The sequence below is a fragment of the Cajanus cajan genome, chromosome 9 (genome assembly GCF_000230855.2).
Source record: "Cajanus cajan strain Asha chromosome 9, NIPB_CcT2T_4, whole genome shotgun sequence".
In the NCBI taxonomy this organism is placed as follows: Eukaryota; Viridiplantae; Streptophyta; class Magnoliopsida; order Fabales; family Fabaceae; genus Cajanus; species Cajanus cajan.
This window is the reverse complement of record NC_138525.1, coordinates 26,234,858-26,306,946: the sequence shown is the minus strand read 5'-3', so window position 1 is coordinate 26,306,946 and position 72,089 is coordinate 26,234,858. Positions and strand designations below refer to the sequence as shown.

Below are 72,089 nucleotides of genomic sequence, written 5' to 3'. Positions count from 1 at the left end.
TTGAAATGATTAAAATGTAGAATTGACTTGATTCTGTTTAATAGAATTGACTTGGTTTGATTTGGATATTTGTTCGAATTTATTTCATCTGGAGATCAAATCCACTCAAATCCAACCAAATTTGAGTGATTTTCTATATGGACATGAGGTAAAAGGAGTGATGAGTTCTGTGTCATTATCTATTCTCTGCCTTCACGAATTGCATTCTAGTGTCAATCGCTGCAAAACACGGCACGTCCCTTGTTTTTTCATCATTAACAAATGAACATGTGTGTGAATAGATTAAGCTATTTAAATAAAGCTTTGGAGTTGGTGTTTAACTATCCTTTTTGTAACATGATCTTCACAGCAATAAGGTTCATCTATATTTATGCAAGTCAATGTAAGATGAGTGGCTGTCCTTATTTGGTCCGTCCTACCAACGATTCTCCCTTTTTTGAAACTAGTCTTGTTTTGACTTCTTGTAATTTAAAATCAAATTTATTGATCACTTCAGGTTTGTGCTGTCTTGCTTTTAAACTGCTTTTGTTTGCCTGTAATGAATCGGTTAGAGTTGCACAAGAGTGATTCAAATATGATGCTATATTCTTGTCCACTTGCATGCCATTGTCAAATGTTTGATGAAATGAGGACATAAAAATAGGACATGGTTTATCAACTTCCATCCGCATGAGCTGGTAAGAATACATAATATGGTTATTGGCTATGTTGCATTTGTAAAAATAAATAGTTGCAATGTCTTCCTAATTCTGTTGTAGTTTGAGTGTAGTTACATCTTATAGGGAATTAAGATCGAAATATTTGCCTTCAGAAAGATTGGGATCAAGTAAACCTGTGTGACTGTCTTCTACTTTTTAAATGTTTTGGAACTTCCCTGCCAAAAGATCTAACTTATTTATGTTGTGTTTGCTGTTGCAATGTTTTTCCATTTCTTTATCTGCTATTTATTGCAGATCACGTTTCCTCAATTGTAAAATTGTTGATTATTCATATATCAATGTTGCAATCATCTATATTTTCTCAAACATTATTTCCTGTAATTTTTTCAAGGTATGTTGCAGTGGGAAATGAACCTTTCTTGTCAACTTACAATGGTACCTTTGAAGCCACAACACTTCCAGCTCTTCAAAACATCCAATCAGCTCTTGTGAAAGCTGGTTTAGGCAATCAGGTTAAAGTCACTGTCCCTTTAAACGCTGACGTGTATCAGAGCGCACAAATGCCTTCCGATGGGGACTTCAGGCAAGACATCCACGACCTCATGGTGCAGATTGTCAAGTTCTTGAGCCAGAACAACGCCCCATTTACTGTGAACATCTATCCTTTCATAAGCCTCTATTCAGATGCCAATTTTCCTGTTGACTACGCCTTCTTCAATGGCTTCCAGTCTCCTATAAATGACAACGGAAGGATCTATGACAATGTCTTTGATGCCAACTATGACACTCTCGTGTGGGCGCTGCAGAAGAACGGTTTTGCAAACATGCCTATAATTGTAGGAGAAGTTGGGTGGCCCACAGATGGAGACCGAAATGCGAATCTTCAATATGCGCAGCGCTTTAACCAAGGCTTTATGTCGCGCTATATCGCTGGAAAGGGGACACCGATGAGGCCTGGTCCTATGGATGCTTACTTGTTTAGTCTCATAGATGAAGATAGCAAGAGCATTCAGCCAGGTAATTTTGAAAGGCATTGGGGGTTGTTTTACTATGATGGACAACCCAAGTACCAGCTTAACATTGGATCAAGAACAAATGGCTTAGTAGCTGCAACTGGGGTGGCGTATCTGGCTAAAAAGTGGTGCATTTTGAAACCCTCAGCAAACCTCAATGATGATCAAGTGGCACCAAGTGTGGCTTATGCTTGTCAAAATGCAGATTGCACTAGTCTTGGATATCAAACTTCATGTGGTGGTTTAGATGCTCGTGGTAACATCTCTTATGCATTCAATAGCTACTACCAAGTGAATGATCAGATTGACAGTGCATGCAGATTCCCTGGCCTTTCTGTTGTTACTGACAAGGATCCTTCTTCTGGAGATTGCAAGTTCAGAATCATGATCCAGACAGATTCTGCTGGCTTATATGGGAATGGGAGAATCGGGTCTCTCAGAATAGTACTCTTGGTATTTTTGTTTTTCTCTCTTCTGTGACCCTTGAATATTCTTGATTTTAATTTTATTTTTGGAGAATGTAGACAGTACTTCATTTTTCATATTCAAAATGTCGGTTGGAGCTAATGTATGTAAAGCTTGTTAATGAAGACCATAGAAGCTCCTTTGCAGTGTTCAATAGTGGCCAATATTTCCTTAAAGTGACGTTTGGTACAGGAATCTTTCATTTCTAACTAAGCTATTCTTTTGGGATGAGAATCTCAAGAATACGATTTTTGGTTTGGTTATTATTTAACTTTTCAGGAATAATATATTTATTGTCAATTAGTTTGAGAAAGTTTAGAATTTTTCACTCTATTGTCGTGAGATAATTTTATTCTCACCTTTAATATTCTCCGAAATTTTTAGAAAATGTTTTTATTCTCTTGTAGCCAATGTGGGAAGCATTTGTTCTCATGCAAATGTAAAATTATAGAATTATTCATCCCGTAGAAAATACACCCTTTGAAAGTTAAGAGACAGTGATTTTCATTTTCCCCTTTTGAAAGTCACATATGACCAAAACCTCAAAATGCTAATTTTCATTTTTCCCTTTCCTTAAAATCTGGATTCTTGATTCCTAATATCCATGAAAGCTGAACAACTTAAAGCAAATGTCGACAACATTTCCGTATAATAAGGAATGTGGAGTCTAGATGTTCAAGTTAACAACAATATTACATACATCATAACAGTCAAATGTGAATTCATTATATGCTCTAGAGTTATGTAGAAATGACAAAAGCTCAATTTCCCAGTCATTTGTGATTACACAAATACAACGAAATTTATATCTACTTTTAGGTAATATAAATACATGCATCTGTAAAATAAACTAGGATACAGAGTACTGGGTGAGAGGGAAACAGCGGAACAATGTTAAAGAAACGAATATAAAAAAGTGGCACGAAAATCCTAAATTAATCTTATAATTTAGTAACATTTTTATAAAAAATAAAAAAAAAAGAGTGAAAAAATGTGCTACATTATTTATTTAACAATGTTAAAAACATCATCTTTGAATTTAATAGTAAAGATGAATGAATTCTTTATGACAATAAATTATACTCCCAACTTTGGACCTTGTCACTTTCTCAAATAAATAAGCTTCCAGCTCTAGTCACTTTCTCAAATACATGGCTTTTGAAACTAACATAATTGAATAACAGCCATATACATGGCTCGAACACCCAAATAAACGCCACTGAATTCAAAAGAAATGTTGGAAACATACTTTTCTCAACACATTCTCTATTATTAGCTAAAATTTATAGAAAATCACAATTTTAAGGATTACACTTCATAATTTATGATCCATGGACATACACAATGTCTCAAAATTAACAATTAAAAATTACATTGTACTAGAAAAATATATTTTTTGTTGATCAAATATTATTTTAACACACTTTATTTAATGAACTTCATTCATGATTTTGTAGTTTTCAATAGATTTTGACCAACAACAATGTTACAAAAAGTATATTAGAGAATGATTTTGTAGTTTCGGATAGATTTTAACCAAAAAAAATGTCAAAAGATATATTAGAAAATGTGTTACTAACACTTCTAATCCTACACAATCAAAGCAATTCCAGAAATGAAAATTCTACTTCTACACAGCACAGAACGCTAGTTGGCATATAGTTCTATTTCGAGAGTGATTTGGTGGTATATAGTCTCATCACTCTTTTACATGTGTGATTTAGATTTATACTAACGGATGGGATGCTAAGTCCCTATGTAGACCCTATGAGGTGAAATGTACTATTCAATGAAGCTATAATCAAATTCACTGGTACTGGCCTTGTTTCTAACCACTTGATGAATTGTGATGTTCTGCCATATTCATTTGCGTCCCTTGCAGCCAATTCAGCCAAACTTTTTACTGTCATCTCACTTAGCTATGTCATTATTCAACTTAGACCTGAAAGGAATTTACAGTTAAAAAACAAAATCAATAAAAAAAAAAACCACGAAAATTCTACAGCATTATAAAGTGAGAGGTACAAAAAATTTCAAGATATCAAGATCCATACCGAAAATTAGGCGAGAGGCACCAGAAAAAACACTGTATCAATCAAAGTTGAAGATTAGGATTGTATTAGATGATAATTTTTGGACGTTGAAATATATGGTTTGAAAGCATAATCATAACCTTGAATTTATTCACTTACATCTCTGGACTTGAAAATTAACATTGTGGTGGACCACTTATACACAAATAAAGTGTCTAACTTAATTCATGGTAGCGTGTAGCTGAAATCATTTTAGGTGTTCAAGACGCACCGAAGAAATAAATGATAGTTATCAGTGATGTACCATATCAGTGAAACTACTTTACTTTGGCATTCATTTCAAGCTTCCGAATGTATTCTCTAGATCTTATGTCAGCCTGCAGGTCAAGTAGAGGTGTAAGGACTGGATACTTTTGATTTCCAAGAATTGGATTGTAGCCAGTAATTTATAGTTTCTTTTTTTTAAGGAAAAAAAAAACAGTCACCAGCAGAAGTTACATGATGGAAAACCTAAACAAGTAAATAATCTAATCAAAATATGTATTAAGCAGAAAATGGAGAATCAGTAAATCAGTCTAGCTATCAGCATTTGATACCATGGACTATTGTATTGTGATAAGGATATCAGTTACAAGATACGGAAACACTAGATGAATTATCAATCCAATAATTTGTAAGAGAAGATTGAGTGATGGAGAACAAGTGCAACCCAAAACTACTGTATCTTCAATGGGGTGGCAAAACGTGTCAACCTGACCCATTTTGGACATTCCTGTTATCAGCCCGCCAAAAATGGGACCGGACAAACTGGCTAGTCAAAGTGGGCTAGAAATCTTGGCCCACCCACATAGGGACAAGTTGGCTTACCAAAATTAAAAAAAAAACTAAATTTTATTTTACCATTAATTCATATAAAAATATTTAATTTTTTAATAGCAATTGACAAATTTAATCAAAAAATCGATGACATAAATTTGCCTTTCAATTCCAAGACTACAAAACAAAAATAATAAGTTACAAATTACTAAAAACCTTTCTTTTTTAATAAAGATTACTAAAAATTACAATTTAATCAAAGGAGGGCTAGGCTAAAATGTCCAACCTGGTCCGCTAATTTTTGGTGGGCTGACTAATCAGCCTGCAGGACATGACCTACTTTGTCACCCCTAATCTTCTGGATATAACACCTAAGCTACAAATTTTCTTGTGAATCCTAAATTACAAAGTGGCCAATTACAAAAAACCAGCAACTTCCATACAAAATATAATATTTGCTTAATAGGGGATAAGGGATTAAAACCATAGGGCATAAATATTTCCTCTATAGGTATGGTTCATGTATTATTTCTTTAATTTTCACTGGTGGCAAAAGATGAATGTATTATACATCTATTTGAAATGAAGTAGACATTATATGCTTTCAAATAGCAGATAGTTTAACCTGCCTAATTGGCTCAGGCACACGATACTTGCAAGTCATTTGAACAATCATAATGGCCGTATGCAGAGAAATCCTGTGACCAATTGAGATAAATATTGGTTTTATGGATCCCTGTGTAGATATCATGGCCTGGACATAAGTGTGGCAAGAAAAGAAAACCATTAAAGCATGTTGAATCAATATAAAATAAAAATGCATAAACAAATGAAACTAAATTTTAGCAGCTTATTTAGGTTTTACTTGATAACATTTAATAAATTGTTTTCCAGGAGTATGATACAGTCTTTTTGTAATGGCATATACTCGTCAGGCGTCAGTACATCATTATTATAACAAACAAGGACAAGTGGAGTACTATTAATTCAAGTTCTTACCGCTCCCCATATACGTCCGGAACAACCCACCAAATTAATAAAATCTTCAGAAGAGTTTTCATCAGCTCCAAGAAGTTCTCTCACTCTAGAATGTGTAAGACCATCCACATGATGCAACTGAAACATATAAGGCTAAAGAATTCAGGCACCTATTCAGTACTTATAGTTCTTAACTACAAAAGTAACACACAGTTATTGTGTCTCTGAATTGATCAATTGATACAGAAGCAAGTGAAAATATATAGAAGGCTCATCAGTACTGGGACCCAAGAGATGAGAGATCAATAAGTGGCACTATCAATACTAACATTCTTTCCAATCCCAATCGTTGGGAGATTGGCCTCAACTCCAATATGACAGGCCAGCCCAAAACCTGCAGAAGGTTTATAGACTTTCCATGTTAAACACAGGTAGCAAGCTAAAATTTATGTGTTAAATCAATTATAACATATAATTTAGAACTTAAAATTACTTCAACTTTCTCAGGATAGTTATGCTCGATAAGAAAAAAAAATAACATTGGATATTGAGTGATGAACATCCTATGAATGGAACGGACAAAGTTCCTTTTTAGTTACACGAAGCATCAATTGCTAGACAACGTTGCAAATTGATCAATTATTGGGATTTGAAACAACAGCCAATCATTATATTAACTGGAAAATGATTGATTCAATACTCCATTAGTCTACCAGACCAGAAAAATAATAATAAACGGCCCTCACATGAAAGCTGTTAGATTTCTATCCAACAAAAATTTGTATAATAGCAAGAGTACCTTTGTAAATATCATATTTATAGAAGCTAAGTAAATCCTTCTAATGTATGACTTCTTTAAGAAAAGAAAAAATTCATCAATCAGAAAATTTTGTGCATGACTCTTATAAGGGGGGATGCAAAATGTGTGTAAAGCACCTGCCTCGGGGATGAAGTATTCCATTTCCATCAACCATTAACAACTGTCAACAGACATCAAAATAACCTTCTATTCAGATGATGAAAATTTTGGTATAAAAACATCCTAAATTGCTAAAATGTATCCAAAAGCAATTAGTTACCAATCCGCTAGAATTCTGCATATCTGAGTTTTTAGTGCAGCTAACAAGATTGGCACCAACAATGTGGGTATTGAATAAAGAAAAAAGAGCAAGTTTCAAACACATCAAATTCATATAATTTATTTTAATGTAACACACAACAATTACCTGGGGATAGAAAGGATTATCACTCCTTTTCATTTTCTCTAGAAGCTGTAGAAGAACTGGGGCCTAAAATCATAGGAGCAATCAATATAATAGCTGAAACAAACATTTTAGAAACTACAACAATAACAACAACAACCAAGCTTTTTTCTCAATAGGCGATGACGACTACATCGATCAAACAAATTTTATTCCTAGTAGACCTTGTCTTGTTCCACTTGACCAATCAATTAGGGTTCTAATGCATTTATTCCTAATTTTATCTTCTTTTCTTTTAATTACTTTTACTGTGTGTACAATAATGGTAACAAGATTTGAACATATGAAAAATAACAATGAAAAATAATACTAAAAAGTATCAAATCAGTTGGTCATATTTAAAAAATGATCAAACAGAAAAAGATTATAAAAAAAAAAAAAAAAAAACCTCTCTAAATGCAAGGAAGCCGGGCACATAAGGGACTTGAAGAGTGACCAAAGAGAAGTCCTGATAGACAAGTTGAAGAGTGTGGAAGTCCAACACTACAAGGGTGCCACATGCCTTTGATGGATCATCCTTTGAGAAGCTTATGTCAACCCCACCAACGTATCTCAATGCTTCTTCCTCTTGAACTTGTGATGCGCCTGTGGTGGCTAATTTCCATGCGAAACTGTCCTCTGTGATCAATTTTTCCCTCAGAATATCTTGTGCACTGAAAAGGGTTATACATATTAATTAATCGTTAATAGCTTATTTGAATAGAAGTAGTTTTAAGAATTTAGTTACCAGAAAAAAAAAAAAAAAAAAAACTTTAAAGAAAACACTTTTAAGCTTGTATAAAAAGAAATTAAAAGAATGAAAATTGAATTCTGGGAATACAAATTTTCACACACTAACGTTATCCAGGTGTGGTGATCTTGCGCCGAGTCTTGCGACTGTGATGGTTCTTGGGATTCGTGTGGTTTTTCCATTGCTTCAACTAAGAGCAACACATTTCATATTGAAGTTCGAATGTCAATCCTAATCCCATGTAAAAAAAATTATTGTTCTATGCATTAGACGTGTAGTAAAACCAGGAGTGTATTTAGAACTGTAAAGGGTAACCTGGCATGATTCCTCAACCACAGGATTGACAGTAGGTTAGTAGATCTAACTCAGCTGCTCTTTGTTAGCTTACAAATCAACCCAACTTCACTCAGAATAGGTTAGTGATTTATTTAAATTTTTAAAAAAAAATTATTAAAATTTATAAAAAAAATATATATTATAATTTTATATTTTAAAATTATAACTATGTTAATTATAAAATAAAAAAATAAATATCAATCACAATTAATTTATAAAATAATATTTAAATTATCACACAAAATATTAGTAAATAATATCAAATTAACACTAAATTATCATAATTCACGAGTAGTATGTACAAAATTAATTAATGACATAAATCTATAATCATATAAATTAATATTTAAAAATTTAATATATATATATATATACTATGTGTGTCAAACCATGAGTCAACTTAACTCACCATAAATTAGCCCGTAGTGAGTCAAATTATAAGTGGGCTAAGTCGAATTTTTTATATAATTGAAATAAATCAATTTTTTTTTATCTAATTTAATTCAAATTCATGATAGATTGAGTTGACTCATAAGTTTCAGTTCACTTTAATGACTTAATGATATTGGTGTAAGTTATAAAAAAAATTGCAACTTTTTATATAATAAATATCTATATCTATATAGTTCATATACACTTTTAATAACCAGCTTTTACATCCACTTTTATATGAATATATTTGTCTCTATATAATAAGTTAAATTTATTTACGCTATAATTTAATTTAAATTTATTTTTAGTAATCGTTTAGAATTTTTTTGTGAATAATTTGAGATATATAATATTATAAAAAAAAGTTGAGATATAGTATATTTTTTTTTATTTTTGAATAAAATACACACAAAGACTCTCTTTTATGCTAATTAAAATAAGGTTAAAACCCTATTTTGGTCCCTTATAATTTTTTTTTGTTTCAATTTAGTTCCTCATTAATTTTTTGTCTCAATTTGGTCCCAAACTAATTAATTGGTTTCAATTTAGTCCTAAATTAATTAATTGGTTTCAATGTGGGACTTTCCGTCCAAATTGCTTTAACGGTGTTAACTTTTGGCCACGTGGACGCCACGTAGATGCATACGTGGATGAGAATTTTTTTGAAAACACCTGGACCCAGAACGACCCGTTCTGAAACTGGAACGGGCCGTTATGGATGCACTTTTGGTGTGTTAATTTTGCATCCGGAACGACCCGTTCCGAGTGCAAAATTAACACACCCAAAATGCACCAGAACGCCCCGTTCCAGTTTCAGAACGGGCCGTTTCGGCTTTATTTTATTTTTTTATATATAAAATATTAATAATTTTATAAAATATATATTATTAATTATATTTTAATTATGTTATTATATTCAATAAAATAAATATATTAATATTTTTTTTATATATTTTATTTTATTATGTTTATCTTATTAATTTTTATCATTTTATTCCTTTAATGTTAAATAAGTTGCAAAAAATTATAAAGTGATATTCCTTTTATCTTATTAATTATTATATTTTTTAATAAAATTAATTAAGAATATTGGTTTAATTGCATTTTTTATCCCTCAAGTATTATAATTGTGCAGTTTTGTGATCTCCAAGATTTTAATTGCATAATTTTAGTCCTTAAAGAATTGCAATTGCGCGATTTTGGTCCTTCAATTTTTAATTGAACAATTTTAGTCCCTCAAATATCATAATAGTATAAAAAGGGTAAAAATATTATTGATATTAATTTATCAGTAATATTAAAATACTAATAATATATAAATTTTATTTATTTAGTAATAGTAAATATATATCATTTGATACATTAAAAAAAATATACGTTAATTTAAATAAACAAACAATTATATAGTTTTAAAACATTATATATATATATATATATTAAAAATTTAAAATTATTAAATTTTTAATGAGAAAGACTAAAATTCTACAATTATGATATTTAAGAGATTAAAATTGTTCAATTAAAAATTGTGAGACTAAAATTACACAATTATAATCTTTTAAAGACTGAAATTACTCAATTAAAACCTTAGAGATCAAAATTGCATAATTATAATATCAAAAACACAATTAAGTAAAGAATATTTTATTCACAGTTCTGGAACGGGCCGTTCTAAAACCAGAACGGCCCGTTCTGATTTCAGAACGGCCCGTTTTGAAAGCAGAACGGCCCGTTTTGATTTCAGAACGGCCCGTTCTGCTTCACTGGTGGTATTTTAATTTTGCAACCAGAATAGCCCGTTCCGGTTTCAGAACGGGCCGTTTCGGGTCCAGGTGTCTTAAAAAGAATTTTCTCATCCACGTGGATGTCACGTATGCATCTACGTGACATCCACGTGGCCAAAAGTTAACTCCGTTTAAATAATTTGGACGGAAGTCCCACATTGAAACTAATTAATTAATTTGGGACTAAATTGAAACCAATTAATTAATTTGGGACCAATTTGAGACCAAAAATTAATGAAGGACTAAATTGAAATAAAAAAGATTATAAAGGACCAAAATAGAGTTTTAGCCTTAAAATAATGATAACGTGGATTGGTATGATCGAAATTGATAATAACCATTGTTCTAAAATTTAAAGATTAATTGATCAAAACATTTCCTTTAAAAATAAATAATTAAAACAAAATTTTGTAGATTTCATAAATGAAAAAGGTAGAGATGTTCATGAATACTTATGAGCCTAAACTTGCTAAATCTAACTCAAACAATTTCGTTCAAATTTTTAAAATATTCGGATGAAATCCAACTCAACTCAATTGTTAGAATATATTAATATGTTATTTTGACATTCTTACAGTAGGGTGAACAAGATCTTAGCTGAACTTACTTTATTGTATTTTTTTCTTTATTTTGTAAGGTTGTTATTTTTTATGTTATAAAGCTTTTTTATTACATTATCCTAAGGTGTGTCATGTACATTTCAACAACTATCCATATATAGTTGCTCTCCTGTTGTAACCACATGATACAATTCATTTTCTCAATAATATAAAGTATATAATCAATACATATCTCAACTCTGATTTTTATTATGATTTCAAGGGCATGAACAACCCATCCAAAGATTCACTTATGCTTTCTTGGCTTCAATCATCAATTTCTACACAATTCTTTCAAGTTATTAGTAGCTTTGGGACAAATTGATGCACACGATTGCGACGAGAAAAAATGCTTCATACAAAATTACGAAATTCCAAAAAAAAGAATCTACCAATCTATGGATATATTCTTGAAATCAAGGCGATTGTTAATGCTCTTTGTTCAATCAATAATCTCTCTCTTCAAGATTAACTTGATGTGATCATTGAAGGCCTTCTTGAAGAATATGATTCTCTAGGCAACCTCAACAATTTTCGTTTTGAACCATTCAATTTTGATGAATTGGAGGTGCTTCTCATAACTTAAAAAGCTCAATTAGAGAAAATTTAAGGTTTCAAAACATTGTATCTACCTTAGTCAACATTTCTCGATGAACAAGAAGAACGATTCTAATAATATTTCTACTCAACCACAAGCTAATCTGGTCAATAACAGTTAGCAATACTCTACAAACTTTTAATCAATCTAATCAGCATTATGGTTGTGATGGAAGAGGAGGGGATCGTGGACGAAATTTTGTTCAATGTAAAGTGTGTTTGAATTACAAACATCAAACATCTATATCCTATAATTGTTGTGATCCCTACTCGCCTTACAATACTATAGTGGATTTAGTAGTAATAATCAACCATGTTATCATCTCCTTGTTCCTTGTGAACTGACAATCTGCTCCAAAGACCTTTATTGCAAACATCAATATCAATCCTCTACGGGATGATATCCAAATCAAGTGTCTCACCCCATGTGACATCTGAGCAAGTCAACATTCAACAAGCTACTCCTTATGATGAACAAGAGCAGGTTTTTGTTGGTAATGGTGAAAACCTTCCTATTTTATTGTCATGTTCAACTTGATTTCCTTTGTCTTTTAATCTCAATATTAACTTTGTCTTTCATAATTTATTTATGTTCCTCACATTATTAAAAATATAGTTAGTATAAGTAAGTTTACTAAGGATAATAATAATTTCTTTGACTTTCACCTAACTATCTATCTTTTGAAATCTTAAGTTATTAATGACTTGTTTCTTCAAGCACCTTTTGGTCAAGATGGACTTTATAAATTCTCCCATTTGTGCCTCTTTTCTTCTGTTCAAAGTCAACAACACAGTGGTTTATCTGTGTGTCTTGCAACTTGTCATTCAAATAACTACTTAAAATCTAATTTTGTACCAAATGATGTTTACGAATCTTTCACTAGTTGTTTACAATAAGCTAAAAATTGTTTCAAAATATTAAGCATATCATTTGTGTTATTTCAACATGAAATTTTCATGTTGTCATAGATCAAAAATCAAAATTATCTATAAAAGAGAGTACCCATAAAATGCCAAAAAAAAAGTTATGTCCAAATAATTCTTTAACTCCTTGATACAAACACTTTAAATCATATATCCAGCACTAGCTCTAACTAGATATTAGTAACTTAAACTTTTTTTCATCGTCTTTTTTAACTTACCATGGTTAATCACACATGAACTTTTTGACAATAAATTTGCTTAAATATTGATGCTTTCTTAAATATAGCATGAGAGCACCACAACAACCATCCATTACCTTACGAAATGTGTCAATAACCTAACTTAAATTACTATTATTATGACTAGTGGAATTGAGACACTTCATGCCTCTATATGTATTTTATCTTAGAATTTAAAATAACTCGTCTATGAAACTAATTCATTTATTGGTATATATTGGTATAAATAATTTTATACTATTTATATAATTATTTTGATCATTATTCATTGATGAAGTGCATATTAATTGCATTGCAATATTATAAAATTTTAAATATCTAATAATTTTTTTACTTTGTCTTTATTGTTTTTTTTTTATAAATACAATTTATTTTTTCTTTATATTTATTTTATATATACCAATGGTTAAAATATATTAAAAATTTACACCCTACATAATTATATTTGTAAGCATGGATTAAAGTAATTAATATATATATATATATATATATATATATATATATATATATACTTTATGTACAATATGATGTTTTGCAATCATAAAATTTTCTTGATAGGAAGACCAAATAATGATTCCATTTCAGGACAATTTTTAACTTCCCTACAATTTATGAAAGAAAATAAATATTATTTTGTTATTAGTTTTAGTTAACATTAACATGAAAGAAGACATATATCAGACTTTATAAATAATTAAATTGAATAGTCTTACACCTTTCGAGAATAAATCTTAATTCTTTATAAAATACATCATCCATAATTTCTTTAACTTTAAAAAATTACAAAAATAAATAATACAATGCCATGTATCAATATGAGATATGAGATATGAGATATTTAACATTTCATATAATCTTTTTCTAGTTTATGAAAGAAATAGCCACAACCTAAAAAATGGAGATATTTTGTTTTGTATGAAAGTTATTAATATGATAAGTATTACTTGATCTTAGGTTTTCAAATGTCCTAATATTGTGAAAAATATGAGTTAAAATTGATTTAAATGAAGAAATGTTACAACTATATTTTTATATCTATTAAATTGTCGCATATAAAATATTTTCATAACCATATTATTATATTACCTTTCTAATTTTTGAGACAACAATTTTTTTCACCATTTTCCAAAATTAAGTTTTATCTACTATTTATGTAGAACTTCATTCAATAGAATATACTTTTAAACAGTGAACTTGCAATAAAGAAATTTAAAATTAAATAAATAAAAATAACAAAATATGAAAATGTTAGGTTTAAATTAAATTTAACCTTATTGTCAATTAGGCAAATTGTTGAGAGTGAATATTGGTCCTTTCAAATATTCCATAACTTTTTAAGGTCACCCTCCTAGTAAATATAAACAATATTATGAAAAATAGATGATAATAAAGTTTCATAATAAAAAGTAAATAAATATGTTATCACTTACCTGTTTGTCAAAATACATGTTCAAATTCTTTCTATTAATCTCTTCATATAATTAGAAGATCTTCTTGAATCTTAATTTGACTGTAGAAAAAAATATGAAATAAATTTTAATTTTTGTATATCATCATCAAATATTAAGTTAAATCCATAAATATTATAGATTAAAAGGGGCAACAACTAATTTTGAGATAACAAAATTTGTTTGAAAACAACATTTTTTTATAAAGTTTCCATTTTCCCCTTAAAGTTTTCCTTCTTTAATAAGAATTTTTGTTGAAGCTTGAAAAACATCTCTTGACAAAGCAACATATAATTGACCATGACTGAAAACATGTCGTGGAAGATAAATTCAAACATTGGGTATTGTTTGTTCCTGTGACTTATTTATGATAATTGCTTCCTAATAAGCATAAAGGGAAGTCTTACACTGTCTATTGTCTTATGTTTAATCCTGGTTAGAAAAGCTCTTTCCAACATTATGACCTATTAGGATTTCAATATCTAACATATTCATAAAGAATCCAAGACATAGTAACCTTGTTCCATTACATAAGCCAACATTAAGGTCTATGTTTCGCAACAACATCAATGATACACCTTTTTTAACCTTTAGATTATGTGGTGACAAACCATCTAGAGTAATAGAGTGCAAGTATTATTGTTGACATAAGTTGTGTGTGTCCCCTTCAACCTCATCAAATGATAACAAATAACACTCTTCTCCTAGGAAATAATTGATGATAATGTCATTAAATTTTTGAACAACCTCTTTTTTTGCTATTAGTATGACTCTTTCTACCATATAAGATGCATACCATGTATGAGATTCTAATTGGGGAAATGTATTACGTATAAGATGCATCCCATGTATAGGATTCCCATGTTATTTCAATTTGGCAAGGTACTTTTACCATATCATCACATTTGGTAGGTTCAGTATCATCTTTAATGCACATTAGATATTCTGCAAAATTATGATCTTGCAATGATCGCATGTTTTGTCACAAATGTAAAACCTTGGTGATAGGCCATGAATGAGACTCAACAATACATGCATATATCATTTGAGCCTTAGTACCCTTTTAAACAATAGGAAGCACTTGACGAAAATCCCCTCTCAATATCATAATTTTACCACCAAATGGAGCATCACAATCTAGAATATCCTTTAATGATATGTCTAATGCTTCCAAAGCATATCTATTTGTCATGAGTGTTTCATCCCAAATGATTGTTGTTGTTTCTCTAATTAGTTTTGCAAGATCAGATTGTTTAAAAATGAATATGCCTCCACATTGATTGATATCTTAAATCGAGAATGTGTAGTTCAACCACCAGATAATAGTGTTGCAACTATACCATATGAGGTAGTTGCTAAAACAATTTGACCTTTGCTTCTCAATTTTGCAATTAAAGTGCTATAAAGGAATGTTTTACATGTTCCTCCTAGTCCATCCACAAAAAAACTTGACTTTGTTTATTGTTGATAATATTCATAATGGTATTAAATGTAATTAATTAATCATTATTTAATTTCTGCACAGATTTAACATCTTCATTATTTACTTGGATGGATAACTCCTTTTATATAACCCTTGGTAGGGGTGTGGAAAAAAACCGAACTGAACAGAACCATTTGAAATTGAACCGAACTGATCCAGAAAATAACCAATCCAAACATAAAATATCTGAACCGAACTGATTTAGAAAAAACCAATTAACCAAACTAGTTTATTTAAAATGGTTCTGATCAAAACCCTTAAAAAATCCATTTTAACTTTTTTTCGAATCCGAACTGTAGTTGCCAATTGCTTTGCTCCAATGCTCCTAGTCTTCTACGTGGCTACGCGCTGCACTCTTCTGATTACTTGTGTTGCAGGTTGACTAAATTGTGTTTTGATCCCTAAAATTACTTGCGCTGCCAACTATTCTTATTTGTTTTTTTTGCAGGTACGAAATCCCTAGAATTACTTGCGGTCTTGCGCTGCACTGCGTGAGTCTCTGATTTGGTTCGTTCCTAATTTGTTGTCTCTTATTCGCTCTCCTTTTTGCTCTCTTTCGAGAGTTTTCTTGTGAAGAACACTTTGAAATTCACCACCCTGCACCATGTCTAAAGTTCTCAACTATTTCGGTGAGTTCGTCGATTCGTCGCATTTTTTCTTGGGGTTTGGGTGATGGGTTTTGGTTTTGGTCCAAATTTTTTTATGGATTTTAGTTGTTTAGGTTGTGCTAATTGGGTGCGTAAAAGGTTTTTATGTTCTCTGGTGATGATTATGCTTTTCTTTTTAATTTTTGGGGGAAAGAAGTTTGTGCGTTGACCTTGGTTTTTCTTAATTTGTTATGGGTAATTGATGATCATGTAGTATAAATGTGAAATTTTGAGATTGATACTCACTTGTTTTTGTATCACAGTCATGTAGTTAATGCAAACCTGTTACTTTCAATTGAATGTTGTGTTTGGATTGAAGGTTAAGCATGAATTATTTGCTTTATTTATCGTAAAATTATTAAAATCAACATTTTTTTAAAACCCTTGAACAATAAAACCATAATGTAAATTCAATCAACTTGTAGTATCTATAGATGAAAGCATCAAAATTACACCTTAACAATTATTTATTTTTATGTTTATAAACTAGATAACATACCCACCGATAGATATCAAACCACAATATACCCTTTTAATAAGTGAAAAAGTGGATTAAAGAAACTTACACCTTACTTTTAGATGTTTTACAACAGCATATTATCCATTAATCCATAACAAAAAAATATTGTCAACTACCATAATATAGTCATTCATTTCATAACAATAGTTTACCACTCATCAGCTCCAAGATTATGCTTTCTTTCTGAAATACTTTGGAGCTGGTTTTTTTCTTGCTTTTTGTGACACACATTTGGTTGCTTCTTGAATTAGTTCAAGTTTCTCCAATTTGTTATTAGCTGCATCCTGAACAAACCCATTCTTCTCTAACTTGCCTAAGTCACCAATTTCATTTGTAATACCTTGTCTTGGCTTTCTTGTCTTGTTTGAAAGCTTTACAGACGCCTTGGATTTCTTGGTTTTAATTTGCACTTTCCCTTTTGATGTCTTTTGCATTTATTTCTGGGAAGATTTAGATTTCTTAGTTGGATTTACGCCATCTGGCAGATGCTCCTAAGAAAACTCTGGTTCCGTAGTTTTATACACAGCTGCCTGTTTTGGCTTTTTTGTCTTGGATTCTAATTCAATATTACAGGCAGCTTACATTGAATTTTAGAAACTAAGATAAAACACAAAGTCGTTGACAAAGCCTAGTAAATAATAGTGACCCGAAAAAATTACTAACTGATATGAAAAATGGTATATCAAGTTTTGGTGTGCAACAACATAATAGTTTAAAATATTGGTAAACAATGAATTGCATGATGATTTATAATTAAGAAGTATAACCAATTATTGGTGCATGGTTGTATTTACATTTACATAGCCCAGCCCAACAATGCATAATTAGTATTTGAAAGAAATAAAACTCACATGGCAAGATTATCTTCTAACGCCCACGTCGGGATTGATCCAATGAATAAGTTTCCAGTTAAATATCTAAGAAAAATAATAAAAATAATGCATAGCATGTGTCGATTATTACTGGTCAATTAATTGAAATGATAAAATTAATAAGCTAATAATCCTTAACCCCAACCATTTTCTTTTCCCTTTCCTAATATCAAAATAAGATTTGCATGGAAGTTAATACACTAAAAAAAAACCTTTTGACTTATAGTAACACACTCAATAATGATATACTCTATGGTGACATAAATTTGTCACTAAAAGTTATTTTTTATACCAAATTTAATTTTTTATGGGGAAAGAAGTTTGTGGGTTGACCTTGAATGTAAATTTATCTCTTGAGGGCCACGTCTCATCATGTTATGATGCCTTATTGTGATTGATTCTATTATGAGACCATATGGTAGACCCCACCTCATGCATTTATTGTCACTTACATTGAGGCTTGTGAATGGACAAAGTATCAGTCTATTGTTCCCAAATTATTTACAGTTTCTTGGGCTATTTTCTTTAGTGGCTATGCTAGAACTAAATGTAGACTATAAATGGAACCCGAACTGATATAATTGCCCTAGTGAAGACTCTTGCTCTAGTGAAGAGTACAAAACAAAACATGGTCGAGATAAAAATGAGGTTCACAGTTTCATGCCGGTTCAAACTTTTATCATACTCATTGAAACATGCTCTGTTTACGTTAGTTCAAATGATGACAGTCACTCATATGTACTATCTTTTAATACAAGTCTTTTTTTCCTTCCAACTCTAGTATGATATGGGAGCAGTTTTATAGAACTTTAACTATATTGATTTTTCTGATTTTTCCACTCTAGTATGATTTGAAAAGCTTTTGACAAATTTTCAGTTAAAATTTTCAATTGGTTTCTTTCCATGCTGGTGCTAATGCAGAGACTTTTAGGAGTCATTCACGACTAGTGTAGCAGCTTAGCTATTTAAGTTATTTAGTCTTCTACGAGTAGCAACTAAGACGTTGGAACCTTAGATCTTCTCTGATGGCAAACTTAGGAGAAGTGAAGGTAGTTCTTCTCCACGGATTTGCTTAGGCCGGATCTTCTTCAATGGAGACTTGATTCTTCAACTCAAGACGCTTAGAAGCTAAGAACTCATGGATGAACTCAACCTAGACTAGGAGGGAAGCATCCAAGCTCAAGCATCAATGGAGAGCACACTTCAAAGAGAAGGATTCTAAGGTGAAATCCTAAGGTTTTGAAGATGAACTCTAAGGTGACTTTGAAAGGGGAAACTCGGCCAAAGGCTCTCAAATTTCATTCAATATTCAAAGTGAGTACAATAAGGTGAAGGAGGGAACATATAACTTCCGAAAATTAGGTGAACACTTGGCGCCACATGAGTGGCCACCATGTTGGCGCCAAGTTTTGAATTCAAATTTGAATTTGAATTCAAAACTTGTCACACATGTGTATGACCGGTCCCATGGGTGCTTGGTGCATTTGGCTTTGATTTAGTGTGCATTTAGGGTTGAATTTAAGTCACACATGTTCAGCCAAGGTGGCATAATCCATGTGACTCAAAATGCAACTTAAATGCATGCTAAATTAAACCTAATTTTGCCTAATCCTCTTAAACTAATATTCCTCCTTAAATCCTACTCTAATGACCCAAATACAATGGTCCAACAAATACAATGGAAAGGAAAAATTACAAGAATGAAAATGAGCCCAATATTGGGTACCAAAAGCCCAAAGGCCCATGAAGCCCAAAACTAGGCCCAACAAGCCTAAAACCTAAAATGCTACTCTATGTGGTCCAAAATACAAGACCAAAATATATTCATACTATACTAACAAAAATATAATAAGAATGTTAAAAACAAGATAAGCCCATGTTGAAACTTGGTTTGGGCCTTCCAAGCCCATAGGGCCCGTTGGGCCTAGACTGGCCCAATCTTCCATGTCTAGCCCACTCCTCTTGGATCTTTGAGTGTGTCACCTCTTGCATTCCCAAGTATGATTCCATCATTCTCTATCAAAAAGTGGTTAATGCTAGTTATTTTGGTCAGTTTTTCACCTTATTTAGCCAATAGTCCCGACCTGTAAGTTAAATGAAATGAAAATTGTAGAACATTTGTCATTGGTTGTATCATGCAAGTGACAGGTGGAATATGACATGCTCAAATTCTATTGTTTCTTGAAAAAAAAATTGATTATCTCATAGTTAGTGATGCTAACTACTGTGTGCAACATCGTTTCTATGGAATGATCTTGAATACATGAATCCATTCTGATATGTGACACAAAATATGGATAATGCAACTTATCAGCCATATATAAATTTTTAGCTTATTGCAGAGAAAGGTGAACTTCTCACAAGATTTGGTTATGCAACTCTTGGAATACTTCTTTTACAGGTTTTTGTCTTACACTCTTGCTTGGTTATAGTCAAATTTCCATGTAATTTTTTTGTCACAAAAAATGTGGCTTTTAGAACTCATTTTGTATGATTTTACTTGTTTATTATATTCCTTTTCTAATGTTTTAGCATGGCAACTTAATCTATGATCTCAATTAATTAACATCCTATTTTTCTTTTCTATTGTAGAACAACTACATGGTTGAGCTAAATGAAACTTTAGTTTCTGATGCTATAGAACATCTAGCTGAACAAATGTTACCGCCTCACGATTCTGAAGGGCGTAAAAATCGATCTGATGTATAGAATCACTTTATTGAGGAGCCAAAGCCTAACATAGATAAGAGAGCTAAATGTAACCATTGTGGTACATTGATTAGGTTTGATAATGGACCAAGTGCTATGCGAAATCATTTACGTAGATGCAAGGGTATATCAAATAAAATGTTGAGTAAGAAGCAAAAATCAGACTCATCTGGAACCATGGTTTCTTCCCCTTCATTGGCTAGGCCCAAAATTGACCAACAAGCATTGAGAATTGCAATTGTCAAAATGTTTGTGGCAATGGAGCTCCCATTTTGATGTATTGAGCATGAAGCTTTTCGTGAGTTTTTAAGCATTGTAGCACCCTCTCTTAATGTCATCTCATGTACTACCCTAGCACGTGGTATTTATAAACGTTGGGATAGTGAAAGAGAAAAGTTGAAGGAATTTATTTCTCAAAACTGTCAAAGGGTTTTCCTCACCATAGACACATGGACTTCATCTCAAAATTTGAGTTATATGTGCTTGAGTGCTCATTTCATTGACAACAATTGGAAGCTGCAAAAGAAGGTGTTAAAATTTTGTCAAGTCACTAGTCACACAAGAAAGACCATTAAAAAGGTTGAACATTGCTTGAGTAAATGGGGTTTGAATCTTGTTCTTACTTTGATAGTTGATAACGCCTCGTCAAATGATGTTGGAATCCAATATCTAAAAAAATGGTTAATGTCTTCGAATAGTTTGGTTATAAAGGGAGATTATATTCATATGCGTTGTTGTGCCCATATTTTGAATTTGATTGTGAAAGAAGGTTTCAAGGATAATATTGATGCTATTTTGAAAATTCGTGGTGCTGTAAAATATGTACGATCTTCCCCTTCTAGGTTGCCTAAATTCAAGACATGTGTTAAGAAACAAAATATTAAATACAAACGCCTTGTTTGCTTGGATGTGGAAACCAGATGGAATTCTACCAACTTAATTTAGAGGCTGTATTGAAACTTCATAAGGCTTTTGAAGAGCTTGAGATGCAAGATAAAAAGTATATCCAAGAGTTAGAAAAGGTAAAGGGTGTTCCTTCATATGCTGATTGGGAATTTGTGCGTGCAATCCTACCATTTCTAAAATTGTTTTATGATGTTACTTTGCGCATGTCTAGCTCAGTTTATGTAACTAGCAATATATACATGTTTGAGGTCTTTGGAATTGAAAAAAAGATCAGTCAAATGTGCAATTCTAGGGATATAAATGTATGCATTATGGCAGAAAATATGAAGAAGAAATATGATAAGTATTGGGGCAATGCTGATCGTCTAAATATGTTTTTACTTATTGCTCTTGTGTTGCATCCAGGATACAAATTACAGTTCATGCATTGGTTGATTAGTCAAAATTTTGATGGTAAGGTGGCATCTAGTTTAAAAGAAAAAGTGAAGTCTAGTTTGAAATTACTTTTTCAAGAGTATAATGGTGGAAGAGATGAAATAGAAGTTAACTCACAAGAAGCTCGATTCAATGAAGGAGGTAGTGATGACCCTTATGGTTATAACCATTTTTTTTCTCAAAGAACTAGCTCTAATAAATCTGAATTAAGCAAATACTTGGAGGAAGCCTTAGAAGAGAATTACGTAGATTTGGATATTTTGAATTGGTGGAAGCTCAACTCTGGTAGATTTCCAATTCTTTCAAAAATGGCTAGAGATTTGCTTGTTATAGTGGCCTCTGAATCTACCTTTAGTACTGAAGGAAGAGTTCTTGATCCATATTGTAGTTCTCTTACACCTAGAATGGTAGAAGCACTTATTTGCAAACAAGATTGGCTTAAAATAACACAACTACCATTGTTTTCAAATGAAAATGGGGATTTTGAAGAGTTGGAGAAATTTGAAAAAAGTAACAAGCTAGATCTATTTTATACTGCATTATTGTATTATATATTTATTATAATTTGATCAATAATTGATAACTTTTTTTTGTAGCAATTGTTTTCCCACCAAACATTGCTTATTCAGCCTCCTCTGTTACACTTGGAGATGATTGAAGATGGATTATTTAGTTAATGATATGATTTGGACATTGTAATTCTTGTTGTGGCTCATGTTGCTTTGACTTAATTAGTAGATATTTTGGTGGATATAATATGATCATAGTGATTATTTAGTGGATATTTTGATTTGACTTAAAAGGGTATATAACCTTAGGTGAGACTCAAAGTCAATTGAGCAAATACTTGGTGGAATGCTTTGAATTGGATATTTTCAAGTTTCTTTTAAGAATTAAGATATATATTGTAATTCTTAATAGGTGGTGTGAGTTGTTTCCATGGATGTCTTTATTTTTTCATGTTATAGTTTATTCCTTTTACTTCTAAAAAATAGTTTTAAAATCTAGGTTTAAAAATATTAGTAAAAAATACGATTAAAAAACAAATTTAAAAATCGGGTTAAAAAAATTGCTTTACAAAATCTGGTTCAAAGAATTGGTTTAAAAAATCTGGTTCAAAAATCTGTTTTAAAAAATTGGTTTAAAAAAACTAGTTAAAAATCTGGTTTCAAAAAAATAATTTTAAACCGATTTTTATCCGATCCATTTTGGAAATGGATTAATCCATAAATTTGGATCGAAATTGGTTTGAAACTGATCCATTAATTAGGATCGGTTCAAAATCTAATCAATAAACTGGATCGGATTGGAATCTACTAAACCAATCCATTTAAAAGCGGATCAGATCGGTTTGGATCGATTTTAAAAAAAAAACCGATCCATGCCCACCCCTAACCCTTGGCACCAAAGAACTTTAAGTATTATCCATTGTTATTGTTGACAAATCATAATCTATGATTTGTTTTCTATGTTGAATCAAAAACGTCATTCAAATCCTTCAATAACATGTAAATAAAACTTAACCTCCCAGCAATGCTTGTTAAAGGATAATATTCCATCATGTAGGTATAAAAATCATCCTAGAGTTGTCTAACATTGGTTGGTTCACAAAAAATTAATATAGTGACAATCAAACTCCTTTAAGCATTAGGCATTCGTAGACTTGATGCTTCAACTAAGCATTCATGAATACTATTATCACTTTTTAAAAAGCCCCAATGTTCAATCGCTTTCTTGAAATTGGTAAAACATGTTCCATTGGGTGAAAGCAAATCTTCCCAACTTATTGGACCTTTTAAATGAGTCTTCCCAATGACCCCTTTATTAATCACATCATCCATCGATCTTGCTTTTTCTTTTCACCTTTATCATCATGACAATAATGTATAACTAATATTCTATTCTATTTTTTGTGTTTGTGTGGGTATGTCTTCATTATTGCATATTTAGACATTTTGGAATTAAGAGTGTTTTTTAGAGCTTCTTTAATGAAACACATTAGAGCCTAATAATGAAAAGGATAAGGATATAGTCTTGTCAATGAAACATAAGTTATCCAATTTAAACGATATTAAGTGTTGTGTGGTTCATGATAATTGGTACAAAATAATATTTAGATGTAACTATTTTAAGGTGAAGAATTGAATAATCCAGAAAGTGAAGATACATCTTCTATAAGTTCATCATCTGGAAAATGAATGTTGGGATCTAGAATTTCATCCGTCTATTTGTCCAACTCCAAGTGTAATAGATAAAAGAAACTTGTAGACCAATGCTACTAGGCTTTATTTATATGTCAAGTTCCAATCTAAGAAATCAACAAGAGGGTTATACAACTAATTATGTGAAAGAGAGTCAAAGCACTACGTCAAATCTTGATCACTCTTACTGCTTTGTCTTTTGCAACCTTATATTTGTATACTCATAATTCTATGTTTGACTTATGAGTATTACATATTTTTAGTTGATTTCAAATGATTGATTTTTAGAACCACAAAAAATGAACCAAATCAAATTATAAAAGACTAATTTGATTTAGTTTGAAATTCATAATTCATTCAAATTGTGTTATTGTTTGATTTGAATGACTTTTGAATTAAAAACTAGACTAAATCACATCGTACAAAATTTGATTTTAAAAAATAAAATAAGAATGAAAGGGGATTATGTTTCAAATACTTAAATATTTTTTATTTTGACTTCTTTCATTTGTAATTATAACTTTGATACGGACTCTTTTAGAGATGCAATTTTAATTGGTTATAACGACTTAACCAATTGATATAGATATTTTTCACAATTGAAGTGGCATGTTGGAGAAGGTCTGAGGTCAAGTATGCTTCTAGCTGGTGATGAAGATCCAATTTTAGTTAAAGAGTCTGAAATGATATTAAACAGGATGACAGTGAAAAGGAGAGGGAAAATAGCAATGAAGGTCCAGGTGAAATGGAAGCATCAGCTAGTAAAAGATTGAAGCTGGGAGTTTTATTATGATTTGATGCAGAAATATCCCCATTTCAGGCCTTGAGGCCAAGTCTAGTTCGGGGAAGGGTGTTTTAATTGTCAACATCCTTGAGGACAAGGATCTTTTGATGAATGAGGATTTGATACGGACCCTTTTAGTGATGCAATTTTAATTGGTTGTAACCGCTTAACCATTTAGTTAGTTAGAGCTTATAAATAGAAAAGCTAAAGTTTTGAGCAAAGGAAGTTTTTGTAAATGAATCCTTGTATTCTCTCTTAATACTCAGATCAATAATACTTCTCGGATTCCTGTTTTCCATAGGATTCCCTGTTTTCTCTATTCTACGAATTCAGTAAGAATTCCTAGTTCATACCTTTACGCGTAACAAACTTATTGCAAGAGATGGAAAGTGATGCATGGTGATTCTAACTCCATCCTTCTTTTTGATTATGGGTCTCTCTACTGTAATGATACTGTTTGGCATCGTAGGTTTAAAGGGTTCAATTATAAGCTTCCTCACCAAGTGCATAGAGGTACAAGCCTATAAAATAAATCCTATTCAATAAGTTCGTACGAGTCTTAAACATATAACATATAATATTACATATTTTTAGTTGATTTCAAATAATTGATTTTTAAAACCACAAAAAATGAACCAAATCAAACTATAAAATACTAATTTGATTTAGTTTGAAATTCATAATTCATTCAAATTGTGTTATTGTTTGATTTGAATGACTTTTGAATTAAAAACTAAACTAAATCACATCGTACAAAATTTGATTTTAAAAAATAAATAAAAATAATAGGGGATTATTTTTCAAAAACTTAAATATTTTTGATTTTGCCTTCTTTCATTTGTAACTATTGTTGAAACTCAAATTATACGTAATTCTCACAAGAAAATTTTTGTATACCCGTGCATTTTATTCAATGCAAAGAATGGCTTATATAAACCTTACAGACTCTCAAAAACAAACTAACTGACACTACACACTAAGTGGCACTAAAATAGGAGTAAATAAAGCAACTAATAAAAGACCATTCAACCTTATAATATAGGAGCATTATTGACACATAAATAACTAACATTTCTTCCCTTAAGCTTTAGCTTATTTCAGTAACTTTAACTACACCAAGCATGTGTCTGAACTTCTCAAATTCATCAAGCTTCACAGATTTAGTCATCACGTCAGCCACTTGTTCATTATTGCAGTATTTAAGTTGAACTACGTGATCATTCACCAAATCTCTGAGAAAGTGAAATCTCACTGCGATGTGCTTACTTCTTCCATGGAGAATAGGATTCTTGGATAGTTGAATTGTAGACTTTTTGTCACATAAAATTTTAGTGGATTTTTGTTCTTCTAACCCAAGATGCTCCAGAATTCTTCTAAGCCAAATGCATTGACATGCACAAGATGCTGCAGCAATGTATTCAGCCTCAGTAGTAGATAAACTAACTACAGGCTGCTTTTTCGAAGCCCATGATGTAGTTGCAATTCCCATCATAAATACTGATCCGGAGGTGCTTCTTCTATCATCTAAGTCCCCTACATAGTTGCTATCATTGTAGGCTGTGAGACCTATTTCCTTTCCTTTTTGATAGAAAAGACCATGCTCAATGGTGCCTTTTAAATACCTAAAAAATTATTTTGTTGCAGCCCAATGTGACTCCTTTGGATTAGCCATGTATCTGCTGATTAGACTTACCCCAAACATCAAGTCTGACCGCGTGACTGTCAAATACACAAGGCTACCAAAAACTTGTTTAAACTTTGTAGCATCTACTAGAGCTCCTTCATCATCCTTGGACAATATAGTTCCTGGTACAATGGGATTTTGAACAGAGTTACTCTCTGTCATGTTGAACCGAGCTAGTACCTCACGTGTATACTGTCTTTGACAGATAAAAATTCCTGCCTCATTCTGTATTACTTCTATTCCCAAAAAAACGTCTCATTTTACCCAGATTGGTCATGTCGAATTCCAGTTGCATTGAGCTTTTGAACTCTTCACATATATCTTTGCAATTACTAGTAAAAATCATATCATCAACATAGAGACTAACAATTAAAACATTATCATGAACCTTTTTCGTGAACAAGGTGTGTTCACTAGAGCAACATACAAATTTTTCTCTGGCAAAGTAGGCTTTTATCTTACTGTACTAGGTTCGTGGAGCTTGTTTAAGTCCATAGAGAGCTTTCCTAAGTCTGTATACGTGATTTTCTCTGCCTTTCTTGATAAATCCAGCAGGTTGTTGAACGTACACCTCTTCTTGAAGTTCACCATGTAAGAACGTGCTTTTGACATCAAGTTGGAATACTTCCCATGAGCGTTGAGCTGCCACAGCTAACAACACTCTTACTGTGTTAAGTCTAGCCACAGGAACAAATACTTTTGTGTAGTTGATTCCATACTACTGGGCATAGCCTTTGGCCACTAACCTGGCTTTATACTTCTCTATTTGGCCATGTTCATTGAATTTGGTTTTGAAGATCCATTTCACGCCAATGGGTTTAACACCGTCTAGAATATCTACAAGTTCCCATGTGTTGTTCTTTTCAATTTCTTTCATCTCAGTATCCATTACTTCTCTCCAGTTCTGACTCGTGTAAGCTTCTTCAAATGATTGGGGATCTTCAGAATTGGTTATCATCATTGCTAGTAAGCTCTCCTCTTCTACAGATAGGTTGGTCTCGTAGTCAGACATCCATAATGGTTGTCTCCGGGTCCTGGTTGCCCTCCCTTCAACTGGAGAATCAGCAGGTGTTGAACCTGAAGTTGGCTCGAGTGTTTCTAGTTGATCATAGATTACTATTACTTGTTGGGATGCAGATTCTGCAGTTTCAATTTCCTAACATTTTTGTCTCCCCAATAAAGAGCAAGAGGTGTACCTCCATCTACGTGCGCATCCCAATTCCAGCTTTTGTCTTCTTCAAACACCACATCTCTGCTTACAATGACCTTCTTTGTAATGGGATCATAGAGCTTGTAAGCTTTTGTCTCATCACTTACGCCCAAGAGAATACATTGTTGGCTCTTTGCATCTAGTTTGCTTCACTTTTGATATAGAATATGAACATGTGCGACACATCCAAATGTGCGGAAGTAATCAACACATGGCTTCACTCTACTCCACACCTCTTTTGGAGTCCCTTGATCTACTAAAGAGGTTGGACTTCGGTTTTGGACATGAACACACCACCGTATTGCCTCAGGCCAAATGGCTTTTGGAACCTGCTTGTCATGAAGCACTGCTCTGACTGCGTTCATGATGGTGCGATTGTTATGCTCTGCAACTCCATTTTTTTAGGAGTGTAGGAAGTTGTCAATTTCCTAGAGATACCATGTTGATTATAAAAGTTTGAAAACTCCTTGGAATTGAATTCGCCACCTCGATCAGTTCTTAAACACACAATGTGGGTGCCAACTTCTTTTTCAACACATGCTTTGAAGCTTTTGAATGCATTGACGTTTCGGATTTTGCATGCAAAAGGTAAATCCAAGTTTTACGAGAATAATCATCAACAAAGCTCAGAAAGTACCTTTTATTGCTGTGTGAAGCTGGCGAAATGGTACCACATACATCAGCATGAATTAATTGGAGTTTCATTGATGCTCTCCATGAACTTTTCTTTGGTATGACATCTCTATGTTGTTTCCCCATGAGACAAATAGTGCATATAGCCTTGGGAGTTTTCATAGAGGGTAGACCAATCACCATTTGCTTATTTGCGAGTGTGCTTAGTCCCTTAAAATTGAGATGTCCAAATCGTTTATGCCACAACAGAGTTTCCTTATCTGAATCGTCTTCAGCTTTGAACCACTGAGGATGTTGGGAAGTCATTGAGGCTGATACATAAAACATCCTATTTCCTCTCATGTTAGTATGAATGATCAATCCTCTATCTGGATGAAATATCTTACATGTATCATTTTGGATTAAGATAGATAAACCCTTCTCTTGAGTGTTATGGCTAGATTAGATTGTGATTGAGTAGAAATATTGTTAGAATAATTCTTCTTGTCCATCTAAAAAATGTTTGACTAAGGTAGTGACAATGTTTTGAAGATATTTCTCTAATTGAACTTCTTGAGTTATGAGAAGGCCTTCAATGATCACGTCAAGTTGATCTTGAAGAGAAATAGGATCACCAATTGAACAAAGAGTGTTAACTATCACCAGAAGAAGAAGAAGAAGAAGAAGAAGAAGGAGAAGAAGAAGAAGAAGAAGAAGAAGAAGAAGAAGAAGAAGAAGAAGAAGTGGAGTAGGAGGAGGAGGAGGAGGAGGACATGGGACAAGAAGAAAAAGAAAAAGAAAATAAAAAAAGTCGTTGGTCATGGTGGAAGAAGAAAAAAAAAAGATACATTGCAACATTGAAGAAAAAGAAGAAAAGAAAAAAAGAAAAAAAAAAGAGACGTTGGAATTAGTCGTTATGCATTTTTTATTTTTTATTTTTTAAAATAGTAATTTTTATTCAAGTATAAATAGTACCACAATGGGACCAAAATTTTTGTCCAAATCTTCTCAACTTGTAATTTTGTTTCTCTCATTTTCAATTAAAATTTGTGTTCAATTTTTTGCGTTATGGATCCTAACCAGTATAATTATCATTATCAGTATTATTACCATCTTTTGCAAAACCAACCACCTACTACCAGTGATAATTTTGAAAATCCCCAAAATTTTCAGTATCCACCACCATTTCCATTGTATCCACCACCATGTCCTATCGGTGAAAATTTTCATAACCCACAATTCCCTATATTTCCACCACCCCCACCTATCCCAAGCATCAGTCCTACGACTCCTTCATCCAACTCAAACCCTCCTAATAGCAAACTTCAATCACCTCTTGGATTGGATAGTATTCAACTCGATGGGAGTAGTGAAAATATGTCGCTGAAAAAATCTCATGTGCCATTCACTGTCCTAGAGGATATAATTTTAGTTCGATCGTGGTTGAATTTTTCGAAGGATCCAATTGTTGGAGTTGATCAATTGTTAAATCAATACTGGGAGCAAATAAAAGAAACATACAACAACGATGACGAGCACGACCGATTCACAACCAGAAGTATCACTTAGTTAAATTCTCGATGGAGCAAAATTCACCCTGCAGTTCAAAAGTTATAAACAAGCAATAACTCAAAGGAAAAGCGAATGGGCAGAGAAGGACGTTATGGCTTTCATACAGAATTTTCACAGGAAAGGCATTTGCAAGACCAAGAAAGGCATTTAAAGTATGAAATCATAATGAAGGACACAACTAACATGTTTGAAGAGCAACTTCGGTGTCATGAAAAGTATTGTGCCTATCTTAAGAAAAAACATGGATTTTAAAAATTGTATTATTTATTTAAGTTTACTTGTTTTGTTTGTGTAATGTAGCTTTTGGAAACTATCCATTGTAAAACTAGTCGTTGGAAACTAGTTGTGTACATCATGTTGTATATTTGTGTAATTCTTTCTCATTCTCACATATTCTCTTAAGCTTACACAATATTGTTCTCTTAGTCAAACACTTTAGTTATCCATGGAATGGACTTCAATGATGACTTGGACGCATTATTGGATCAAGTCTTAGATGAGTCACTTTAAGATAACATTGAGGAAGAAGTGATAAGATTGATCCTTGAATCAATAGGAGCCAACAACACTCGTCATCGTTCACATAAAAGAGGGTGGTACATCGTAAACAGGAGGAAGGTCATGATCGATTGTTAAATGACTATTTCTCCGACAATCCGGTGTATACAGAGACACAGTTCCAAAGAAGGTTTTGCATGTAAAGGCATGTGTTCTTGAGAATCATAATAGCCCTAACCAATTACGATGAGTACTTCTGAATGAGGGTAGATGCAACACGTAGAAAAGGCCTTTCACCATTACAAAAGTGCATTGTTGTTCTTTGTATTTTAGCTTATAGCTCACCTACTAATAGTGTAGGCATTGGTTAAAACACTATTGTGGAATGCTTATAACGATTTGTATCAGCTATTTGTGCAATATTCGGGGATGAGTACCTAAGGAAGTCCAATAACGAAGACATAGAATGACTTCTACAAATGGGAGCAGTTCGTGGCTTTCCAAGTATGTTAGGTTCAATTGAATGCATGCACAAGGAATGGAAAAATTATCTATTACGTGAAAAGGTCAATTTTGTCGAGGTGATCGTGCAAAACCTGACAATCATTCTTGAAGCATTTACATCACAAGATTTGTGGATTTGACATACTTTTTTTTGGTACTGTAGGGTCAAACAATGACATTATTATGTTAAATGCATCTAATGTGTTTAACGAAGTGATATCGGATCATGCACCTGCGGTGAATTTCACCATCAACGGAACCCAATAAGATATGGGATACTATCTAGTGGATGACATTTATCCAGAATATGCCACATTTCTAAAGACCATTTCAATTCCACAAGGGGAGAAGTGAAAATTATTTACAAAATGACAAGAGTCAACCAGAAAGGATGTAGAACATGCATTTGGCGTGCTTCAATTGCGATTTGCAATTATACGTGGTCCATCACGTTTTTGGGATGCTCATACCATGAAGAATATAATTTATGCATATATCATATTTCATAATATGATCGTTGAGGATGGACGACACACTTATCAGAATCATATTCCAATGGCCTGCCAAAAATACGCTGGGCCAGCCCGGCCCATCAATGAAAAGCAGGTTGATAATGCTGGCCCCGCCCCGCCTAAGGACGGGTCGGGGGATCGGCGGGCCAGCTCGCATTCCACAAAAAAAATGGAAAAAAAATATATTTTATGTTCAAATAAAAAAAAAACTGCTACAAATAAATAAATATAACCATATGAAATTAAAAATGCATATATATTGTACATAATATATGTTCAACAAAAGCAAATTACAAACTTAGAACAAAATCAAATAGAAATTAGTCCACTTACACCAAAAGCAAAACCAAATTATAAACTTACAAATTACTAATAATCTAAATTTTTTTATAGTCCACAAAACAAGCTCATTACTTATGCAAGCAACTGAAGTCCAATTACTTATGCGGGTTGGTGGGTTGTGACGGGCCAACCTGCCATTTGGCCCAACGGGTTGGTTGGTTTGGCGAGTTGAAATGATGTGTCTGGCCTTCCAATTTTTGGCGGGCCAACAGGCCGACCCGCGGGTCACAACCCATTTTTCCATCCCTAGATAATATTACTTCATCTTCATGTATCAAGATGACGAATTTAGTATATTATTCATGAGTACATATTAAGATTTTTACATCTTGGTTTTGATCAACCCATACAACTTAGGTTGGTGCAACCTTTTGGGTTGAAATAGCCTAGTAGATTAGGCCTCTAGCTGTTTTAGACCAAAAAGAAAATGAAAATGTGGTAATCAATTTGATAAAAGAACATAAAAGTAAGAACAAGCATAGGATAATCCTTACATGACATGCATATAGAGATACATGAAGAAAAGATAGACACTAAAAGGGGAATTGAATAGTGTTGATCAAAAACTCACATTTTTTCAAATAATAAAGTAGTAATTCTAGTAGTAAAGAGTGTTGGAGAAGAAACTGACAAAACACATGGTATTTTTAAACTAGTTCGTCTCAACCATCAAGACTACATTCAGTTCTCAATCCAACTAGACTGAGTTCCACTATCTTAAACAAGATACAAGTATTCTTTCAACAAGTCACTCCTGGCTCAAACCTAAGTGTTTTTTTGAATTGCCTCTTCAGGTAATCTACCCAAGTATTCTTTTCACACAAAGCCTCTCGAGACTTCAACACCGAATATTCTTTTACAATCAAGCCTCTCCAAACTCAAACAATAAGTACTCTTTTATAAATAAACTTCTTTAGGCTCAAACAAGTATTCTTTTACAGACAAACCTCTCTAGGCTTAAACCTAATAACTTAGAGTTACTAAGGTTTACAAGTTGTTTCATCTTCCAATCAAGACGTGATACAACAGTTTAAATACAAAGAGCTTTTACATAAAAAATGTTAAAAATTCCTTCTAAAACTATTTCTTCAAAGGTTCATTAGGAAGTCTCTTGTTCTTTCTGACTGTGAAGCTTCTTATATAGTAATCTGAATGAAGATGACCATTGCAAAACATTGCAAAACCTTGAGGGTTCCTCACAAGATTACTTTGTCTATCTTTGTTGCAAGTTCCTTGAGGTGAGAAGTGTTTGTTGATGAATTAAATGCTTGCATTAATTGTGTTTCATCAGATTGACACTTCTTATTTGATCAAGGAAGTTACTTATCAATTTTAGGATACCAAACAGACTATCTATGACATGTGTTAGTGAGAAGCAGGTTTTGCATCGACTTTTGCTGACTTTTTTTATGATTTCAGGGATTCGTTTGTCCTTGTTTCTCGTACAAAGCATGGGTTCATTCATTAATAAATTTATGAGTTCCAACGAGTTTTCTTAGTTCGATTTGTTAAGGAATCAGATTAAATATGCGACAAGTAGTTGTTATTCATTATAAATGCTATGCATATAAGACCTTATGAAGTCAAACTATATGCTTTGTCTGATGATATATCTTTTATCTATTGATTTGCTTTTTATGCTTCGTTTGTTTTGTATTTTGCAAAAATATTTTCTCTTGTAAAAACGTTTTATTTGTTATTAAAACTTGAAAGTTTGAGAGATTCAAGATCGACTTTTGACTTAATAAGATATCTAAAATGACAATTTATCTCATGGGTTCAAAGAAGAAAGAGTCACCACTTAGGCAAGAAGTTATCTTTTTTATTCAAATTTAATTGAGATGAGATAAATGCGGTAACTATGGATGATGTAATGAAGATTGATTGCATTTAACTTTATTATTGAATGCGAGTAAATAAGGGAGAGAAATGAGAGAAAGAGAGTTAAGTCATTGACTTTGATAAGAAGAAATGTATATCTTGTTTGTATGAATTTTCTTTTATTATTTTAAGTTTTGGTATATGCATCGATCAAATTCAATATGCAAATTTTATGATTATAATTAATTATTAACTAAATACCTAATTTGATTTCTAAAAGATGGTAGAAGTAATTGATAGGTCCTTGAAAGATTATTTGTGGCATAAGAATCTCTAAATTTTCTCCATTATACAAGTTAATCATTTCATTATATAGTCAATTACTAATCATGTTAGTCTTATGATCAATCAATAGTAATTATCACATTGATATGCGTTCTTTCTCCTAATTAACATGCAACAATTATAAACCAAGTTGATTTAAACACATAGCAAAATAAAGTTTAATTTTTAATTTAATTTAAAAATAACTAAACTGACGTTTGAATGATCTATTTCTTCTTACACACCCTCATTGTCAATAAGCTCTTCCCCAAATCTACAAGGAGAGTTTTTCAATTCATATAGTAAAAGCACCTATATTCGATTGACGCATCCTTATTTGAGATCTTTCAGATTAGCCACTCATTTTGCTAAACTCCAAACTTAATAAATTAGAGTTTAAAATCCTAAACCTTTAGTTAAGAAATTAAGAAATTAAGAATGACTAACATAGAAAAAACCAACCATAAGAAATCCTTCAAAACACACATGACCAAAATATTCAAACATGATAAAGTGTCCATTATTTATTAAAAATTAAGTACCAAAACCTTATATTATGATCCATATTAGCTAATTAAGAGAAAGAAGAATGGAAGAGATAATAAGTGTCAACTTGATACTTAATTGTTAACTGTTCAAAAAATTAACATAGTTAAAAATTAAGTATAACGAAGGATTAACTTGCATAATACAATTAAAATTTAGAAACCTAGATATCACAAAAATCTTTTAGAGACTTATCAATCGTCCTAACCATCTTTTAGAGATCAAATCAAATGTCTACTCATTAATTATTATAAAAGTTATTCATTACATATAATTAAAAGTATTATATTATCGATAAAGTCTATCGCACTCAATAAATAATTATGTTATTTAAATATATTATCAAAAACTCAATTCTTTATTATATGTATTGCAAATACTTTATTGAGAAAGATAAAATTCATTTTATTAATGAAATTAAACTTTGATTATCTAAATGATATCTTTAATGCAAAACAAAAGAAATAATCAACTAATAAAAAGTTTAATAACTTTGTAAAAGAACATTATGTATGTCTAAATACAGTAATTGTTAACATAATAAACTAACAGGTGTCAAAAGCAAAACATAATAAACTAACATCAAATGTATTAAAATTAAAATTAAATATATTATTTATTTACAATTAGTCTTGCTTTATCATTTTCAAATATATCTTAATTGGAAGACCAAAGAGTAATTGTATTTCAAGAACAATTATTTCCCTGCATCAAACCAAAAACTTGTATTTGCCTTCAGTTTACCTAAAGTTTAGTGGTATTTTGGGCATGTTTTTTTTTTTTTTTGCGTCTTTTCATGTCCTGTGCCAATATTTGTTTAAAATTGATTCAAAATCCTTTCTTTTTCTCTCATCTTATTAAATAACCAATTTGGTATTTTTATTTTACTTTAAGTTTATAGATGCTTTTAAAATATACTCAGCTCTCAATCTATCCCCAGACTAAGATAGTATCAAAGCATAGTCCTTTTATATTTAGTATTATTCTTTATCTATATATGACTCGAATACCAATTGTTTCCCCCAAAATCACTAATATGTTATGTGAAAATATAAATACACAAAAAGAAAACAAAATCAAAAACTTTACTAATCATACACGGAGATCTGTTAGGAATCATTGGGGTCAAGGGTGCACATTAACTTTTTTTTACAACATATATAAAAAACAGAAACTTGTGGGCGTCTAATTAATAAATTTAAGTTTGTTATCTTGCAGAATGAGAAAGGTTTCACTTAATTAAAAAATAAGGAAGATGAATGTTTATTTAAAATTTGGTGGTGTAAATTTCATTTGAGAAAACCTGAAGTAATTTTTCCTAAGAGGCTTGCATCAAACTAGCCACACTTGGGTCAACTAGTTATTGCAATGGTTCTAATAAGCATTTGGGTCTTGATTCAAACACATTTTAGTTGTATTCAAAACTTTAAAATTAATTCTATAAATCAATTTTATCCAACTTTAAAACTATCAAGTCCAAAGTCAAGTATCGCCACCAACTTCTCTAATCAGTAATCACTATCCCCATCCCAACAGACAAGGAAAGTAATAAAAGAAACATTACAAAAATATGGATCATAAGAGACATGAGCTTTAGAATATTGGAGCAATATTAAGCATCACACATTCAAAATCTCAAAGACAAGGAACAGTATTCCTGTTTCTAGAGGATGTCATGTTTAAAAGTTGCAACTCATTCAAATAAAAATGTACTAAAGGCTAGTACATGTAAGAATTACTGTTGAAATCAGTACAGAATGCAAAACAGACCAAATAATTAAATTTTCAATTAACAATCCAAAACAAAGGACACAATGTCATATGAACTACAAATAGTAGTATAATCTTCAAGTCAAAAACTGTTTGAATTGGCATACACTGATTCTTGACATAGTATAGATATACCAAAGCAACTTCAACAAGGGGCAAGCCAAGAAAAATGAGCTAAACCCTTGATATTTTTGTATGAAAAATTAAGCTTAACCTATCTATATTGTCATACCATACAAATATGTTGTTATATATGGAAATCAAATCTAGTAGCTGTAGAGAGCCATGATCCACCAAAGACCATGAAAGCTGAAAAACAAACAGCAAACGCAGTGATGTACAAAACAATCATCCATGGCTGCCAATAGATGTTAACAAAAACAGCTCTTTTAGAACAGATGATCGGCTGCATATGCTTGCTTCATGGACTAGGTTTCAATGGCAGGAAAAGTCTCTATGTTTCAAAAAGTTCCCCTCCAAATTTCCACTTTGGAGAGTTTTCAACTGATGAATTGAAACTCTCTAACTCTTCATCAATCATCATCTCTATTTCTCGGCAGCTAACACTGCAAAATGATTTTTCACCTCTGCATGTTATCAAAGGAAGTCAACATTAGAATCACATTCTACCCACTAAAAGAACTTCAACTTAAAACAGAAGAGATGCAATGGTGCTAATCTACCTGTATATGTAAATATCTTTCCCCTCTTCCAATTTCTTGCTGCAATGGTAACAGAAACTTAAGAAATCATCAGAAGGATACTGGTTGTGAGTATTCAACATGTTAAGATTGAAAATGGGCAACCCCTTACCCTCCTCTTCTTTCTTACAATTACTTTTAAAATCATTAGCATGAGTTTCCAAAATGCAGTCACAGAAAATATGGGTTGTTTTCGGATTAGGACCATGGGAAATTACACAGGTGTAATCCTCAGAGAGTTCAATTTCACTAGCTGATAGAGAATTCATAAATTCATCAGAAGATGCTGCAGCTACACGGTTTGTATTCAATTCTGCAGGTAGCAAAGAGTTTTTGTTTTGGCTTTTTCCAATAAAATGAGGAGAAAAGCTTATATGGTTCAAAGCAAAATTCTCAGAGTTAGAATCAAATTTGGAACCAGTTAAAACAGACATATTTTTAATTGGACTGTATGAGTCCAATGAAGAAGACACAGTTTTACAAAAGGACTCATTTTCTAGTAGGGTCTCTCCAATCTCAAAAAGAACACTGGACTCATCCTTGTGTAAAAAAGAACCATTTTGAGCACAAGGAATCTTACAAAAATCTTTAGGTAAAGATTTAGAAGCCATAGGAGAATCCACATAGGATTTACAGCTTGGGGATTTAGTAATCATTTGGGGTCTGAGACTAGTCTTCTTACTCTCTGAGGCCTGGAGAATTTTCCCAGAAAACTTGGAACATTCTTCCAAAGAATCTATAATACTTAGACCTACTTTGGCACAGTCCCAGCTCCTTTGTTGTCCCTCATTGGACAATGAACTTGGGGTTCTAAAGGGGTTACTTAGATTTGAAAGGAATGAAAAATCAAGTGGGGAAGTGGGGCTCTTGACTGAATCAGAATCCAACAAGCCCTTAGGACCCATTCCCACAAACAGAAGAGGGGCATTGAAAATTGAGTTGCTTTTGGCATTGCTCCCCAAAACATGAGACTGAGAATAGGACTCATGATTGGTATCAGAGCTTGCCATTTGGCCAGTGTGCTCTTGATCTTTCTGGATTGATCTGCTCCTCTTCCTCAGCATTATCTCAATACACCAACTGAAAAAGTAAAACACATTTGCTCACATAAATAATCAAACACAGACTCAAAAATTAACCAATCAACAATATCCAGAGACAATTTAAACCATTATAACACAACATACCCATTTTCATACGAGAAAAAGATTTATACTTTGACGAACATGTCACACGGATGTATATCAAATTCAAAGGTAAAGTTTTGAAATAACCCCAAGCGATGTTTACTTCAGTGCATCAACCCCAAATGCAAAAGGTAAAAAAAAAAAGTGTTTTTTCAGGGGCAATGACCATTGAGAAAGATTGCTACAATAGCTCCAAACCCTTCTTATGCTTATGCATACAGAAAAAAAAAATGATGAAGAAAAAAACATTATCATTCTACAACATAAGAACCCCACAGTGTACAAAAAAAAAATACAAAATCAACATTAGAAGCTGAATCAAAACAAAACCATGCTACCAATAACAAGAAAAGAGATCAGTAATATCTCAAAAATACCCTAGAAAATTCAAATATTGACAGTGATTAAAAAACAGGAAGAAAATGGAAGAATACTAATAAAGTGAATAAACCCACCTGAGTTTTCTCTCTATGTGCTCTAGAAAGTTCAGAGAGAGGATAGTGCAGAGAGAAGAAGTCCAAATGCAGTAATAAAATGAGAAAGTGTGTGTGAAACTTGTGCAGTGCAGAGGCAGTACTGTGTATGTGTACTATCTCTCTCTCTTTGCGCGTTACTTTGTGTGCCGTGTCATACACAAAATTGCTACTTTAACTCAGATTGTGACAAGTGTTTAAGCATTTTCTGGACACGTAACAAGAGAAACACATCCTAGTTCTACTTATGTTTATTTCAGATACAAAAAGTAAAAAAGTATCTGTCTTCTTAAATTGGCACCAACTTTAAATTACTTTCCTATCCCATTTTTAGATACCAAAATATTTTGCGTACGTTACATTGGGACACTCCACTTTTATATTATATTATATAGTGAAAAACAAAAATTGTACTTGAAGAAGAAAAATAAATAAATTTATCATATAATTTATAAAATTATTAAAAGTTACCTATGATTGTTAAAGATAAAATGAAGAAAATTTTTATAAAAAAAACATGAAAAAGTGTTTATTATTAGTATATATATATATATATAGTCAAACTTGGTTAATAAATAGCTATTAGTCCTTTCACAATATATATAAACTATGATAAATAGTTTAATTTTTTTTATCACGTTATATATATATATATTTATCTTTATTTTAAATTAAATTTAACTTTTATATTTTAAAATATTAACAATTAAAAATAATTTTATATTTAAATATACATTATTTATCATAAGTTTAAAAATATTTATTTATTATAATTTTTTATTTAAAAAAATATTTATTATGTTATTACACGAAATGAAATACTAATTAATAAAATCATACTATTTTGAATCATTTCAAGTAATAAATATTAAATAATTATAAAAGTAAAATAATATATGCTAAATTACTTTTTTCTGTAATATTTAATATGTGTTTTGAATTGGTGATTTTTATTTTTATTTTTAAAAAAAAATTGTAATCTTGATCTAATAATCAAATATTTTACATTAATCGTTAAAATTACATTAAGCAGATAATATAATAGTATTTAATAACATCTTGAATTATATTATCACTTATGCAATAAATATGAAAATAAAAAATTTAATTTAATATAAATATTATTAAATTATTTACTTAATATCACATATGATTAATATTATAATTTTAACAATCAATAATAAATGTTTAGTGATAAAACTAAAACTATAATTTTAAATAATTGAAAAACTGAAATTATAAAATTAGAAATTAAAGATCAAAATTTTGAATTCGATTTCATAGAAACAAAATATAATTTAATTAATAATATATAAATTCTCATTTTTGTTTTAACAAGCTTTTGACTCGCTTTGTAATAAAGATTAGGCTAAAATAGTATTTTAGTTCCTTATAATAATTGTTTGTTTCAATTTAGTCTTATTTTTATTTTTGGTCTCAATTTGGTCCCTAATAAATTAATTGGTTGCAATGTCGGACTTCCGTCCAAATTATTTAGACGGAGTTAACTGTTGGCCACGTGGAAGCTACGTAGATGCCACGTGGAAGCTACGTACATGCCACGTGGACGTCAAATTTTGTCATGCATCTGGTACCAGAACGGCCCGTTCCGGTTGCACTCATGGTGTGTAAATTTTGCATCTGAAACGACCCGTTCCAGATGCATTATTTAACACCAACGCGTGCAGCAGAACGGGTCGTTCTGAGATAAGAACGGGTCGTTCTGGATTCCAAAACGGACCGTTCTGGATTCAGAACGGGTCGTTCCAGAACGCCAACCAACATAGTGCACTAGTATGGTTCAAAAATCGAAAGCAAACCATTTACACATACACAAATTTTTTTATCTAAAAAATAATATATTTTAAAAAATAAAAATTATATTCTAATATATATATATATATATTTAAATTTTCATATGTATAAAATATAAATTTCGAGAAGTTATTCATTTATGTGATATTTGTCAAACTTTTGTACTTTCTATTTATTATTTATGTTGATAAAAAAAATTGTAAAAAGGCTTAAATATGTTTTTAGTCCCTCAAATTTAAGATAAATTTGTTTTTGGTCACTCAAATTTAAAACTGTTGTTTTTATCCGTGTAATTTTCAAAAATCTTGTTTTAGTCCCTTAGGTCACCAATAATATATTTGAAAGCGACTAATTAAGACAGTTATGCAATATCAACCAGATTTAATGTGATATTTTCACTAATAGGGACACCAATAAGTAGATTTTATGCAATAATGTTTGATAAATTTCTTAATAAAATTTGAATATAAGGACTAAATTAAGATTTTTTGAAATTACAGGGACTAAAAACAATAATTTTAAATTTGAGGAATCAAAAATAGATTTACCCTAAATTTAAGGGACTAAAAACATATTTAAGCCTTGTAAAAATTTATATCACGTATTAAAAACATCTTTATATGATAAATAAATTAAACTTAATTTTTATAAGATTTAACATGTTTATTTATATGTTTTTATTAGTGTTAAATTATTATTAAGTAAGTTTTTAAGATTGCTATGTAACCAAACATTTTAAAAAATGTCTATGACAGATAAATATATAATATTTATAACATGTATTTTTAACAAAATTAGGTTTAAATCTGTTAAATTATAATATAACATAATCTGACCTAGTTTATTTTCATTCTTAATCATAATTGTAGATATAAAAACTTGTAAAAAATAACTATAATATATATTTATAATTAAAAAAATTATATATAAAATTTTTAATATTACAAATATATGAATAAGTATTGTCATCACGATCTAAAATTTATGGATATAATCAGTAACTGCATGTGTGACATTCTGGAACCAGAATGACCCGTTTTGAAACTGGAACGGCCGGTTCTGGTTTCACTCTTGGTGTGTTAATTTTGCATCTGAAACGGCCCGTTCTGGATGCAAAATTAACGCACGAAGAGTGAAACCAGAACGGGCCGTTCTAGTTTCAGAACGGGCCGTTCTTGTTCCAGATGCATGACAAAAATTTGACATCCACATGACAGCTACGTAGCTTTCACGTGGCATCTACGTAGCATCAACGTGACTAACAGTAAACTCCGTCTAAATAATTTGGACGGAAATCTGGCAACCAATTAATTTATTAGAGACCAAATTAAGACAAAAAATAAAAGTGGGACTAAATTAAAACAAACAATTATTATAAGAGACTAAAATAGGTTTTTAGCCTAAAGATTAATATGACTATAATAATATAAAAATAAAAAGTCATATATGATTAATTATCAAATAAAAACTCACGTATGTTATCAAATAAAAACAAGTAAATATGCATTAAAAATATTTTATTTATAATAAACAGTTTAAATCATGATTTTTAGTATTGATATTTTTTTTAAAAGATATTGAGATTTTTTTAGTAATAAATAATAAATTAAATGACTCGCTTTTATGATAAATAATAATTTCACTATAATAATATAAAATAAAAGATTACATCAACATTTATATATATAAAAAAAAATTATATTGTGTAAGCATATTTTTATAATTTTTTTAAGAATTCTTTTAATTTTATATTTTATATTTTATTTTTATTTATTATTTTATTTATTAATTAAATTTTAATATTGTATAATAAATTATTAATAAATAAAAAATAATTTTGTTTTATAAAATAATTTCTTATTATAAATTTAAAATATAAATTATATATTTAAAATATTTATTAAATAAATTTTAAATATAATTATTAATTTTAACAGTGACTAACCACCGACTGACGTTGCTCTTTTTTATTTTTATCAAATTTATACCAACAAAGTTAACTTCTTTTCCATGTCACATAAATAAATATAAAATATATTACCGCATAAACAATAAAATAACATCATTAATCTAAATTAAATAGATATGATAAGAATATATATTTTTAAAAATTAATGGATTAAAATGCACTTCTTAATGATGAAGAAATTAAATTGATTTAATTAAATAAAAGATTAAAAAAAGTAATTTGATAAGATATTAAAATTTCTAATTAAACAAATAAAAAAATAATGGGAGTTCAATTCTTCAAACAGTGGTTTTTAATTTTTATATTCTTTTACAATTCCTCCAACAAATTTTCTCATTATCTTATTAAGAGAGTATTGAATTAAAAAGTAATATATTTAATATTATAAATACAAAATACATTTAACAAATCTCATAAAAATTATGCAGAAAAATTAATCAAAATATTATAAAAGGATATATAATTATTTTTAAATTATATATTCTAATTTATAATATGAAAATTCAAAATAATTTATTACACCTTAAATTTTTTTTTTAAAATCATGAGAAAAATATATGCATGAATAATGTAAAAACACTTTAAACTCTTATAAATTACAAAAATTATTATGTATCAGTAGCTTAAAAAAAATAATTTCATGCTTTCATGTATTTTATGTAAAAAAAATATAATTAATAAAAATAATTGATATTAAAAATATGTGTAATTAAGAATTAAAAATATAAACAATTTTAAATAATTATTTAAAGGATGTGAAATATTTTAAAAAATAAATTTACAAAGAAATAGATAAAAAAAAGAGAGAGAATAAAAATTACATTAAAAAACAGTATTGTAAAAGTTATAGGATAAAATAATTATAATATGTACAAAAAAAAAACGTATCATCTTTATTAATTATTAGTATAAAAAATATATATACCGTATCTCTATATATTTTTTTAAAAATAAAAAAAATGTAAGCAATTAATAATAATTTTTTGAGTAAGTATAATTTATAAGGATAATTTTTTTTTTAAAAATGTGAAAAGAAAAAATAATTTAAAAATAATTATAAGGATAAAATGATAAATAAAAATGAATCTTTTATTAATAATATAAATTATATATGATTAAATTACTAACTCTTATAACAATTATTCTAAGATCTATATTAAAATTAATTTTAATTAATTAACATTATAAAATATTTTATGTAAATATATGTTACTAAACTCAAACATAATGCAAAAATAAGTTATCCATAAATAATGTAAAATAATTTTATTATTATTATTATTTTAAATAAGAAAAATTATAATAAAAATTGAACTTAAGTTTTCGTACTTTAAACTATCTCAATCTCTCTTTACTCAACCAATAAACTAACTTAGTGATTAATTTTACTATTATCTAATTACAAATCATATTATACAATAAATGTATTAGAGTGCATAATAAATAACTGAAGGTTGCATAATAATTAAACTCAAAATTATTTACTATATTATTTATTATTGTGGTTGAGACGTTGAGTGGTGCTTGTGTTAAATTAAGCTTACCTTCCTATCCTATCGCAGTTGCCGAACATTCACGAAACCAAACTTTGAAGGAACAAAGTTAACCTAACCTAACCATGGTTAGTTGGTTTGTCGTTTTGTGCGTCCCTGCTTTTCATGATTTTCTGCTCAGAAACAGAGAGAACAGAGGCCGTTGATGAGAGAAAGATCAACGGCTCGTATGCGAAGATTCTGTTGCAGTGAAACCTTTTTTTATTGTGCTGGGTCCCGGTAGCCTTGCGGTTAACCGACCACGAGCTTTTAATTTTCTTATCTTTTACTATGTTTACCTTTTGAGGTGACTTGTGCACGTGTTGTAAAATTAGTGGCTTTATTTTATTTATAAAAATATTTATTAATTTTATCAAATTAGTCTTTTTTAAATTGTTGATTATAACATTATTTTTTAAAATAATTTTTTTATTAAACTTAAAATTAAAATTCTGAGATCTTAATACTAGAGAGCTAACCACATCATTAATTCAACTAACAGATGTTTATTTAGTGGGTTAATTCTTCTAGACTTTGGTGCAATTATTTTACCTTTCACTTTCTTTTTTTCTTTCCTCTTTGTCAATTAGTCAACAAAAGTTTAAACTAAACACATGCTTTATTCTTTTGCAGGTTTTTTTTTTACATTTCCTTGATAATAAGATATTATATTATTGGAAAAAAATATTTATTAATTTAATCCATTATTATTCGGGAAATTTAACTATTCATTTTAATGAAAATTTTCTTCTTAATTAAACATTCTCAACTTTAAGACTTTTTTTATCTTTAAGAAAGATAACAAAAATTACTTCAATAAAAATTAAAATTAATTTCTTTTTTTTATCTACTCGATCATTAGACTAGCCTAATGGTTTAACTTTAAGATTATAATTTAAAATTTTACTTAAAAGAAATCGAATTTGATATAACTCGTTAAAAGCAATTTTTCAAATTTGAGTTAAAAATTACACATCAAATTCTCTTACTTTTATTTATAACACTTGAGTTCTTGAAAGTAGGGAGTGCATTCAGCCATTCACATTGTTTCATAAAATTATAAAATATTAATTAAGTTTATAGTATATCAAATAAATTTTTTAACTTAATGATTTATTATTATTTTAATTTTTAAATATATTATTATTATTATTTTAGGTATATAGTTTTTAAAATTTTGAATTGATGTAATTGTTAATTTATATTTTTATGGTATGTTTGGATAAGAAATTTTATAAATGTAAGGAATTTTAAATTCTTGGTATTTGAATTACTTTGATTTTAATTTCTATCATTTTTAAAATATTTAGTTTAGATAAGTCAATTCAAAATTTTCAAATTTTAAATTATTAGGTTAGATATGATAATTTGATTCTACCATGATAAAATTGATTTTAAAAATATATTTATATGTTGAGATTTTAAAATTAAATTTTATAAAAATAAATATTAACTAATTTATAAATATTTAATAATTTTAAAAATTAATATTAGATAATATTTAATAATTTTAAAAATATTTTTGAATATTCATTAATTAAAAACATGAAGAGATAAGAGATAAGAGATAAAATAAAATATATAAGTGAAATAGGAAGAAAAAAAAATATGAAGAATTTCAAATTCTTACTCTTATGGGAGAATTTGAAATTCTACTATTTCAAGGAATTTCACAAATCCTTGAATTTGAAATTCCTTATAAATTCCTCATTCAAACAAGGTATTTCATCTCAAAAAATTTAAAATTTTTCAAATAAATGAATTAATCTATTTAAATTTTTCATCCAAACACACTATGTAATTGTTAATTTATATTTTTAGGGGATATTTTTAATTTCTTAGTTTAGAAATTAATATGAAAATGTCTTTTGAACTCAAAGATAAAATTAATTGTTTGCTTTTTATATTTATTAGTTCTGAGTTCCAATAATATCTACAAATTCATAAACTATAATCTTGTTATCTAAAATTATATATTGTTTGGTGAAAAACATGTTTTCTAAATCCTGATGTCATAAGTATCAAAGTTATCTCTTCCATCAATCAAACTCCTCCAAAACGGAAATATCTTGCAAATACATGTAAAAATATTTATAAAAGAAATAGGGAGTGAGAATATATCTGACTCTGATTATTGGTGTAGAATAAGATTGAGTAGTCATACGCAAACAAAGCACTTAAACAAATAATCATATATTTCACCAAACAATACACAAGTAACAAAGCAAAATTTTAACCAATACAACTTAATTCATACTTCATCTCATCATAATATAAATCAATATATATAACTCAAATACAAACAATATGCTATGATCATATCAAAACTAGACTCTCCTAACTATATGCATGTGACGTTAGTAAAAACATTTTTTCCAGCCCAAAGGTTAAGTATTCTAGGAGTATAAGTTGGGTCAAACTGTAACACCCCAATTTCCTTAAAAGGATATTTTTATTAGTAATGGCATTTTCGTAATTATTGATGGCATTTTCGTAATTTTATAAAGGTATTAGGGGCATTTGAGTAACTCGGAACGGGCTGTTCCGAAAGTGGAACGGGCCGTTCTGAGCATTTAAAATAAGCTAAAATTTTAGGTTGGGAACGGGCCCAGAACGGGCCGTTCCAACAAGGAGAACGGGCCGTTCTGGAGGGAGAACGGGCCGTTCTGCTGGGTTTGAGAACGGGCCGTTCTGGTTTCAGAACGGGGCGTTCTGCTTTTTAAGAACGGGCCGTTTCGATTTTGGAACGGGCCGTTCCAGTTGAGAAATTTGCCCACGTTTGAAGGATCCGGAACGGGCCGTTCCGAAATCAGTACGGCCGTTCCGGTTGCGCCAGGAGGCCTATAAATAGGGGCAGGGGGGTGAAAATTTGGTACAGAGGAGAAGAAATGAAAATCTTAGAGAGAGAAAGAGGAGAGAGAGAGAAAGAGAGAGAGAGAGAAAGAAAGAAAGAAAGAAAGAGAGGGAAGAAAAAGGGGATCCAGAGGAGGAGACCCTGCCCAAGTTCCAACTCCGCCTATCCAGGTAAGGGGGGGGGAGTGAGAACCTCGCTCAGGGGTATGGGGATAATTGTTGGATAGTTGTTTGTCGGATTGGCCCCCAATCCTTTGTCGTTATTCTGTTTAATTTCTATTTACTCTACTTTGCTTTTTGTTGAAGGTGCCGTTGTTCTGTCTAAATTTCTATTTACTCTACTTTGCTTTTTGTTGAAGGTGCCGTTGTTCTGTCCGATTTTCTATTTATTCTACTTTGTTTTTATTGAAAGTGCCGTTGTTCTGTCTGATTTTCTATTTACTCTACCTTTTTCTTTGTTGAAGTAATAAATGAATATGAAATTAATGTTAATAATACATGAGTTTTAATATGAATAAGAATGCTCTCTGAATCTCTGTGAATACCTATGCGGACCTTATGAGGAGTATTGATGACATGACCATGTGAAATATGGACAAATGACATGAGACCTAAGAATTGACTATTGAGACAAACTATGATTATGAGACTATGACAAATGAGGACATGATGTACTAAATGAAATTCTGTAATAAGTTAAATGTTGAGTTCATGAAATAATGAATGTATGACATGCATCATATGCATATCTTATTCCAGGTGTGCCGTTGAGGCCGCATACCAGTGATGTAACCAGGTGTACCTTAGGGTCACCGACAGTTGATGCTAACAAGGTGTACCTTAGGGTCACCGACAGTTGATGCTAACAAGGTGTACCTTAGGGTCACCGACAGTTGATGCTAACAAGGTGTACCTTAGGGTCACCGACAGTTGATGATATGCTAACCAGGTGTACTTTAGGGTCACCGACAGTTGATGATATGCTAACCAGGTGTACCTTAGGGTCACCGACAGTTGTGCAGGTGTGCCTTAGGGTCACCAGTGATGATATGTGAAACTTCCTTATGGCGCCACATGCATGCATTTATGAGATGAGTCCATGACATCATTGCATGATAAATGAATGTATTTGTAATATTGATGATGTATGTGTATTGTTTACATGTGACTTATATTTGTTGTGTGAGTGTGGGTGCTATCTAACCTTTATTCTTCACCTGAAACTGAGTGAGATGTTTCTCACTCCCTTGTTGTTTTTGTATATGTTTTAAATTATGTTGCAGATGATCAGCATCATGGGGATGTTGGTGATGAGGCTTAAAGGCTTCAGTGGGACATGCTCTGATAGGATGTGACGTCGGGCATAGCTAGGTTTATTTTGGATGTTATTATATTAAAAAGCTTTAATTTTCTCTTCTTATGTAATTTTGAACGTTCCTGAGAAAAGACCAAAATGTACATCTTTATTATACTATTTTATTATATGATTTCAAAGTTATAAATTAATTCCTAACTAGGAGGCTCTGCCACCTTTGCTGGAATTAATCTATATTTTCCTTTATATGATTTCTTGAATCTTAATACTTATATGTTGACTTTTTATGATTGATGAGTTACGAATGTGAATCTTCTACCTTATAATATTTGAAACAATTGTTTTATACATGAAAGATGTTATTAAACTATGAAAGGTTTTATTTACCCAAAAAGAAAAAAAAAAAGAAATCTTTCTTATTATTTAATTGTGAATTGATGATGGGGTAGAGGGTGTCACATTTAGTGGTATCAGAGCAGGTCGATCTAATCGGCCGTGACTTATCGAGATTCTGTTGTGTACTCTGACATTGTTTTGTTTGTTGTATACTTTGGTGATGCTTTGCTTTGATGATGTTTTGCTTTGATAATGATGATGGTGATGTTCTCCTTGTGTTGATATTGTAAAGTTTGATATTGTTAAGTTATTTTTTTTATTAGAGGAATGATAGTCATGATAGTGTCAGCTAATACCATTATGACCTTTCTTCTTCATTCTTATGATTGCTTAATTATTTGATACTTACGTAAGAAGTGGTGGTTGAGTAATATCGCTTGTGTTGCAAGCATATGTGCGAGTAGTGGTAGACGAAATATGTTGTTAATATTGTGGGAACTATTGAGGCCTTAGATTTGGGTAAGACATTGATTTATTTTAAAGTGTATTAAGAATTTATGATTGGTGAAATTTTTGAAAGCTATAGTTGTAGCAATTGAATCCAAAGATGAGGTATATTGAGAATTGAAGTTTTGGTATTCTTAAGGAGAGATTGAAGTGTTGATGATTTTTAGAGTTTGATGGTTGCATGAAAATTTTATTTTCTAAGCCTTTTGTACTGAATAGGTGAGTTATTTGGTTTAGATTTATAGTGGGAAACTTTGATATGAATTTCAGGTGGAAAGGAGTAAGTTTGGAAGGATTGAGGTATTTTTGTGGTTTTAGATGTTGATACACTATTGTTGTCTGGTGTAGGAGATGTTTTGTTGTGACAGTACAAGTGCTATACTGACAAAATTAGAATTTTTGTTAGTCTTCAGGAAAGTGGTAGCCTTGGATGTTATCTTTCTAATGGAATTGGAATCAGGTAAAACAGAGGTCTAGAACTCCAGTATAGCTGCTTTGGTAATTAGAGGTATAGTTATAAGCACTGAATATATTTGTTGTGATTTTTGAAGTTTTCTTTAGCTAAGAAGATGATTTGTTTTTTTTTAAAATCTCATGTCTCACTAAGAGTTGTAGCCTATTCACTTAGTGATAGGTTGATATCACGTGGATGAGTAGAACTCTTTATGTGTTGTTTTCTTTGATAGTTGTTAAAAATAGAAGTTAGTCTGTATAATAATGTTTTCGGGTTAGTAGGCAATGCAAGGATAAGAATTGACATGTTTTGAGGTGTTTTCGTGTAGATTGAGAGGTTGTTTAAGGTTATATGATGCTATGTGGTAAAGGTTGTTCATGTACATGCTTATGGATGATATATATGAAGGTTTAAAGTAGGCATTCTAATATGACTTGATGTGCATGTATGTCGATATGTGAATAGAAGACCTTAGGGATCAAATGGTGAATGTTGTATGGTTAGTGATATTGATCTTAGGATGTGATATGATCATATTGTAGTTGAAGGTGAAGATATATTCAAGACGGTTGTATGTTAAGTTTTCTAGTCCCTGTAAATTTCAGTTAAGGTGAACATGAATCTGTCTTAGGTAGAAGTTATGTTTAAGTAGAAAGATATCTAAGCAAGTTAGCGAGAATAAAAGTTTTATGAGGCTTACTATTGGAGATTTATTGAAAGAATTTCTAGGATAGCATTGCCCTTGACTACATTCACTATGAGGGGTATTGTCTTTATGTGAGATAGTAAGTATAAGAGTAGTTCTAACTCTTATGGCAAAATTGACTAGTGATAATATTACCTGACTCTAGTAAGTCTTATGTGGAATATAGTGATGACTTTGAAGACAGGTTTGGGTGGATTATTGATGCAAAGGTAGTAACTTATGTTTTTAAGCATCTAGGAAATGGAAAATTCATGAGAGAAATTACCTTGAATTAGAAGTTGTAATAGTTACGCTTGAGATTTTAGAAACATTATTGAGATGTTTAGTGATTATAAGGATCTTAAATATCTGTTTGATCCGAAGGAATTGAATATGAGATAGAAGAGATAGTTGGAAATTGTAAGGATTAAGATTTTAATCTTAGTTGTTATCTGAGTAAACCTATAGCAGTCGATGCTTTGAATAGGAAATATCTATATTTATCTTTCTTTATGGTCAAAGAGATATATCTTTTGGCTCAAGTTAGGAATTTAAGTTTGATTTGTGAAATTACTCCTAGTAGTAAGGGACTATGTATGACTCGATTAACGAATGGATTATTCAAAGGATATTGAATAAGCATATTAGTCGATTCATTTTGGTGGCCAGGTATGAGATTATAGGACAAGGTAGTGAATAAGAGTTTTCTTGGAGTATAAATAAAGTGGTAAGACTTGAAGACCGAGTATGAGTACATAGTGAACTTACAATTAGGTGTCTAATCATTGGAGAAGATTATACAAGTTAAACTAATATGGTGACAAATGTCCTGAGTAGGATGAACATTTATCTATCATTTTGATGATATAAGAGTTGAGTTTGATTGAGTAGATTAGAAACTTAAGCATGATGTGTGAGCTCACCCTTAGGAACATTGAATTGAATATGTTGAAAGGATTAATAATGAGATTAGAAGACTCAGGAGTTAGATTCTTTCTTAGTGACCCAAGTGAAAAAGATTGGTAGGAATATAAATAGCCTTTTACAAGTGGAAGTTGATGGTGTTTCGGGATACAAGGATATAATCTATGTGCCTCGTAAACCCAAAATTAAGGAAGATGATCTTAGAGAAAGGACATAAGAATATTTTTAGCATTTATTTAAGAGTTACTGAAATGTATCAGAGTGGCGCAGCGGAAACATGGTGGTCTAAAGAGAAGTAGAGAAGTTGAATCAAGGTGTAGAAAGTAAGTTTAAATTTGGAGTGGATGAAGTGTTGAGATTTAAGGATGGGTTGTATATTCCAAATGTGCCAGAACTTAAGAGATCAATCTTGGAAGAAGGTCATAAGAGCAGTCTTAGTATTCATCTAGGAGTTACTAAGATGTATCAATATCTTAAGAAGATGTTTTGGTGGCCTAAGATGACGGAGGAAGTGGAGGAATTTGTGTATGCTTGCTTAGTATGTTAGAAAGTTAAGGTAGAACACCAAAAACTTTCAGATTTAATACAACCTTTAGACGTTCTAATTTGAAAATAAGATTCTGTATCTATGGATTTAGTTGTAGTTATGTATGATATTCTTAAGAAATTTGATCTTATTTGGATTAATGGATAGACTTACCAGGTCTGCTCACCTTGAACTTATTAACATTAGACATTTTTTGGAGAGATTGATAGAGTTGTACATCAATAAGGAAATTTTGAAGAAAGTGCTACATGGGAGTTAGAAAGCAAGACGCGAGAAACTTATCTATTTTTGTTTTCAGGTAAATTTCGAGGACGAAATTTCTAAAAGGAGGGGAGAATTGTAACACCCCAATTTCCTTAAAAGGATATTTTTATTAGTAATGGCATTTTCGTAATTATTGATAGCATTTTCGTAATTTTATAAAAGTATTAGGGGCATTTGAGTAACTCGGAACGGGCTGTTCCGAAAGTGGAACGGGCCGTTCTGAGCATTTAAAATAAGCTAAAATTTTAGGTTGGGAACGGGCCCAGAACGGGCCGTTCCAACAAGGAGAACGGGCCGTTCCGGAGGGAGAACGGGCCGTTCTGCTGGGTTTGAGAACGGGCCGTTCTGGTTTCAGAACGGGCCGTTCTGCTTTTTGAGAACGGGCCGTTTCGATTTTGGAACGGGCCGTTCCAGTTGAGAAATTTGCCCACGTTTGAAGGATCCGGAACGGGCCGTTCCGAAATCAGTACGGCCGTTCCGGTTGCGCCAGGAGGCCTATAAATAGGGGCAGGGGGGTGAAAATTTGGTACAGAGGAGAAGAAATGAAAATCTTAGAGAGAGAAAGAGGAGAGAGAGAGAAAGAGAGAGAGAGAGAAAGAAAGAAAGAAAGAAAGAGAGGGAAGAAAAAGGGGATCCAGAGGAGGAGACCCTGCCCAAGTTCCAACTCCGCCTATCCAGGTAAGGGGGGGGAGTGAGAACCTCGCTCAGGGGTATGGGGATAATTGTTGGATAGTTGTTTGTCGGATTGGCCCCCAATCCTTTGTCGTTATTCTGTTTAATTTCTATTTACTCTACTTTGCTTTTTGTTGAAGGTGCCGTTGTTCTGTCTAAATTTCTATTTACTCTACTTTGCTTTTTGTTGAAGGTGCCGTTGTTCTGTCCGATTTTCTATTTATTCTACTTTGTTTTTATTGAAAGTGCCGTTGTTCTGTCTGATTTTCTATTTACTCTACCTTTTTCTTTGTTGAAGTAATAAATGAATATGAAATTAATGTTAATAATACATGAGTTTTAATATGAATAAGAATGCTCTCTGAATCTCTGTGAATACCTATGCGGACCTTATGAGGAGTATTGATGACATGACCATGTGAAATATGGACAAATGACATGAGACCTAAGAATTAACTATTGAGACAAACTATGATTATGAGACTATGACAAATGAGGACATGATGTACTAAATGAAATTCTGTAATAAGTTAAATGTTGAGTTCATGAAATAATGAATGTATGACATGCATCATATGCATATCTTATTCCAGGTGTGCCGCTGAGGCCGCATACCAGTGATGTAACCAGGTGTACCTTAGGGTCACCGACAGTTGATGCTAACAAGGTGTACCTTAGGGTCACCGACAGTTGATGCTAACAAGGTGTACCTTAGGGTCACCGACAGTTGATGCTAACAAGGTGTACCTTAGGGTCACCGACAGTTGATGCTAACAAGGTGTACCTTAGGGTCACCGACAGTTGATGATATGCTAACCAGGTGTACTTTAGGGTCACCGACAGTTGATGATATGCTAACCAGGTGTACCTTAGGGTCACCGACAGTTGTGCAGGTGTGCCTTAGGGTCACCAGTGATGATATGTGAAACTTCCTTATGGCGCCACATGCATGCATTTATGAGATGAGTCCATGACATCATTGCATGATAAATGAATGTATTTGTAATATTGATGATGTATGTGTATTGTTTACATGTGACTTATATTTGTTGTGTGAGTGTGGGTGCTATCTAACCTTTATTCTTCACCTGAAACTGAGTGAGATGTTTCTCACTCCCTTGTTGTTTTTGTATATGTTTTAAATTATGTTGCAGATGATCAGCATCATGGGGATGTTGGTGATGAGGCTTAAAGGCTTCAGTGGGGCATGCTCTGATAGGATGTGACGTCGGGCATAGCTAGGTTTATTTTGGATGTTATTATATTAAAAAGCTTTAATTTTCTCTTCTTATGTAATTTTGAACGTTCCTGAGAAAAGACCAAAATGTACATCTTTATTATACTATTTTATTATATGATTTCAAAGTTATAAATTAATTCCTAACTAGGAGGCTCTGCCACCTTTGCTGGAATTAATCTATATTTTCCTTTATATGATTTCTTGAATCTTAATACTTATATGTTGACTTTTTATGATTGATGAGTTACGAATGTGAATCTTCTACCTTATAATATTTGAAACAATTGTTTTATACATGAAAGATGTTATTAAACTATGAAAGGTTTTATTTACCCAAAAAGAAAAAAAAAGAAATCTTTCTTATTATTTAATTGTGAATTGATGATGGGGTAGAGGGTGTCACACAAACCATCATAGTACCCTTACTAGAAGGATATACTACTAAGATTTCGTCAGGATAGCTAGGTTGTGCAAGATATGTTTCATGCACACAATGGACGAGATTGGGGCTTCCCAAACCAAGTTATCCCCAATGACTAATCCCTAAGTTTTTACACAAGGGGGTCTTCCCTAACTGTATATTTTGCATCACACCCACCACAGAACACATATGCACATGATGCATGACGTTCAAGACTCTATCCACTTTCAACGAGATATCACTTATCAATCTACAATTCTCAACACTTTACGATTTATCACTTATCACATTTGCTTAGCATAAATCCTTTATCCCTTATCACATTATGAGTATCACTTATTTACACAATTCACACACGCACACACACACGAAATTCAGGTTTTAAGACAGGGTCACGTTGGTAAGACACACCCTACGCCTGGTGCGTGCAAGGGCCGTGAGCCTTTGGAAATATCACACTTGTGTAATTCTTTGTATGCCCGGTGAGATGCATCCAAAGGGTCTCTAAAGCTCTTGCATCCTGTGTGACCAAGCTCACACCCAACATTAACATTGTTGCAAGCATTTTGTACTTCTGCACCCCGTGTGACTAAGCCCACACTCGACGTGGTCAAGATCGTAAGCAATTCATGGTTCCTACACCTAACGAGCATAAGTTGTCGCCTAACGCAGTATTAGTAACAACATTTACTGCATAATTTGCAAATTAATGCAAATATGGGTTCTATAATTTTTACAATTTTAATTTGTTAAAAGGGTATTTATAGTCTAAATAATTCAACTAACAAATGTTTATTTAGTGGTTCTAGACTTTCACTACAAGAAAAATGTAAATTTTCGACGGATATAGCCTGTCGGAAAGAAAGAAAATTTGTCGAAAATTCTCTATTTCCAACGGATATATCCGTCGGAAATTACCAACGAGAAAATCCGTCGAAATTTTTTTTGTTTAATTTTAATAAATTTATTAATGTAACAACCCTCATATTTGGCCTCTCAAGGATTTTATTTCACGATACTTCACTTTTCAGCGTGTTTTGCCCTTATTGCACAATTTATGGGAAACTTCCCAAAAGGTCACCCTCATCCCTATATTACTTCAAGTCAAGCACGCTTAACTGTGGAGTTCTGATGAGATAAGCTACAGAAAGGCATATGCATGTTGTCAGTATAGGTAGTACAAATTAATTCATTTAAGTCATCCTCAACTATACAATCTTATATTTATACTATCTTTGGATCCCTCTCATTTCGATGTATCCGGACCGTTATAAAAATATAATAATATATATAATAATTATATTACCAATAATAATAATTATATTATATTTAATTAATCTTTATTTATATATATACTTACTTTTATAACTAACAATCTACTTATTTATATTAAAAATTAATATTATGATACAATTTAAATTATTTATTATAAATTTAAAAGTTTAAATAATAATTTATATATTTTAAAATGAGAAGGATTATAATAACACCGATGTAACTTTTACTAAGTATTACACCGCTCAATAACTTTATATTAAATGTGAATTTTATAAATTCAACCGTTAGATTGAAAGTTCATATCACTTTATATGTTTATATCAAAATTTGTTAAAATTGAACAATAACTTGAAGGTAATCAAAGTGTTCATATTTTAGTATATTTTGAAATGTATATATTACGTCAATTTTGTTTTATAAGAATGAAGTATCAAATTATATATTAAATTAGGTTATCACGTACCATTATATATACTAGGAGAAAGAGGAAACAGACACTTCGTGTCTTTAAATATTTTTAAAAGTAAAATAATTAAAATTTATTTATTTATTTCTTAAGAATTAAGGGTATAATTATCCATTATTTTGGAGACAAAAATCAGTAACAAGATGACGTATATTTCCCTTTATCTATTACTATAGATAATCAAACAACTATTTAACTATTTATCTTCCATTCATTTTCTCTCTCTCTCTCTCTCTCTCTCTCTCTCTCTCTATATATATATATATATATATATATATATTCTTACGTATTTATAAATATATTTATTTATTACATACTTATTGTACTATCCGCATCGGACACCAAGCTCAAGTTCGGTGACCAAGCACCGCATGACTTCGGATAGGCGTTACATGACATCGGCCAAAGCAAAGACCCACTATCTAAATGGGCCGTGACTAACCTCAGGCCCAGGTCAACCTTGTCCTCGCCCAAGAGGAAAACCCTAATTTACACAAGGTACGTGCACTATATATATGAGACGCTTACACTATCAAACACTAACTTTAGCATCAGAGTCTCTTTCCCACTTCGGAGCAACCGACGTACCCAGCAAGGAAAGCTCACCAGTCACCAATCTTGCCCAGCAGATCGTCCCTCTCAATCGATCTCCGGTAAGAACATTTGCCGCCCACCGTGGGGCCGATCAAGAAGTCTCTTATCGGCCACGCTTATGGTTTTCACCCGAAGCCATAGTAGAAGAGCAACAGACGAAGCAGAACAAGGATCCAGGATGGAAGGAGAAGCGACCCTACAACGGCTAATCGAACAGGTCGAACAGATGTAGCAGCGGCACACTACCGACTTGGAGAAAATGCGCACCTGCCATGAGGTTGATCTGGCGGCGCTACATGCAAAGAACGAGCGTATTCGGGCTCAACTCCATCAACAGCCCCCACATGTACCTCCTCAGCCAAGCAATCACCACGAGGAGGAACACCAATCAGTCTCTCCACCACAGACAACACCCAAGACGCCCACTCACCGATCAACGACACATCGGTCACGTGCACCGACATAGAGATCGGATCAAGAAGTCAGCAATGCACCAACCTTGGCTCCGTCACAATGGGCCAATGTTCCCCACCACCCCTTCGTGGACAACATCATGGAGACACCTTTCCCCTTCGGATGGAAGCCCCTGAACATCGACAGATATGACGGGTCCACCGATCTTGACGAACACATAGATCTCTATGTCACCTAGCTGAACCTCTACACCAACGATGATGCCATCCTGTGTCGGGTCTTCTCGACCTCACTGAAAGGATCGACACTCGCGTGGTATACCCAACTACCGCTAGGGTCGATCAACAACTTTGTCACCTTGGTCAGGCGATTCACAGCACAGTATGCAACAAGATGACCCCACCACATCACCTCGGCTGCCTTAGCCAACCTTAGGCAAGGCGACGACGAGTCGCTCCGAAATTTCAAGGAGCGATTTGCCAACATCGCCATCAAGATCCGCAACCTGAACCCTGAGGTCGTCCTACACGCCATGCTCATGGCGCTCAAGCCGGGTCCCTTTATCGACAGCCTTTATCGGCGACCTCCCCCAGATATGGACGAGCTCCGTGCTTGGGCTGCCAGATACATCCATATGGAGGAGCATACGACATTTCGAGATTAAATCCGTGGAAAGCCACAGGGAAAGCAAGACCACAGTCACAAGGACAAGATGATAGTCTCCAATGACAACTAGGTCAAAAAGCCTCGGCAGAATAAAGGCGAGAAGTATGACTTCTATACCCCCTTGAACGCGCCCCGAGTTCACATACTAGAGGAAGCCAGTAAGACTTATCTGATTACCCTACCACCACCAAGGCACAACCCCAACAGTGCTGACAAATCCAAGCATTATCGATACCATAGAAACTATGGCCACACAATCGAGGAATGTCGAACACTTAGGGATCGTATTGAGGAACTCGTCCAAGGAAGACACCTCGGACAGTACGTCCAATGGTCACAATCTCATAGGGGAGGCTACCATGGACATGGTTGCAGATGAGGACGAGGTCGGGGCTTCAATGCCTAGACAGACCAACCTTCCGGATCCCAGCAAAACATCGATGCAGCAGTGCAAGTCGAGGTAAGTCATGATACAGGTAACACTGCTTTATGCAGAGTCATCAATACGATTGTAGGTGGCTTCGTAGGGGCTGGCTCAAGTAGCTCAGCACGTAAAAGACACTTGCACAGTATCAACAACGTCCATGTTGACACCTCAGCCCTGCCATGTAACACACCACCAATCACCTTCACGGATGATGACTACGTCGGCATCTGCCCAAACCAAGATGACCCCATGATCATTACTGTCGAGGTGGCCAACTAGGAAGTCCACAAGACGTTGATTGACCAAGGAAGCTCAGTTGACGTCCTATATTGGCCAACATTTTTAAGGTTAGATATCCCTTAGTCTCTTATCCAACCTCACACAGAACCCCTAGTCAGTTTTGCAGGTGAACGTGTCCACACTCGGAGATACATAGAGCTGCTAACAACCTTTGGGACCCCGCCCAACTAAAAAAGAATCATGGTCAGATACCTCCTTGTCGACGCCAACACGTCATATAACATCATTATAGGCAGGCCGACGTTGAACCAACTCGGAGCGGTGGTGTCCACCCCACACTTGACGATGAAATTCCCCGGGAGCAATAGGCAGATAGTCTCCATTAAGGTAAATCAGAGGACAGCTCAGCAATGCTACGCCAAAAGCCTAAAAGCTTCATCACCAATAGCGAAGCAACACCGAGGTGAGCCTACCACCATAGCTCACATAGCTCAGGTCAAAATTACCTACCTGGATCCCAGATCAGAGTCCCACGATAAATGACCGAGCCCCATCGATGAATTAGACGATCTCCAAATTGGCAAACTCCTAGGCCAATGCACAAAAATAAGCCAACAACTAAGCCCAGATCTGCGACAACAACTCATAGCCGAGATCTCCAAAAATGCAGACCTATTCGCATGGTCCAATGCTGACATGCCAATTATAGACCCTAACCTCATCTGTCACAGGTTGGCAATCCACAAAGAGGCAAAACCAGTGGCTTAGAAGAAACGAAAGGTCGGCAGAGAAAGACGAGAAGCCATCATAACCAAGACACAAAAGCTAATGAGAGCAGGATTCATCCGAGAAGTCCGATACATTACGTGGCTAGCCAATGTAGTGCTCGTCAAAAAGAACTCGGGGAAGTGACATATGTACGTCGACTACACCGACCTGAACAAAGCTTGCCCTAAAGACGCCTACCCCCTACCAAGCATTGACAGGTTGGTCGATGGAGCATCCGGTCACGCCCTTCTTAACTTTTTGGATGCATACTTTGGATACAATCAGATCATGTTGTACCAACCGAACGAGAAGCACACGGCTTTCATCACCGATCACGCCAACTTCTGCTACCATGTGATGTCTTTCGGCCTCAAAAACGCGGGAGCTACTTATCAAAGGCTGATAGACAAGGTCTTCCACCAGTAGATCGGACAAAATATGGAAGTCTACGTAGACGACATGGTCGTGAAAACCACATCGACCGACGCCCATGTTGCTGACCTAGCCGAGGTGTTCAACCAGATACAAAAACACAACATGCACCTAAACCCCGAGAAGTGCATCTTCAGAGTCCAGAGAGGTAAGTTCCTCGACTTCATGATCACCAATAGGGGCATTGAAGCCAATCTAGAAAAATGCAGGGCCATCATGCAGATGCACAGCCCCCAAAACGTTAAAGATGTCCAACGATTGGCAAGCAGGTTAGTCTCTCTCTCATGCTTCATCCCTAAGCTGGCAAAAAAAGCAGGACCCATCTTTACCCTACTACGCAAGCCAAAGAACTTTGAATGGACTAACCAATGTGAAGAAGCTTTCAAAAGCTTCAAAAATTTTCTTGCCACCCCATGAGTCCTGTAGAGGCCAGATCATCACTTTGACCTCCTTCTGTACTTGGCAGTCAACAAAAGTGAAATTAGCGTGGTGATGTTACAAGAGCGTGACAAGAATCAAACTCCTATATACTACATTAGCCGAGTTCTCCAAGACACAAAGAAGAGGTACCAAACGATTGAGAAGTTGGCCTTTGCATTGGTCACCTCTGCCCGACGTCTTCGTCCCTATTTCCGAAGTCACCAAGTCGTGGTAAAAACGGATTACCCAATAAAACAAATACTGAGAAAGCCAGAACTCGCAGGGTGCATGATTGCGTGGTCAGTAGAACTATCCGAGTTTGGAATCCGATATGAAAATCGAGGCCCTTTGAAAGCCCAATGCCTAGCAAATTTTGTGGCCAAGCTCACCCCAATCTTAGCAAAAGAAGAGCAGGTATGGGCTTTATATGTTGATGGATCTTCCAACACTAAAGGTGGTGGTGCAGGTATCATTTTAGAAGGGCCCAACAACGTCACCATAGAACAATCTCTAAAATTCAGGTTCAGGATCACCAACAATCAAGCAGAATACGAAGCACTACTAGCAGGATTGAGGCTGGCCCGAGACATCGGAGCACAAAGGGTGAGTTGCAACAGCGACTCAAAACTCATGGTAGAACAACTCAACGGGACCTACCAGACAAAGGATGCCCTACTATAGAGGTACTATCACAATGTCCCAATGGGTCTCATCCTTCAAGGAGTTCACCATACATCATGTACCCTAAGAGCAGAATGTTAGGGCCGACCTCCTATCCAAGCTCGCCAGCACAAAACACCCCGGGCAACATCAGACCATCATCCAAGAGACCCTCAACTCTCTCAGTCTAGACGATAAAGTCGTCAATACCAATGACATCGAAGACAAGGGATGGATGACAGACATATGGAACTACTTAAAGGAGGGGATACTACTTGAAGACAAAGACGAAGCTCGAAAGATGAGGGTAAGATCATCTAAATTTATCATCATTACAGGTGAACTTTTCAAATGAGGCATCTTAGCTCCCTTACTAAAATGCCTAACCAAGTCTCAGGCCACCTATGTCATCGAAGAATATGCGGTATTCACTCCGGGGCACGCTCGATGGCGACCAGGGTGATCCGAGCTGGCTATTATTGGCCCACGCTGAAGTCAAACTGCAAAGATTACGTACAAAGGTGTAAAGAATGCCAACAATTCGGTAATGCACATCGGCAGCCACCCGAAGTCCTCCACAAAATGGCGTCCCCATGGCCCTTTGCCTAGTGGGGAATGGACATCCTCGGGCCATTTCCCCCTGCGAAAGGCCAACTAAAATTCCTCCTCGTCGCCGTCGACTACTTCACCAAGTGGATCGAGGCCTGCCCGCTCGCCAAAATCACCGCCAAGAACGTGCAAAAGTTCACCTAGAAGAACATCATTTGCAGGATCGGCATCCCGCACTCCCTCATCACCGATAATGGTAGGCAATTCGTCGCACAAAGCTTTGAGAGTTTCCTCCGAGAGCTCGGCATCAAGCACCTCCCCACCTTGGTGGAACATCCCCAAACCAACGGTCAAGCCGAAGTCGCGAGCAAGGTCATACTCTGAGAACTCAAAAAGGGACTAGGAAATGCCAAGGGACAGTGGGTTGATGATGGAATCATGCTTTGGAGTGCAAGAGGTGACATACTCAAAGATCCAAGAGGAGTTGGCTAGACATGAAGGTTTGGGCCAGTCAGGGCCCATCGGGCCCAATGGGCCTAGGAAGACCCAAGTTGAACTTTCCATGGGCCATATTTTGTCATAGCTATTTTCATATGTTTTGTATACATCATGTTAGTATAGGTATCATATATTTTGGTCTTGTATTTTGGACCACATAGAGTAGCATTTTAGGTTTTAGGCTTGTTGGGCCTAGTTTTGGGCTTCATGGGCCTTTGGGCTTTTGGTACCCAATATTGGGCTCATTTTCATTCTTGTAATTTTTCCTTTCCATTGTATTTGTTTGACCATTGTATTTAGGTCATTAGATTAGGAAAATACAAGGAATACTAAAGTAGGCTAATTAGGTTAAATTAGGTTTAATTTGGAAGCCATTTAAGTTACATTTGAGTCACATGTTTTGCACCTTTGGTGGCTGAACATGTGACCTCAAATTAACCCTAAATGACACTCCAAATTACACTTAGATGCACCTTAGGTACCTGAATTTTCGGAGTAGCAAATGGGAGCCAAAATTTGAATTCAAATTTTGGGCGCCACATGTCACCTTTTGATTTAGGCGCCCAAAGTGTGCAAAACCGTGCTTACTAAAGTGTTTCCTTCACCATTTTGTATTCACTTTGAATATTCAGAAATTTGAGAGCCATTGAGCCAAGTTTCTCCCTCAACGTCACCGAAATTCCAAGAGAGAAAGTCTTAGAGAGTGCCTTCAAAATACCCTAGGAAAACCTATTTTCCTTCTCTTTGAAGTGTGCAATCCCTTGAGGCTTGAGCTTGGATGCTTCCTTCTATGGATTAGGATTCCTAATCCGCAGGTTCTACATCTTCTAGAGGTGTTCTACATTCGGTTTATCTCCATTGAAGTTGATCCGTGCCTAGGAGGAGCTTAGGAGAAGCTAGTTCTTCACTTCTTCTTACTCTTTCCATCAATTTTGGTATCAAGAGCAAGGTCTTCAAGGAGATAAGTGTTCTTCAAAATTTTGTGTCCGTTTTGTGTTTGTGTGTTTCTTGTCTTGTCTTGTTTGAGTTTTTCAATTTTCGGATCTATATTTTGAAGTTCTTGTGTTCATAGATCCATTGGTTGATTGTCTTTGATTTTCTTCCTCAATCAACTTGTTTAGGAACTATTTGCTTGTGCTATTTTTTTTTTATTTTATTTTTGAGTCTCTCCATTCTTGTATGTGTCAGTGATTGGACCTCATGCATTGCATTTAGATTTTGGTTTTGAATCTTTGTTTTGTCTTAGAAGTTTGTGTTTAGTCTTTATATGTTGCAAATTCCTTGAATAGCATGTTTAACCTAGTTTTATTTTGAATTTTGTGTCTACATATTGCTCTCGGTTTTGCTTCTCTTTTGCCTACCTATATGTGCTTTTTCTTTTACCTTATTGTGTTCATAATTTTCTATTAGTCCTAGCAAGTTTCTTTAGAGTTAGGTTTCTATTATGTTCTTAAGTTTTCAAATCACATTCCATTGAAAATCTTATAAAAAATTTTGTGACTCAAAATTTCAAGTGTAAACCTACTTCTAGTGCACTCTTTTTGTGGATTCAAATTTTAAAAAAAATTAGAGGCTGAAAACAGAGATAAAACAGAGCCTAAAGTGTTCAAAAGATCAAAAAGAAAAGAGTTCAAAAGGAATCCAAACCAAAAAAAACCTAAAGACTAGTGCACTAGTTATTCAAGTTACTTGAAATTTGACCTAATTTTTTGGCTGATTTGTATTCTCATTTTCTATAGCTTGGAATCATATAAAAATTTGAAACAAAAGGCAAATATACTCTCTGGACTCTTAACTTGATACTGGAAAAAGAAAGAATAAAAAAAAATATAGAGAAGACAATTTAAAAGGAAAAAGCCGAGAGGTGTACAAGCTGAAAAATCCATTTGATTCCTTGTTATTGTTTTGGCTACTACTTTTGCTATACTTGTCCAATTGTCTTCAAATTTTTTTTGTTTTGTTCATCTATTCTAGTACCTATCTAGGAACTCTTCTCTCTGAGTGCTAGCTTTTATTTGGAGTCTTAATTTTCAGTTTTACTTGTTGAACCTCTTTGAGTCTTGTCATATACATCTATTACTCTTAATTTTGGTATAAGCTTTTCAAATTGTGCTTTTATTGCTTGTCTTGTTTTCTTTCAATAAATTCCCTGTGCTGGAAGTGGCCTCAAATCCTTGCTCAAGGATCAAGCATTGCTCAACAAAGAGTAGGAAAAGTTTGGACACTAAGACCTAAAAATTTGACCTAATTTAGTGACCAAAACTTCTCCTAAACTTCTTTCACTTGAGTGACCACTCCTTTCACCTTGTGAGGCAGCCACCATTAACTTCTTTGTTGTGTTTCTTTTGCAGGTCCAGTAGCATCATATTGAAGGATTAGTGGCGGATTAAACACTTGATTAAGTGTTGGAAAATTTTCATAGCAATCCGTCACTAATTGGTCACCAAAGCCGCCACTTTATTGCTTTTTAGGCTAGTTTAATTTTTGTCAATTCTCTTGTATTTTTAAACCAATTTGTAAAGCTTGGAGGGAGTATTAAGAAGCTGGTTAGGTATATCTACATCCTTGATAGACTCTCACGTGTAGTACTAGTGGAAGTGGCTTGGAAATTTCATATGTTTCAAGCTTCCACTTAGGATATCCGACTAGTTGCTTAACTTGCTTCTTTTAAGTTTTCTTGTACTTAATTGCTTTACTTTGTTGCCTATAAACGTCTAGAATTGTGTAGTTTTATTTGCTCACGCTTAGTTAAGTGTCAAAAACAAACAAAGTTGTAAAAAGCATACAAAATTTTTGTGAAAAGTTTTGGGGAATTGGAAATACCACAAAGGAGTTTAGTGATTTCCACTTGAAAAGGCTTGGTTATTAAGTGGCTCTTTGTAGCTCACCTCCCTTGATAGTGCAACTTGTACACTTAGACTTCCAAGTGCTATTTTCATTCCTAGAAATACCAAAAACATTTTATAACTTTTTGCATAGCATACAAATTCTTTTTGCTTAACCATGAGTCATCATTCTCAAGGTAGTAGTGACTTTGATACTCCTAAAAGTTTTGAAAGAATTGTCAAGGAGGTTGAAGCACTAAAACTTTGGAAAAATGATGAAATGCTTCAAAAACAAAAAGAGAAACTTGAAAAAGAAGTACAAATCATGGCTTTGGAAAAAGAAATCCAAAATATTAAGCAAAGGGAAGAAAAACTTTTAAAAAGATTAAATAAAAATAAAAGTCCAAAAGGTTCTTCTAGGAGCTCAACCAAGAGCTCCAATGATTCTCAAAGCCAAGATAATGATGGTAGTATGCATATGGATGCTTACTATCAACCAACACCTAGGAGAGTCATTAAGGAACACAAAGTGAGGGAATCAAGGGTTGATCTCCCTTACTTTCATGGAAAAGAAGATGTGGATGCCTACTTGGATTGGGAAATGAAAGTGGAGCAAATCTTCACTTGTCACCAAGTAGGTGAAGAAAGAAAAGTTCCCTTGGCCACCTTAGCTTTCCAAGGACAAGCTATGTATTGGTGGACATCCTTAGAGAGAGAGAGAAGACTTCACAATGACCCTCCAATCACTTATTGGAATGAGTTGAGGAGTGCTATGAGAAGTGTAGACCCCTAAAATTGTCCGGGTCGGAAATAAAGCTTGAAGACTCTCGAAGACTGAAGGAAGATCAGCCAGAAGGACTCCTGGAAGGCCCTAGGAGGGTTCTCTGTAGGTCTAGAGGTCTTAGAATAGCTCAAAATAAGGAAGTGGAGGGAATGAAGCCCAATACGGCCGTACTGAACTTAATACGGCCGTATTGAAGCTTCAATACGGCCGCAGTGAACTCAATACGGCGTATTGAAGTTTCTGAAACTTCAATACGGCCGTACTGAAATCAATACGGCCGTATTGAAGCTTCAATACAGCCGTATTGAACTCAATACGGCCGTATTGAAATTTCTGAACTTCAATACGGCCGTATTGAACTCAATACGGCCGTATTGAAGTTCAAAAATTTCAATACGGCCGTATTGCTTCTGTAGGCCGTATTGCGCCTATTCCCTATAAATATGACGTCAATTGGACGTCATTACACACTTTCACACTCAGTTTTGACTCCCTCCTTGAGTATTCTGGGGTTTTTGAGCAGTGTTCTGCCCTAGAAATCTCTCTGGGAGTCGATCCGACGAAGTTCTGGAATTCCGAGCACTTAGCTTGGAGATTCGAACCTAGTCGAAGGGAAATCCTCCGGATTTCCATAGTCAAAATTTTATAGAAGGAGCGAGCGAGCTTGTAGAGCGAGGGAACGCCAAAAAGCTTCCCAGTTTTACTCAATATATAAAAGCACGCTTCAAGAGGTTTCTTCTTAAATCCTTCCTTTTACTGCTTTCTGTGTGCATATTTAAACTGTCATCATGTAGATAGTTAATTTATAATCGCTTATAATAAATAGGGGTAATTTAGTAATTTTACGCTATTATTTTAGAAATAATCTGTCATAGGGAACCCGAAAGGGGCGCTGTGGGGTGCTAACACCTTCCCCACACGTAACCGACTCCCTTACCCAACTCTGGTTGTAATGGCCAAAGTTGATTTATAAAATCAATTGCCTTATCTCTTTTTCCAATGTTTTGAGTAAAACATTGGTGGCGACTCCACGAACCCTCCTTTTACGAAAACCACTAATCCATGGAGGGTCCCGCTTGGGATTAACATGGATTGGTGAGACATTTTAATAAATAAATTGGATAAGATCGACAAGGTCTCAGTTTGAGAACAAGTCGTTCTAATAATCCAATACATTTTCAAAACCAAAATAAAAAGCGAGCTCGACCGTCTTCGCGACCGCCGAGGCCCGTTCGGGCCGGTGGCGACAGATGGCGACTCCACTGGGGAAGCTTCGAGAGTCAGTCCCATTTAGTGACAGATTATTTTTAACAAATAATAGTTAAAATTACTTCATTACCCCTTGCTTGTATGATAACATGCTTTATATATTTGGCTTTAAATAACTGTTGCTTGTTTAAATTTCCGCAAATTGTTTGAAATAAAAACTGCACACGAACCTTTGCACACAACAGTTCCCTCTATACCCGGGGGCATGAGTGATTAACCATAGGGAGTGGATGTTAGTACGGCCGGTTGTCGAATGGGTCTATAGGTGCCCGTAGACCGTTGTCGGAAAACATCACTCAAGGTGATAACCATGAACTTGAGTCCGACGGTGCGTTGGAACTTTCCATCGACCTACGACAAGAGGAATTGGGTCCCTATAATGGGGGCACCTTGGGGGCCTTTGACCAAGTGAGAACAGTTAGATCCTCCTTGAATATGCACTTTTCTGCAGGAGACCCCTACCTCGTGATTCGCTCGTGACTGTTCGTGGATGAGTGAATTGTTTGTGTAAATGCTTATGTGCAATTGTTTGTGCATTAATAAATAACCTCGTAATAAGGTCTAAAGAATAATCCCCATGCATGAAAATGTCATGACATGAGAGGAAAAACCAATGTGTGAAAATATAATAAAAGTAAGGAGCATAGGCATCATTATCAATAATACCTCATGCATCCTCATCATCATTTATAGGTTCACTAATACCCTCTCGATGTGAGTGAAAGAGACCCGTGACTATTGAGATTCTCCGTTGTGGAGAGATAATAGCTTAGGGAGGGTGATAAACTTTCATCTTAAAAAGGCAGCGCCTCAAAGATGAAAGATTATCAAGCTCACATCAAGAGTGTATTCATATCATAAATAAGCTAATTAGAATAAACATTCATTTTAGAAAGTGGCTGGTCATCTCTCTGTCCTCACGCGCGCACAGAAAATCAAGAAAATGGAAGCGCTAGAGGAACAAAACAAGAAGCTCACGACCGAGCTTTCACAGCTCAAAGAGCAGATGGCGCAAATGTTGGAACTCATGCGTCACCATAACATTCATGGATCTCATCACAGTGACCATGGGTCCCATCATGAGGGAGAGGAGGAGGAGCATGAAGAAGATCCTCCACATGCCATACCTCTTGGGGCTGGAATTATGATCAAAGAGCCCGAGGTTTCAAAAGAACAATTCCACGCCCTAGAGGATCGGCTGAGGGCTATGGAGGGGCATGATTTTGATGTCAAAGATGCCGCCGATATGTGCTTAGTGAGGGATATTCAATTCCCTCCCAAATTTAAAGTGCCAGATTTCCCGAGATACGTGGGATCGACTTGCCCCAAGAGTCATCTCACCATGTACTGCCGAAAGATGGCTGCATATGCCACAAACGAAAAGCTCTTGATCCACTGCTTCCAAGAGAGCTTGGCTGATACCGCGCTCAACTGGTATATGCAGCTAGATGGAAATCAAGTATGTACATGGAGGCAGTTGGCCGACGCCTTTCTCAAGCGCTACAAATACAACATCGACCTAACACCCGATAGGTCAGATCTTCAAGCCTTGAGTAAAAAGAATGATGAATCCTTCAAGGCGTACGCCCAACGTTGGAGGGAGTTGGCGGCACAGATAGAGCCCCCGCTGTCGGATAAGGAGACGGTGTCCCTATTCATAAACTCGTTGACCGGTCCCTATTATGACAAGATGATAGGGAACACGACAACACTCTTCTCGGACATCATCACTATTGGGGAGAGAGTGGAACAAGGATTGAAAAGTGGGAAGCTAGCTAAGCCTTCCCAATCATTCGAGGCTAAGAAGACCTTCAGGAAGAAGAATGAGGGAGGAGTCAATGCTATAACCATATCCTCGGCTTCTTCCACTTCGAAGTCAGGAAGATCGCAATTCATCCCTGTGAAGAAGTTTGATAAACTTCCGACCACTTATAGCGATCTCCTTCCGAAGCTAGTAGAAGCCAAACTTCTAGCTCATGTTCCACCAAGGAAGATCGACCCACCTTACCCCGATTGGTACAAGCCACAAGACAAATGCTTATACCATTCGGGGGCACCAGGGCATTCAACAGAGAGATGCCTAGCTCTCAAATACAAGGTCCAAAACCTTATTGATGCCGGGTGGGTCACCTTCGATTCGACAGCGCCCGACGTGAGCAAGAATCCTCTACCAAAGCAGGAGTAGAGAATGGCAAGCCACAATAGGGCCCCTTCATATTTTTCTTTTCTTTTAAGGGACTCATGATCAGTACCCGAGATCATGAGAACCTTTTCATGTAAATAAGGGTTTTACAGTTTTTTAAAAATATCAATAAAGAGGCATTTTTCACATTACTCTCTTTTTTGTTCTTTTCTCTCTTTCCCCATTAACATTAATAAATTCTAAACCTAAACAGAACCAATAAAATAATTATGTCTGTAATTGTTCGCTCTGACCGGGATCCGAAGGTGAAAGGGTTGAGTTGGACAGTGATGAGGAAACCACTTCTCCGGATCTGCAAAGATTGCTAGATCAAGAAACTCGTCTACTCCAACCATGTCAAGAGGAATTGGAGACCGTGAATTTGGGGCAGGGCCGAAAGATAAAAAAGGTCAATATTGGGACCCATATCGGTGATGAAATAAGGACACATGTTTCCGCTATGATTATAATAAAATCATTCTTCATTGCTTCTTTTCTTGCTTATAATAAAATTCTAAACCACATTATCTTTAACCCTGTTTGAATAAACATGAATGAGGTTAAAATCATCTTAATAATAATAAACCCACATCATTTTTATGTGGAAGTGTGTGTGACAACTTGGAGCACCTTCCCTTGGCCTTGACAAGTGCCATCATGGATAAAAATAAATCCTTCAAAATAAAAGAAGCTCGGCAGGAAACCCAAAAAGGGGGTCTGCGCAAAAATAAGAGCAAAAGACCCGCTAGGAATCCCACAAAAGGGTGACCTAGGCAAAAGTTAGGGTTACAATAATAAACAAAAACAAAGGTCCGCTAAAACGCCACAAAAGGGTGTTTTAGGCAAAAATAAGGACAATCAAAAAACAAAAGAAATCCATGATGGTACCATGAATCAAATTCAAAAAGAAAGGTTCAAGGGAAGCTATCCAAGTTGTCGAATCACAACACGATTTTTTAACTTCATAAGTGTTTAATCAAACAAGCCTAAACACTTAAGCCTACCTTGGCCACCCATTCTTACAAAAACTATTTTGAAAAATAAATCCCCTCTAAAACACAAACTTCAGAATAAAAAATATTTTTCCTTCTTTTCTCTCTTGTCCCAAAAGATTTTAGAATAATCTAGTGGAAGCATGGAGAAATAAATCATCACTGATAATGGATCTAATCTGAACAACAAAATGGTGGAAGAACTGTGCCAAGAGTTCAAGATCCAACACCGCAACTCTTCCCCATATCGGCCAAAGATGAATGGGGCAGTCGAGGCAACCAAAAAGAACATCAAGAAAATAGTGCAAAAGATGGTTGTCTCATTTAAAGACTGACACGAGATATTACCCTTTGCTCTTCATGGTTATAGGACTTCAGGAGGCAGTTCTACCCGTCGAAGTCGAAAAACCTTATATAAGGGTGATCATGGAAGCAAAACTTTCCGAGGCAGAAAGGGTTCAAAGCCGATACGACCGGTTGAACCTTATCCAAGAGAAACGGCTGAACGCCATATGCCATGGTCAAGCCTATCAAAGGAAGATCAAAAAGGCTCTTGACAAGAAAGTCCACCCTCGAGTCTACCATGAGGGAGAGTTGGTAATGAAGAAATTACTACCAACTCAAAAGGACAAAATCGGAAAGTGTGCCCCAAATCACGGAGGACCATAAGTGATAAAACGAGTCTTCTCAGCAGGAGCATTAATCCTCACAGACACGAATGGAGAATAACTTCGATACCCAGTCAACACTGACGTGGTAAAGAAGTATTATGCTTGAAGACGTTGCTTGCATAAGCCCGCTAGGACGAAAACCCGAAAAGGGCGTCCTAGGCAAAAATTAGGGAGAAATAAAAGCCTGCCAGTACAAGGGTACTAGGCAAAACAAAGGCAAAATTATCCCCGCTAGGACATGTCCTAGGCAAAAATTAGGGGCAAAAGAATAAGATGCAAAAAGTAAAGCAAGCAACGATCACTTGAACCGAAAACCGAAAGGCGGTTCAAGTGATAATCTTCTAGAAGCAAGCGTCTTGCAGTATCTACACTCCTGGCTCAGGCCGAAGCAATTAAGGGAACGTAAAGAGCAACAATTACAGATATAATTGTTAAGCCCAATGTATATAGCCTACCCTGGCCAGCCATTCTTCAGAAATTTCCTTCTGTATATCTTTCTGTAAAAACACTTGTGAATATCAATAAAAATATCCATTTGTTTCTTTTCTTTCTTGACCATGTGATTATGCCTCTGAATTGGTTTTTCATAAAAATTGTACGAAATTCCATTATTAATCGGTCAATAAAAGAAAATTGGAGGGGTTCCTGTAAAATCCATAATCTCCTGCATAAAGGCTCACAAAAATACTCCCTCGCGTCAATGACAGAAAGTCCTCCAAGAAGAAGAGGATAGGGAGAGCCACTCACTTTTCTAAATAAATGAACAAAAATAAAAAATTGTATTGCATTTGTGCATCACACACACATTAGTTGCACATTCAAAGACCTTATCATGAGGCAACCGCATAAAATAGAAAAATATAAAATTGCTTGTGTATGACAGCAGCAAGCAAAATACAAAGATTCAGAAAATCAACAGCATCATACAGAATAACTGAGCCTGGAGAGGCTTGCCGAAAGAATACTCTCAAAATAACTGAGCCTGGAGAGGCTCGCCGAAATAATACTCTCAGAATAATTGAGCCTGGAGAGGCTTGCCGAAATAATACTCGTTCAAAATAACTGAGCCTGGAGAGGCTCGCCGAAATAATACTCTCAGAATAATTGAGCCTGGAGAGGCTTGCCGAAATAATACTCGTACAGAATAATTGAGCCTGGAGAGGCTTGCCGAAACAATACTCCCACAGAATAATTGAGCCTGGAGAGGCTTGCCGAAATAATACTCCTACAAAATAACTGAGCCTGGAGAGGCTTGCCGAAATAATACTCTCTCATAAATTTAATTAGCACTTTTAATTTCTGTACAGCAAAAGCCAAAAACATAAAAAAGGCAAAATACAGAAAAAGCCAAATCAGAAGAAAAGGCAAAATACAGAAAAAGCCGAAAATAAAAAAGGCAAGGATATAGAAAATCCAACAAACAATTTGTACCAAATAACTAAGCCTGGAGAGGCTTACCAAAATAATACTCCACATCCTCCACAGTATGCAGAATAACTGAGCCTGGAGAGGCTCGCAGAAATAATACTCCCCAGAGGGAACCTCAGCTCAAGCTCACGGAAAAATCCCCAGCGAGAGCTATCAAAGCAAAATCGACGCAATCCCCAATGGAAGTGCGATCATCCAAACAGTATATACAAGTCAAAGGACTTAACACTTCCTCAGTGGAAGATAGCTCTCCGACTCAAAGCACTGAGCGAGGCTAAGCCTGTAGAGGCTTCCTAAATAATACTCTGGGATACAATAAGATCCCCAAATCCCCAATCGCCTACTCAAGAGGCATCCCTGCAAA

The 72,089-nt window shown here is 33.6% G+C and overlaps 5 protein-coding genes and 1 long non-coding RNA gene across 12 annotated transcripts in view; 4 read left to right on the top strand and 2 right to left on the bottom strand.

Moving 5' to 3' along the window:
* LOC109787950 (O-Glycosyl hydrolases family 17 protein) overlaps positions 1 to 2,291 on the top strand; it is a 3,516-nt gene extending 1,225 nt beyond the window's left edge. For both annotated transcript variants that reach the window (XM_020346557.3, XM_020346556.3), the window contains one exon: positions 1,051 to 2,291. In XM_020346557.3, coding sequence (XP_020202146.1) covers positions 1,051 to 2,152 — 1,102 coding nt within the window. In that variant the 3' untranslated portion in view covers positions 2,153 to 2,291. The remainder of the gene's footprint in view (positions 1 to 1,050) is intronic.
* A 1,376-nt stretch (positions 2,292 to 3,667) lies between these two features.
* Positions 3,668 to 8,331, bottom strand: LOC109787940 (endonuclease V family protein). Of its 5 annotated transcripts, none has more exons than XR_002238657.3 (10): positions 8,065 to 8,331; positions 7,615 to 7,879; positions 7,191 to 7,253; positions 6,905 to 6,944; positions 6,294 to 6,358; positions 5,986 to 6,102; positions 5,616 to 5,740; positions 4,475 to 4,547; positions 4,192 to 4,223; positions 3,668 to 4,079 (listed from the first exon to the last, which is right to left on the bottom strand). XR_002238657.3 is itself a non-coding variant. In XM_020346544.3 (10 exons), the coding sequence occupies exons 1-8, from the start codon at positions 8,136 to 8,138 to the stop codon at positions 4,488 to 4,490; spliced, it is 813 nt and encodes a 270-aa protein (XP_020202133.1). In that variant the 5' UTR covers positions 8,139 to 8,328; the 3' UTR covers positions 3,668 to 4,079; positions 4,192 to 4,223; positions 4,475 to 4,487. The 5 variants fall into 5 exon arrangements, 1 of the variants encoding a protein (XP_020202133.1); XR_002238655.3 differs by having other exon boundaries at positions 4,330 to 4,547; positions 5,612 to 5,740; positions 8,065 to 8,328; XR_003802925.2 differs by having other exon boundaries at positions 4,192 to 4,547; positions 5,612 to 5,740; positions 8,065 to 8,187; positions 8,272 to 8,290.
* A 13,135-nt stretch (positions 8,332 to 21,466) lies between these two features.
* On the top strand, positions 21,467 to 22,545 carry LOC145952044 (zinc finger BED domain-containing protein RICESLEEPER 2-like). Its single transcript, XM_083064264.1, has 2 exons — positions 21,467 to 22,397; positions 22,484 to 22,545. Exons 1-2 carry the CDS (start codon positions 21,467 to 21,469, stop codon positions 22,543 to 22,545), a joined length of 993 nt encoding a protein of 330 aa, XP_082920390.1.
* A 13,719-nt stretch (positions 22,546 to 36,264) lies between these two features.
* LOC109787938 (FCS-Like Zinc finger 10) lies at positions 36,265 to 38,770 on the bottom strand. 2 transcript variants are annotated; one of them, XM_020346543.3, is made up of 3 exons: positions 38,611 to 38,770; positions 36,951 to 38,048; positions 36,265 to 36,854 (listed from the first exon to the last, which is right to left on the bottom strand). In XM_020346543.3, exons 2-3 carry the CDS (start codon positions 38,030 to 38,032, stop codon positions 36,722 to 36,724), a joined length of 1,215 nt encoding a protein of 404 aa, XP_020202132.1. In that variant the 5' UTR covers positions 38,033 to 38,048; positions 38,611 to 38,770; the 3' UTR covers positions 36,265 to 36,721. The 2 variants fall into 2 exon arrangements, with proteins under 2 accessions (XP_020202132.1, XP_029124975.1); XM_029269142.2 differs by lacking the exon at positions 38,611 to 38,770 and adding an exon at positions 38,156 to 38,581.
* A 6,370-nt stretch (positions 38,771 to 45,140) lies between these two features.
* Positions 45,141 to 53,933, top strand: LOC145951795 (uncharacterized). Its single transcript, XR_014429733.1, has 3 exons — positions 45,141 to 46,968; positions 48,081 to 52,507; positions 53,656 to 53,933. It is a non-coding gene; the product is annotated as an uncharacterized LOC145951795 (long non-coding RNA).
* Positions 53,934 to 59,694: 5,761 nt separating this feature from the next.
* Positions 59,695 to 60,548, top strand: LOC109787951 (uncharacterized). Its single transcript, XM_083064263.1, has 2 exons — positions 59,695 to 59,716; positions 59,914 to 60,548. Exons 1-2 carry the CDS (start codon positions 59,695 to 59,697, stop codon positions 60,546 to 60,548), a joined length of 657 nt encoding a protein of 218 aa, XP_082920389.1.
* Positions 60,549 to 72,089: the final 11,541 nt, after the last annotated feature.

What these genes read in the sequence shown, in the direction of transcription:
- LOC109787951 (XM_083064263.1), top strand. Translation starts at nt 59,695, where the DNA reads ATGTCCAACGATTGGCAAGCAG. An exon ending in GTCCAACGATTGGCAAGCAG is followed by an intron (nt 59,717 to 59,913) that starts GTTAGTCTCTCT and finishes TGTACTTGGCAG; the next exon opens with TCAACAAAAGTGAAATTAGC.
- LOC145952044 (XM_083064264.1), top strand. Translation starts at nt 21,467, where the DNA reads ATGGAATTCTACCAACTTAATTTAGAGGCTGTATTGAAACTTCATAAG. An exon ending in GTTGGAGAAATTTGAAAAAA is followed by an intron (nt 22,398 to 22,483) that starts GTAACAAGCTAG and finishes TTTTTTTTGTAG; the next exon opens with CAATTGTTTTCCCACCAAAC.
- LOC109787940 (XM_020346544.3), bottom strand. Translation starts at nt 8,138, where the DNA reads ATGGAAAAACCACACGAATCCCAAGAACCATCACAGTCGCAAGACTCG. An exon ending in ATAATCCTTTCTATCCCCAG is followed by an intron (nt 6,945 to 7,190) that starts GTAATTGTTGTG and finishes GTCTGTTGACAG; the next exon opens with TTGTTAATGGTTGATGGAAA. An exon ending in TGGAATACTTCATCCCCGAG is followed by an intron (nt 6,359 to 6,904) that starts GCAGGTGCTTTA and finishes AACCTTCTGCAG; the next exon opens with GTTTTGGGCTGGCCTGTCAT.
- LOC109787938 (XM_020346543.3), bottom strand. Translation starts at nt 38,032, where the DNA reads ATGCTGAGGAAGAGGAGCAGATCAATCCAGAAAGATCAAGAGCACACT. An exon ending in AAAGATATTTACATATACAG is followed by an intron (nt 36,855 to 36,950) that starts GTAGATTAGCAC and finishes GATAACATGCAG; the next exon opens with AGGTGAAAAATCATTTTGCA.